Source organism: Malus domestica, chromosome 12, assembly GCF_042453785.1.
Source record: "Malus domestica chromosome 12, GDT2T_hap1".
Classification (NCBI taxonomy): domain Eukaryota; kingdom Viridiplantae; phylum Streptophyta; class Magnoliopsida; order Rosales; family Rosaceae; genus Malus; species Malus domestica.
In genome coordinates this window covers 11,604,361-11,676,449 of record NC_091672.1, presented here as the reverse complement: position 1 = coordinate 11,676,449, position 72,089 = coordinate 11,604,361, and the positions used below count along the sequence as shown (strand labels likewise).

At 37.6% G+C, this 72,089-nt stretch overlaps 3 protein-coding genes and 1 long non-coding RNA gene across 4 annotated transcripts in view; 1 reads left to right on the top strand and 3 right to left on the bottom strand.

Annotated features, from left to right (window-relative positions):
* LOC103449879 (cystathionine beta-lyase, chloroplastic) overlaps positions 1 to 875 on the top strand; it is a 12,768-nt gene extending 11,893 nt beyond the window's left edge. Inside the window, exon 13 of the mRNA XM_008389204.4 lies at positions 448 to 875. Coding sequence (XP_008387426.2) covers positions 448 to 623 — 176 coding nt within the window. The 3' untranslated portion in view covers positions 624 to 875. The remainder of the gene's footprint in view (positions 1 to 447) is intronic.
* A 12,375-nt stretch (positions 876 to 13,250) lies between these two features.
* LOC103449865 (uncharacterized) lies at positions 13,251 to 20,166 on the bottom strand. Its single transcript, XM_029090678.2, has 8 exons — positions 19,990 to 20,166; positions 18,553 to 18,783; positions 17,013 to 17,118; positions 16,081 to 16,263; positions 14,658 to 15,143; positions 14,435 to 14,518; positions 14,283 to 14,363; positions 13,251 to 13,880 (listed from the first exon to the last, which is right to left on the bottom strand). Exons 2-7 carry the CDS (start codon positions 18,598 to 18,600, stop codon positions 14,299 to 14,301), a joined length of 972 nt encoding a protein of 323 aa, XP_028946511.1. The 5' UTR covers positions 18,601 to 18,783; positions 19,990 to 20,166; the 3' UTR covers positions 13,251 to 13,880; positions 14,283 to 14,298.
* Positions 20,167 to 26,218: 6,052 nt separating this feature from the next.
* LOC103449863 (two-component response regulator ORR10) lies at positions 26,219 to 28,339 on the bottom strand. Its single transcript, XM_008389187.4, has 5 exons — positions 27,879 to 28,339; positions 27,625 to 27,728; positions 27,394 to 27,471; positions 26,936 to 27,006; positions 26,219 to 26,791 (listed from the first exon to the last, which is right to left on the bottom strand). Exons 1-5 carry the CDS (start codon positions 27,982 to 27,984, stop codon positions 26,479 to 26,481), a joined length of 672 nt encoding a protein of 223 aa, XP_008387409.2. The 5' UTR covers positions 27,985 to 28,339; the 3' UTR covers positions 26,219 to 26,478.
* Positions 28,340 to 45,062: 16,723 nt separating this feature from the next.
* Positions 45,063 to 46,213, bottom strand: LOC114820145 (uncharacterized). Its single transcript, XR_003767535.2, has 2 exons — positions 45,431 to 46,213; positions 45,063 to 45,314 (listed from the first exon to the last, which is right to left on the bottom strand). It is a non-coding gene; the product is annotated as an uncharacterized lncRNA (long non-coding RNA).
* Positions 46,214 to 72,089: the final 25,876 nt, after the last annotated feature.

Sequence of the window (72,089 nt, the reverse complement as noted above, 5' to 3'; positions counted from 1 at the left end):
GAAAAGACTTAGAGTACTTAGATCTAACGGAGGACATGACACAAAACCGAGCGCAATAGCATTCTAGGATTCATATAGCCGACCCCACTTAGTGGGAAAAGGCTTTGTTGTTGTTGTTGTTGTAGAGATGAAAGGGGAAGGTTCAATAAGAAAACTGATTCCAAAGGCAGACTGCACTCACGATTAGTGCATGTGTAAATCACTTCGTGTATAATGCGATGCATTATAATACATGATTACTTGTAGATGGACATACTGTTGATTTGCAATGTTTTTATTCAAAACATGTATATTTTAAAGCTCTTTTGATTATCGTCACCATTACTGATGCTATTATTTTTATGCTTTGTTCTATTAGTGGGTAATCTTGAGCATCAACATTGTTGGGTGAAAATCATGCAAAACAATTCTATAATTAAGCTGACCTTAGATTTCTTATATTTACAGGGAGTGTGAAGTCCCTTATAAGCCTGCCGTGCTTCATGTCTCATGCAAGCATACCATCTGCAGTGCGTGAGGCCAGAGGTCTATCTGAAGATCTTGTTCGTATTTCTGTGGGGATTGAGGATGTGAATGATCTGATTGCTGATTTGGACCATGCACTTAAAACTGGCGCTCTGTAGTTGCCCAAGGGTTATGACCGGCAGCTTTGAATTGGCATAATGATATCTGCCCACCGCGAACGGGTTACAGAGCAATAGGTAACTAGTCATTCTGATTTTCATTGCTCCCAAACAGTGGACAATAATTTTATTTTGGTTTAGTTGATCGGCTACACAGTTATTAGTTGAGAATGCATAGAAAGACGCAGGTTTGGTACAGACGTGGTGAATCGATCGTAGATTATGAAATCTTAGATCCTACTGTTACAGAAATTCTCTCTCGTGTTATCTGAAAAATTCGCAAACTAGACTCTTACCGGAATTTGTCCAGCCGCAAAAATATTACCAAGGGAGTGCCAATATTCAAGTGTCCTTTCTGAGGACTGAGCCTCTTCAGAATGGGAAACAACTGGAGCAGTTGTTGAACTATTCAATCTTTGTATGGCTCTTTCCTCTACAAATCCACGAAAAGGTGACCAACCGGTTTCAGGTTCGATGAGAATAAGAAGAGGAAGCAAAGATGGCGGGGGGAAGCCTTTTTCGGCTTTGTTGCGCCCGAGGGGTATCCTTTCCTCCTTCCTCCATGACTTTACACTCACTGTTAAATGAAGAGATGTTAGTGACTTTGGTCTCGGGCGGGGGGTTCTCCGTGCCTTGGGTACAAGGACTTCAGATAAGGCGTTATTCGTGAATTAGGTGTGGTTTGAATTTAGTGGTTGGCATGGTAAGATGAGATGTATGGGAAGACGAATTGCATCGATCCATCCAAAAGAAATGGATCAAATTGATAACTCCTATTACAATAAATTAAAAGAAAAAACTAAATTGCAAGAAATTAAAGTACTCTTAATTCCGCAAAAAATAAAATTACTCTACGTGCAATTAAATTATTTCAAGTGCGAGAAAATTAAAGTTACTCCAAGTGTGGAAAATTAAAATTAGCCTGTGCGAGAAAATTAAATTTACTCTAGATGCAAGAAAATTAAATTATTCTACAAGCAAGAAAACCAAATCATTTTATAAACTGGAAAATGCAAGTTACTCTACGAATTGAAAGTGCAAGCTATGTTTGGCTCATCTTGAACGAGAAAATGAGATTGTATTAAACATTAAAATAACAAAAAAACTTCTATGGTGTCCGAATGCCTTTCACATAATTTAGATCAATTTAATGTAGATTATCTTATTGTTTGTAAAAATAAATAAATAAAGGGTTACATTTGATATTCCGCAGGAGTACTTGTACTCCAAGAAATCCTAGCTATAATAGAAAAGCCCAATCTATAGAGACTTGAGACTCCTAATCTGAATCAAATCGCATACTTTCCTGAAAAAATGCAAATTCTAGAGAGGCGGTAGGTCTGCATGTATATATATATTGAAGCAAATTAAGGAGCTAGCAACTCGCTTATATCACACAAAACAAAACCCACTTCATTACTCCTCCAGGAAATCCCTAAACCCTAACAAACTTACTCTTCTCCTCCATATATTAAGGGGAAATAGACAGAAATAGGACATTTTCTTAATTTTAGGATTAAAATAGGATTTTTATTATATGCACACACCATGCACAACAATTGGACAGAAATAGGATTCGTCTTACACCTTGAAATGATCAAATTGCCTTCATATATAACTGTGTTATTCCTCCCATTTTTTTATTTCTCTCTCTCTCTCTCTCTCCTCTCTCTACTCTTTCTCTCTCTCCCCCTCCCTCTCTCTCAAAAATTGATATTTATTGGATGTTCTTAGATTAGTGAAAGATAATGAACAACCCAGTTGGAAGGTTTGATTTATCTGGAGATTGTTTGTGTTTGTTGATTGGCCCTTTTGGGAAATGAACACATTTCATGCTTGCAGATTGGGGATTTCTTCCTCAAATCATCATCTTCTTCTCCAAATTCAAAATATCATTCCAAACCCATCTGAGTCAAAACTAATCTGCAATCCAAAAAAAAATTCAGATGTCGAAGAAAATCCATTATAAAAAACTAAAGACACCATTTTTTCTGCTGCAATCTCTCTCTCCCCTCCATCGATGGACGCCTTCTCCCTCTAAGTTCGAAGAAAATCTAAAATTTCTTATATGTACCAATAGGTGCAACGATGTCGGTTTTTTTTTGTGGACGTGCATCGTGCAATTAACGGCGTTGGGGGGATATGTGAGGGCCTAGATTCTGGAAATCCCTTAGAGATCTGTAGTTTATAAATCTTTGACCTGATCCTAGATTCTGGAAATCTCATTAATAATCATCTATTTCCAGTGACATGCACACGACATAAACACGACATGCATAGGACATGGACATGACATGCTCACAGATTTGAGCCAATCGAAAACCCAGAGCTCACAGCTCTCTCTTCGAAATTAGAAAAATGACTTCGTCACCTCTAACGTCACCACCATATACACTATAAGCACACCACATGCACATCATATGTACAGTACATGCACATTATATGCATAGAACTAGAGATCGAGCAACGAGTTGCATTCTCATTAATAAGAAACTTTAACGGCATCCTATTGGTATAGTGGATACAATTAAAATATAATTATTATTAACTACATTGCAAAAGATGGAGAATTGGTATAGAGGAAGGGAAAGAATTGGTAGAGAGAAAGAAGAAAGATTGTATTAATTGAATAGAGAAATGTATACAATGGAACTTAAGAAAATAATAGCTATACAATCCCTTATATAGCCATATAACCCAATTACAATAATACCCCTCTAACTATGTTTCTGTTATATCAGTATTACTCCCCCCTCAAACTAAACTTGGAGTATCCAAGTGAAGTTTGAACTATCCAGGTATTTGAGACTGATCTGGAACTATCCTGGCATTCTCTGACAGACATTGGAAGCCGTAAGGAACCCTGAACTCATGCGTGAGATGAGGCGAAACACTAACAAAGCAATGCGTGAGATGAAAATGTTTCAGGAGCCATTTTGAATGCTACAACCAATCTCCATAGAAATTGCGGCTTTAGTGATGCTGTCTGATTAAAAGAAAATTCTTATTGCCTAATTTCTTCACACAACGATATGACATAGAGTAAGTACCCACAAAGCCTATCTTCTGGTTTAACCCCTTTTTCAACTGCAACGCCATATCACCAAATCTTCCCAAAGAGTTTCAGCAGCTAAAAAAATGTACATTACCAACTGGTGCAAAACAGAACCCTGTATCATCCTTTCAAACACACATTATGCAGATAGTATTACATTCGAAGCAGGACCTAATTCTCACTGTATGTGAATCTGCAAGGCTTTCCTGATTATGAATGAGCTTAGCAATACAATTAAATCTGGTCTTGATCTGAACATACCCAACACGTTTTCGACTGTGAACTAAGAAGCCATAGTTGACACTGCCAAGAAACTAAATCTACCAAGGACAATGACACTCCCAAGAAACTAAATCTACCAAGGAGAATGACACTCCAAGAAACTAAATCAACTTGACACTCTGATAAACCAAATCTACCAAGGAGAATGACACTCCAAGAAACGAAATTAACCAAGGAAAATGACACTCCAAGAAACCAAATCAACCAAGCAGATTGACACTCCTGATAACTTCCTCAATCTTCCTAGAGACTAACACCAAAATTAACCAAGAAACCAAATATAATCTTCACATGAAACTTTTGAGTTGGGTAATTCGACAAACACCAGGATTGCACCCATGTCTAACCTTTCTTCTATACCAAAGAACAAAGTAGAGATCATAGAATTCACTGAGCTATTTCTTCAACCAGTTGGAGTGCACAAAATCATAACCTGAAGAGTTCCCAAGAGTTGCAATCTTGAACAAACAATCCACCAAAAAATTTGCAATACCTAAATTGTTTCACAGCCAATTCCACTAAAATATCACAAGAAGCGAAAACAGTTCAAAAAATTCTCAACAAGCATACGCTATCAAGCCGCAATGCTCGCCGCCGCCATCAGCAAGCGCAACCATCTGCCCTGTGCAAACATCTATAAACTTGTTGGTTCTCCAAACAGAACCATCCTTATAAGCGCCGATGTAGAATTCATGCCACGAAATTGAACCAGAGTGTTGGTTTGGACCCATCTTATACTTGCAGAATTCGGAATCAGCACCTGAGAAAAGGCCTTCGCCGCCGAACAAGAAGGCGTAATCGGGATTGTCCTGCTGCTTCTCCCGGATCATGGCTACAAACTCCGGGCCGTTCTTGGCGGAGTACTCGACGAGCTTGTCAATCCGTTGGTATAGCTCCCTGGTCTGAGACACAGCAGAGAGGGCAAGAGAAGAGCCCTTGACAAGCAGAACAGCACCAAAAACTCCGACTCCGACCAAATCCTTACCGTCAACGACAACCTACTCGCCGCCAACCGCCAAAACCCACCTGACTAGAACACCATTCTTCAAATATCCCGACCCAGATCCGCAAACCCAACTTTCATCCAGACCCAGTTCGAGAAACTCAGGACCCTCATCAACCCAGAATTAGAAGAACGATCGTGGAAACCCAAATGAAAATTGAGATTCTTGATTCCTGTTCTCCATGGAAATGCTTGGATCTTTTCATAGCAGAAAAATCCCAATACTAAACACAAAACCCTCGGAAGAAAAATCCAAAGACCAAAAAAAAAAAAAAAATACACGGAAACGAAAGAAAGTAATGAAGAAAAAAATAAAAGAGGAATCGTCCACCAAGATTCATGGCATGAGCCTTTGCTCTGATACCATATTAACTACATTGCAAAAGATGGAGAATTGGTATAGAGGAAGGGAAAGAATTGGTAGAGAGAAAGAAGAAAGATTGTATTAATTGAATAGAGAAATGTATACAATGGAACTTAAGAAAATAATAGCTATACAATCCCTTATATAGCCATATAACCCAATTACAATAATACCCCTCTAACTATGTTTCTGTTATATCAGTTATTAATTGTTACGTATATAAAGTTACAGTGGTAGTTTGAAAAGTCATGTTATGTATATCAATCACCGCTTAACCGTGCATGTGGAAAACATGATACTCGTTGTGACACGCCCCGATCCCGATATTTCCCGAACACCAGGATAGGCACATGCTACACCTGAGGCACTTGCATTCAATAAATGGCTTATTTATTTCTTGTTCTCAGCATTTGCATTCAATAAATGGCTTTCATCACCCTCGGGTGTCGGCCAGCATATGTCTATCCTGGTATTCGAGGAATATCAAGATCAAGGCATGTTGTCGTTATTTCATGGACACGCATGACCCTTAACGTCCTCTAAGTTTTTCTTAATTTTGTTTCTCACCAAGACTAACTAGGTTGTGGTCATACTCGCTAAATTTTGGGGCATAATATATATGCATCCTAACTAGTGAACATTCCCACTTCTCATATTAAGATGTAGCCATGCACGTTATATGCACACCACATGCACATTATGGAGAAAATTTCACAAAATTCTACAATTGAACACTTGAACTAGAAATTGTTCCATCCCAATTTTGTAGCACATCAAAACTTGAAATTTATTCCACAACTCATAGGCCCCAATATGAAACACAAACCATAAATTCACTTCTAAGTATTAATTCATCTTACAAATAACCCATTTACTCCATAAACCATTGATGAAGGAACTGGAAATAAACACCCTACCTTACTATGCCTGCCGAAACTTTAGTCGTCGAAAAAAATGGAACTTTTCGGCCAAAACAGAAAATATGGTACAAAATTCAGCTCACTCTTCTCACCTCTCTCTCACATCCCTTTGTTCGAAATTAGAGGTATGTGGTCAACCCAAAATCCAGCTCACTCTTCTCACCTCTCTTTGGACTTCCCTTTCTTCGAAATTGGAGCTCAGAGATCTATGTTCAACCCAGAAACTCAAAGTTCACATAGCTTTCTCGACATCCCTTTCTTCTAAATGATAAAAGTGATGCAATGGGCTAATGATTTTTAGTATTTATATGTTGGTATTTTAGTAATTTTGGTTTTGTGCATGGTGTGCATAGCAAGTTTGTCCTATTTCTGTCCCAAGATTAAGAAAATGTCATATTTCTAGTTATTTCCCTATATTATACCCTATCACGCAGTCGCAGTACATACCATCAATCTCTCCTTCCACAACCCTCGCCCTCTCTAACCTACCTATTCTAGTATATATATGGCAGCTTTTGATATCCCGTTGGGTTACAAGTTTCATCCAAGAGATAAGGAATTAGTAGGATACTCTCTTTATAACAAGGTTTGTGGCGCACCGTTTAGGTATGAGCATGTTGTTCCTGAGGTCGACCTCTGTGGTAGCATGTATGCCAAAGACATATGGAATAACAATCGCGGATAGAATTTAGAAAGGGATGAAGACCTTTACTTCCTCACCAAGTTGAAGCCAACAAGTACAAGCAATGCCGATAAGGGTTCTTGTGTGGCTTGCACGATAGGGTTTGGTACATGGCATGGCGAGAACTCAAGGACCAAAGTTAAATATCCCAAGACTAAGGAGACAATAGGTCTGTGGAAAACGTTTAATTACAGAAATACTAAATATCCTCAAGAAAACAATTGTTGGATTATGCACGAGTTTAGCCTTAACCATAAACTGCTCATGCACATTAAATCAAGTTCAAGTGGTCGTTAAGATGATGTTGGTGAATATGTAATATGTCGGATTTGAAACAATTATGACAAAAAGAGAAAGGAGGAAGACCGGTATCATGATCGTGACGAGACTAGTCGAGTAGTAAAATCCTGGAGGCATGCAACAAGATTCATAGGCAATTAGAGAATATTGTTGAGGAGGTTAATATTGTTCACTACACTCGCCAGCCGCAGCAGGAGCATAATAATTATAATATGAATGCGACTAGTGTTGATGTGTAAATTGAAGAACTAAGTTGAAGAGGATTACAAGTTTTAATTGTGTAATACTGCAGCTCATAGGTTGAGCTTATCTGATTAAAGTGTAATTAGTTTGTTAAGTCTCATAGGGCTTGATGAGTGACAATTGTTCTAATCTCAGTATAGTATAGGATGAATGATTAAGATTGAAACTTGTGTTTGTATTACTCTCTCGTCTCTCTAACGGTCATATTTTGTCTTGTATGAGCCCATATGCTCAATGTGCCAAGGTTTTATGGAATGCAATGCAGAGTCATATTCTCTATGATTTCTGATCGAAAATTCTCTTTTTTCTTCTTCGAGTTTTCTTTACATTTCTGTATAGCTTTCATCACCATTTCTTTCTAATTTTGTATTTGAGAACCATCTCTAACATGGCCTCAGAATCAAGTTGGGTTTGAATTTATGGGCATCGTATCTGTGAATGATTGAGCTTTGATTCAGGCAAAAGCTCATATAGTGATTTGAGGTATCTGTGGTCTAACATGGCTGGATCTGGAAGAGGAGAACTCAGAGCGCCAATTGTCAATGGCGAGAATTTTGAGTTCTGAAAAATCAAAATGAAAACCATTTTTCGATCACACGAGCTTTAGAATTTGGTTGAAAAGGGTTTTGATATTTCGATGAAGAAGGAGAATGAGCTCACAGAAGCCAAGAAAAAGCTGATGGGAGAAAATGTAGCCAAGGATGCCAGAGCACTTGGAATTATCCAAGGCGCAGTTTCAGATCAAATTTTCTCGAGGATTGCAACACAAGAAAGTGCAAAGGCTACCTGGGACATTCTGAAACAAGAATTTGTTGGCGATAAACAAGTATGAACTGTGAAACATCAAAGTCTTAAGCGAGATTTTGAATAGACTCATATAAATGAGGATGAATCATTCTCTGTGTATTTGGCTAAACTATTTGATTTAATTAACCAAATGAGAAGCTATGGTGAAGATCTGAGTAATCAAAAAATAATGGAGAAACTGTTAATTAGTTTGCCTAAATTGTATGACAGTATTGTATCTGTGATAGAAAATACTAAGGATTTGGAGACCATAAATGCTCAGGATGTGGTTGCTTTTCTAAAAGGTTATGAGCAAAGACTTGATAGGCATGGTGAGAGTAGCACAGAAAAGGCATTTGCTAGCTTGAACATTGCATCTAAACCAAACAAGTTTAATGGTCAAGCTAACAATGGTAAATATCGGAAGATTTTTAAGCCAATAGGAAAACAGTGGAGTAATAAGGCTGATTGGAGCAATGAGGCTATTGTTCGTGTGAAAAATGATGCAAACAATACTGGAGATAGATGTAAGTTTTGTGATAAACTTCATTATGGAGAATGTTGGGTTAAAAACAAAGTTAGTGATAAACTTCATTATGAAGAATGTTGGGTTAAAAACAAAGTTAAATGTCACAAGTGCAATAAGATTGGTCATATTGCTAGGTATTGTAATTTGAACAAAGTTGTGCAACAAGTGAATTTTGCTCATTAGGTAGAGGAAACTGGTAATTGTTATATGCCAATCACTCTAGTGAAGTGAAGAAGCCAAATGATTTGTGGTACATAGACAATGGATGCAGTAATCATATGACATCCAAAGAGGATTTACTTGTTGATATTGACATAAATGTGAAAGCCAAAGTCCAAGTAGGCACTGGAGTTTTGGTTGACGTTGTAGGGAAAGGAACTTTGGTTATTGAAACAATGAAAGACAAGAAATATATAAGGGAAGTAATGCTTGTACCTAGTCTTGCAGAAAACTTGCTTAGTGTAGGCCAGATGACTAAGCATGGTTATTTTCTTTTGTTTGGAGACTATAGAGTGGATATGTTTGATGACAAGTCTCTAAGTAATCTGGTAGTCAATGTGAAACAAAAGAGGAATAGATGTTTTCCTTTGATCTTCAGTACAAACAAGGAGCTTGTATTGAGTACTAGTGTGCAAGAATGTGCAAAAATGTGGCACAGAAAACATGGTCGTCTAAATTTCAGGAGCCTCAAGTTATTGCAAAATCAAGGTATCATGTTGAGGCTGCTTGAAATCCAAGATAGTGAAGCTGTGTCTCAAGGGTGTGTACTTGGGAAGCATCACAGATAGTCATTCCCTAAGGAAACTACTTGGAGAGCACAAGAACCACTTGAATTGGTGCATTCAGATGTTTGTGGACATATACAGGTTCTAACCATGAATGGAAGCAGGTACTTCCTCACATTCATTGATGATTATTCAAGAAAGTGTTGGATCCACTTTATAAGAAATAAATCAGAAGTGTTTAGGATATTCAAGAAGTTTCGAGCCATGGTTGAACTGCAATGTGGTTACTAAAGAAGCTGAGAACTGATAGGGATGGAGAATTCACTTCCATTGAATTTAATGCATTTAGTGAATCAATTGGGATGGAAAGGTAGCTCAATGTGTCCTACACTCCATAGCAAAATGGAGTTGTAGAAAGGAAGAATGGAACTATAGTGGAAATGGCTAAAAGCATGCTACATGAAAATGAACTACCCTACAAGCTATAGGGAGGGGCAGTCAACACTTTTGTTTATCTATTGAACATGTGTCCTACAAGTGCATTAGACAATGTTACACCATTTGAGGCTTACAATGGAAGAAAACCTAGGATTAAACACCTCAGGGTATTTGGTTTTGTGTGCTACTCTCTAACACCTAGAAATCTGAGACGAGTGCTGAGGTATATACAAGACACTTTAGATTATGGCTTGGAGTACAAGAAAAGTTAAGGAGCAATGCTGTTTGGATTCTGTGACCAGTGATTGGAGTGGATCTAAAAATGATATGAGAAGTACATCTGGGTATACTTTCACATTTGGAAGTGGAGTATTTTCTTGGTCCTCAGTCAAACAACATTGTGTTGCACTCTTCACTGCATAGGCAAAGTATATTAGTGCTACAGAAGGCACAACATCTTGGTTGAGATTTGGATTGGAAGATTTTGGTGAAACACAAATTGTGGCAACATCATTGAATCGTGATACCACTTCAGCTATTGTCATCACCAACAACCCTATTTTTCACCAAAAGATTAAACATATCAAAATGAGGTATCACTTTATCAAGGAAGCTTTGCAAAATGAGATCATTGATTTGGGGTATTGTCCAACCAAAAAACAGGTGGCTGGCATATAGGCTATAGCTAGAGATCAATTCTGCCATCTCAAAGAACTGTTAGGAGTGAAATCAGTTCACAATTCAGGAGGAGTGTTGATTTGTAAATTGAAGAACTGATTTGAAGAGGATTACAAGTTTTAATTAGTGTAATGCTGCTGGTCATAAGCTAAGTTTATTTGATTAAAGTGTAATTAGTTTGTTAAGTCTCATAGGGCTTGATGAGTGATAAGTGTTCTAATCTCAGTATAGTATAGGATGAATGGCTGAGATTGATACTTGAGTTGTATCACTCTCTCCCCTCTCTAACGGTCATATTTTGTCTTGTATGAGCTCATATGCTCAGTGTGCGCGAGTTTTATGGAATGCAATGTAGAGTCATATTCTCTGTAATTTATGATCGAAAATTCTCCCTTTTCTTCTTCAAGTTTTATGTACATTCCTCCATAGCTTTCATCACCATTTCTTCCTAATTTTGTATCTGAGAACCATCACTAACAACTAGTACTAGTAAGAGTACTGGTGGTGTGACTATTGTGGGTCAGCCACAATACTACTACTGTGAAATAGTAACGTTACTCCCATGTCTTCGGAAGTTTTCGGTGTTTATGTTGGTCATTATTATAATCAGCACCAGCAAGAGCAGATCATTACCGACTTACCACGATACTGCTACTACTAACGAAACACAAGGTGCAATGGCAACGACTACGGTCTCATCATCGTCATTAGGTATAGCTGCTCGGCCAGATGATTTCGTTGCAAACGCATCATGTCTCCCGCATCAGCCAAACTCCGATGCTAGGCAAGAAGGCTGTCTTCAGCAAAACGGTGTGGATAGTGGTACAGGCTTGTCAACGTACCTTTACAACTCCAGCATACAAGAAGCACCAGCATGCCCTCAATTGCAATGTGGCATGGACCAAGACCAAACTGCAGCAGATTTTATTAACTTTGAGGCCCTCGTGAATGTAGATGACATATGTGCCTTGATCGAGGTTGATGCGATATGATGCGTGTCTTTCACAGAAGTAATTCTTTATTGTAATTACATTGTTAATGTTGAGAATGAATTCCACATTGATGGGAAAATGGATTATGTATGGGCTCATAAGAGGTTTGACTACTTCTCATGTTCCCAATTGGTTTTACGGTGAAACCCTAACTTTCTTCGGTTAATCCTTTTCTGTATGTGTAATAACACTTAATTAGGAAGACATCATATATATCGTTATTATTAAAGACATGACTTTCTTTTTTAATTTGTTGGTTCCACTAATTTGCGTTTTACTCAGCAAGTTAATGTTTAAATTACTTATTTAAGCACTTTTCCTTGAATGCTCAAATTAATGGAGTTCGAGAATCCAAGAAAAAGATGAATTTGGAGTGGTATGTTTGTTTGATAGAGATCATCATCATCTTACATCATCACCATTAGTCAGGAAATGGGGGTGGGTGAATTCACTAGGCTATAGTAATATTTAATTTTTTTTTTTAATTTATATATAAAGAGTTAATGTAATTTCTCAAACGGGACAATGTTTTGTAAAAAACATAATGAATCTCATAAGTGTAACTATCTATTTAGATTTTGGTTCAAAAGGACAACTTACATGAACAAATAAGTGTGGATATTGATGGAGGATTTCCAAAGTTGCTTGGTGGTCAATGTCTGGGTTAATTGGGGCCAACAATGTCGATATCATTATCATTGTTGCCAACAAAACATGCGAACGTTTTATCATACATTAATGAATCAATACAAACACAATAGTCATGTAAACATCCCTTCTTTCAAACCACATGCATTCTACACACAAATTTTTGATAGTTTATAGGCTTAATTGGATTATTATTTCCCGTGATGATATGATAGTTAGAAGGTAACCCCTATGGTAAAAAATTAGGATTTAAGCCCCTACGGTGAAATCTGTTAGGATTTAGAGCTAAATTTGAAAATTTTATCAACTCTACGTTAATTGTTTGCACATAAAGGCTCACCTCTAAGACTGAAAAAAAAAAAAAAGTTAGCCTCACATGTAACCCCACATGCTAACAATTAATAGTTTTGTTTAACCTAATATGTAATTAATAGAGAATTGTTGAAATTTTTAATTTTGGACCTAAATCCTAACGACTTAACCACAAGAGCCTAAATCATATTTTTTTAACCACATGAGCTATCTTCCAACTATACCATCTGGGACTAATAATCCAATTAGACATAATCTATATTAGGGGGGGTGGACGAGGGGCTGGGCCGGGCCCAATTTTTGAGGGAACAGACCAGACCCGTTCTAAAATGTAACGGGGCAAAGCGGGATGGTACAAGAATCCTAAACTTAGGAACCGAACCTAACCCGGCCCGTTTTACGGGACGGGTCCACCGGTCCAATTGCTTTTTTTTTGTTAAGAACAAATTGGTGGAAACCAAATTCGAAACTCAAACACCAGATTACGGGTGGCTGCCAAATTCAAAACTCAGTCATACACCAAAAATCTCAACCAATATCTCATCTCTACCGCATATAATAATAGAAACCAAGGGCTAATTAATTTAATCACAATCAGTACCGGTTTTAGGGTTAAAAACCACAACGAAATTAATTTATTCACAAGCAATTTGTAAGTGCAACCACGACATTTTTGAGTTAAAAACACTTAAAATTTCACCATGTCTGCAAATTTACACAATACATAAAAACTTCAAATCCCGAACCGTATGTACCCACCCTGACCCACAGGTTCAGGACCCGTTTGCCCATCCCTCATTTATGTGCCCACTTCCGAAACACTGATTTATATTCGACTACATTTCTTCCGTCTGACGGAAAAAAAGACTACATTTCTTTCCAGACCAAGAAAAGAAAAACAAAACTACATTTCCATATCAGATCAACCAACCACAATACCCAAATTTCTTTATCAACTATCAACAATTCTAACTGCAGCATTGGTTTTCCTTTTCCTCCTTTTTTTAGGGCGATAGGCGACATATCACATCACGACCATCATCGTCATCAAAACAAACTACATTTGTTTCCAAGATAAAATATACCTCAAAAAAACCAACTCAATATAAAACCTGCAGCAGCTAGCAGAATATCCAAGATAACAAAAACGATTTCCATAACAGTTTCCAGCGTTGATGTCCTCTTGTTGTAAGGAACCACCCTAACTGTCATTCTCACTACCATCAGTGAATTTTACACACCAGACAAAATCTTAAATGGTGTATGTACAAGCCCTTCTGTCCTAGGGTTGAAATTTTACCTGTATACAAAGCCGAGGTGAAAGTAAGTGCCTATGTAAGTACATATAGTAATTTTAACAGCGGTTATATGACCTAAAACTCTTGGCCTACAAAACTTTGCATCTCTGCAAACGTGATTTCCGGGTTCACAGCTATGGAACTAAGATTCATTTACTCTAATTACATTCAGTATAAAGGTGAAGCTACTGATGTAGTAAGTTGTCATGGCCTCTGAAAGAGAAACTGTGAGCTTCAAATGTATCCACAGAATGGAGATCCAATAAGATCTTATCGATGTTAAACACAATTTCTACGTACACAGCAACATAAAACAATTTGACATAAGAGGTAAAATGTGTTGGAGGAAACAAAGATATATTAAATGTTAGAAAACAAAAAAGTTATACAAGTGATTAACTTACATTTGGAATTTTATAACTATTCACTGCCAAAATCTTCATAACTTACACCTTCTGAGACGGTGTCCAATCTGTTATTGTCCCCTGTAAGAGTCACGGATCAAAATCAGAAAGCCCCTTGCAGTGTAACAAGGAAAGATATGTCAGGTCCTCACCTTGATGTTCTCTGTCACGAGAATCCAGGAAGTTGTTATTATCTGTAGCCAAGAAGGGTGATCTAGGATAGCTCTCCAGTATGTCTAAAACATTTAGAACAGGGATGATTAGATAGAAATTTCTCATGTTTAGCGTAAAGACTTCTCATGGTTAGTGTTTAGATAAAAATTTCTAGAGAGAGAGAGAGAGAGAGAGAGAGAGAGAGAGAGAGAGAGAGAGCACCTGAACTCTGAGAAAAGTCAGTTGCAAGATCCGAAAAGCTCAAGATTCGAGGAATCTGACCTAAAAGACCAAATGATGAACTGTCTGCATCAAGCAGAGATTCATTTAGGGACTGTGAATTGGACTCTACGCTATTGAATGCTGCAACAGAAGCATCTCCAATAGCGGGCCGGGTTTCCAGGATGTTTCCATCAGCACTAAACATGTACGAACTGCCTGAATATCCAACTTCTGATTTGACAATTCCCCCATTCATTCCATGCATCAGACCTATGTTGGAGATCTGGTTCGAAAGCATGTTTGGTTGGACATCAATCCTACCGGTATGAGCAGACATTTTACCAGCATTGTGCATACTGATGTGCAATGAAGATCCACCATTAGTAAAAGCATTATGTAGGCAAGAACCAACTTGGTGGTGTATATTTTCTGTCTTCAGCGCTGTTCCTACATGCTCTGGTGCATAGCATGTTGAGTTTTGGCGCACTGTGAGAAAAAGTATTACATTGTCATTTTTTTTTCAAAGTTATTACACTGTTATACCCTCAGTTCGAGCATGGATGACATCTAAAAGCAAGAATAAGAAATTGAAATGAAACATGTGATCATATGGAGTAAGAGTTGCCTAGAGGATGGGAGAGGGTAGAAGGGCAAAAGATTTTAAGGAGACAAATAGTAGTCGTTACGTCTTGGTATTTAGGTTGTGCGCATCACTGTTTACTCATACAGAATTAAATCCATAGATTTCATAAGAAATGTTGCCATATTAAGTAATACCAAGAGAAAATATTTAAGTGGTTGAATTATTTATACTGAGGCCCTACAATTTAACTGCTTAAATTGAAAATGCAACAAAATACCATGAAATCAGGTTACGGGAACAGATCTCTTGGTCCTGTTAATCTGTAAAAACTTTTTAAGACAAAAATCTGTAACCTTAGTGATGATATATTTCTAAATGGCAACTATTATTCCTATATGCATAATGAAAACTTAATTAAGAGAAAAATCTGTAACCTTAGTGATGATATATTTCTAAATGGCAACTATTATTCCTATATGCATAATGAAAACTTAATCAAAAAGCTGTTTAAGGTAAAAAGAGAGACCAACGAAGAGGGGGGGGGGGGGGGGGTGGGGAACTAGTCTTCATGCAAACTACATCAAGCATTTAATTGTGAATTATCCAAAAAATAATCTCAAAGCAAGTATACAAACTGATTAGCCCCTCACTACTTTCTTTCTTCCGATCTATTACATTGCTTATTTTAAGAGGCATACCATTACTGTGAAATAACCAAAACGACATGTTGACAGATCAAAACCCACATGAATCTATAAAGCTTCATTTGCACGGATACAAAAAAAAAAGCCCCTAGCTTAAGCATAATAAAATTTCCATCTAAGTGAGAAGAACTCTTACTTGATGAAATGTGAGATCCATTGGAACTAGATATTGAAGTGACTCCACTTGAGTGTAACTGACTCATCAATTCCACCTGTTGCTTAAGCAAGTTGTTATATTCCATTATTTGGTGCTTCACCATCAATCTTAAATAATACGCCCTGAAGAATTCCCGATTCTCTTCCTCAAGTTTCTGCCAAACTGGAAGTGCAGCCGGAATTAATGTAAAGATGAGCATACAAACACAGAGAACATCACTCAAAAATTCTCTAACTATTGACACAGAGCAGAAATAGTTAAAAATAAGTTAATATTGGATATTAACATTTCATAGTCATTGCAATATAATTATACAACAAAAAAATTCATTAATGGGACAGTTCAGAATATAAAGTTTCCTGCATTGGAGATTAATCATTTCGAAATCACTGCAGAGAAAATTCAGATTCGAAGGATTATAAGTTAGGTTTCTCATCACCACTGATCTCTCAATGAAAAAGAATAGATCTATAAGTTACAGCAACTTTGATGGCTAATACAAGACTAAAAAGTCAAAGTCCACCAGATTGGCTAATAAAAAGAAACACTGCAAGCAAGAAGATCAAACTTCCAACTCAGAACAGAAGGCAATAAAAGTTGATGGCCCCATTGAGAAGAACACAACCACTATACAAAAGTAGCCAAAATGGCTGAAAAAATACCCAAGAGAAAAACCATTCTGGCATGCTCAATAAGTTATGCCTTTGGGGGCCATAAAAAGAAGCAAACCAATTCTTTGTGTAATGTTCAGCTTGCAGAATGTTATAAAACACTTTGTGAGTGAGGGGAGAAACAAACAAAAAAAAACATAAAGAAAAAGAATTTCAGATTAAAGGAAAACATCAAGAAGGTAACAAAGTACAACAAATAAGAAAGAAAGCGATAAAGAGTACTATAGGATATCATCTTACCAAGTTCTGTGAAACCAGGCTCTATTTTTGCCTGATCCAGTAAAGTATCTACCACTTCCTTCTGGTTCATGTAAAGCTGGAGACATCGCTCGATAAGGTTTTGCACCTGAAAATAGACAAACATTTTGCATGTTCAACTTGAATGAAGGGATATAACAAAAAAAGGAATTATAGTAACTTCTACATTTAGTTGAGTGAACAAAGGAAGCGTGTAGCCATTACTTGCTTTATCCTCCCTTGACTCCAACCCATTAGTCAACTTAATTAGAGATCCTCTCTTTCACGATTGTTTTAATTTCCCTAAAGTAGTGGATGAACTTATAAAGACCAATTTGCTTGAGATTACAATTTTAACTTTTCATCACATTTTATTCATGTAATAATTTAATTTTTATTTCTGGTTAGTTGCTTTAATTAGTCTTATATTAGGCTTATGTTTTTATTTTATGTATGAGATGACAGAAGCAGTACTTGGCTTGTTCAATTTCTTAAGCATATAAACTTTGCACACTTAGCACACTTAGCAATATGCTAAGACTTGCTTTTTAAAGCATCTAATTTCTAATCCCATATCAGATTTGGAGAGCTTGTTAGAAGTGGGGAATACACGTCAAATATCATATTGGAGATAAAATGGATTTTATATAGAGGTTCATTTAACAAAAAAAAATTAAATAAATTTATCTAAATGTAACAAACATCACTTTAGCTTTGACAGTTAAACATTCATAATTAATCTTATATTTAACTCTCTAATACTCAATGTATTTCAAACTCCTAGAAATTGTCAAACTTTAGAGTTGATTTAGTTTTGTATTCTATTTTGTATTAGGATTTCTTTCCTAGAATAGGTCTACTTTGCTGCAGTCACTATGTTGAGGCATTATAAATAGCCTTGTAATTCCAATAATTAGAATAACAAAGAGTAGATGTATAGAAAAGTTTTGTTTTCCAGAGATTGGAATTCTAATCCTGCGATGGGATTACTTTGGAGAGAAGCCAAAGGTTTGGTTAGATGCCAAAATTCTCAGTGAGAGGCCAAGAACAAGTATGATGCCCCTCGAGATATTCCAGTTATCTTTAATTTTCATTTAGTTTCAATTTTATGCGTTTTTTTCACTTCCACTAAACTACTCGAATCTAAACCCTGTTGCCCAGTTCTGTACTACATCAAGAGAAACCAAGATAGAGCTACTATGAAGAAAGGTCGTGAAAATTCACTTGGTTACCTTGCACTTTGTCAACTACTTACATTTTACATCCCAATAAATGATTTCACACAAGAACTAAGATAAATTATACATGGACACTTAAGGGAAAAACAAGGAATAGAAAAGAAAAGATGTATTATAACAAAGCACTGTGTTGTTTTCATTTTGCAACTTTGCATCAGAAAATATATCACAGTCGCTGTTCCACTAATATAGCCTAGTTTAAATGGTTTAAGTTTTTCCTTTTTGTATTTTTTAACAAAAAATACAAGCATAAGTGGGTAATCTATGATATAGGTCATCAACAAAAATCCAGTTCAACAACTTACCAGTTGTATATCTTCACGTGAGACCCGTCTAATGGATCCACTAGACATATTCCAAAGTTCCAGTAGGAAGATTCTTGTGTAAGAAAGCTACGCTGATTGATTTTTAAACTTATAAATGAATCCTTCTTGGTTGTAAAACAAATGCCACAGATGATCAGTGAACTTCGAGACTGATGGATTCTTCACTTCAGCTTTAGATATATCATATACACATAAATGTGATGCACCAACCTGATGACAAAAGAAAAAAAGGGATTCATACTAGAATTAGCTCTTCAAATTTATTGGTTGAAAATTAGCGCTTTACCAATAATAGAAATTAAACAAAAGGGCCCAGGCATTAACATGGCATCAAATACTGTATAATATGTGTTTCAAAGAGAGCGAGAGCGCGTGCCTGTGCACACAGCCTATACATAACAAATTTCTAGAGAAACATTTAACAAATAACAAAAATGGCAAGCTACATCTTCGTTGACATAGAAAAACAAAAATGGTCGAATTATTCATTTCCCTAATTACATCTCTTGTAACAGTAAAATTTTAAGTAGTAAATTGTTTATGAACCTGATTCCCTAACTACCACTTCTCATATTAGATCTAAGCATTTATCTGCAATGGGATCATGAATGAAATATCCGTTTCAAAAAGGTACTTACTGAAGAATACACTTCCACACCACCCAATTAACATGTCAGAATCCTAATGCATTAGAATATTTAAGTACTATCTATTTCTCCAGCCTTCCCAAAAATCAGCGAAATCAAAGAACCAAAAAAAGACACCGACTGAAAGTTCCCTGCTGTACTAACTAATTTTATTTTACATAAATCAAAACATGAATAAATGATTGGCACCGTGACACCATATAAAATATTATTCAATACTAGGATTGTATTGCTTGTTCCGTTCACAAGAACGCCGCGAAAAATCACATATTCCTCACATGCACGTACAGAATAACTTATATGGGATGAAATTAAAAATGGAGTCCAATCAGAGAAACAAAAAGTATTTACCAAAAGAGGATTCAATATATGGTATGGGAGTACACCAAAACCAATTAGAGTTTCAAATTCTCGAAAAATTCCCCCTACTGGGAACCACAGAGAAACTCAGAGCGATTTTCTCTTCAACCAAACAGACTATTAGGTTAGGGTTTGATCAATTTACATCACCGAATCAATCCCAACCAAAAATGATTTTTTTTCCATGATTACATGAAATTACTAAAGCAAAACCCTAGACAAATCGCCCCAATTACAGAGACTGATAAATACAGACCGATACATACACAATCACACACATGCAACACAATCACAATTCCGAAACCAAAATACGAAACATCAAACCAGAAAAAAATAAATAAATAAAAAAAATATAAAAAAAAAAAGGGGAATCTCTTGGAACAATAAGGTGGTTTGCAGCTGATCTTACCAGAATTCAGTGGAGCTTTTGGGAAAGTTCCAGGGCTTTTACTGGGAGAAAAAGCTTTCGAGAGAGAGAGCGCCTGATCAGAGAGAATTGGAAAGTGTAAGGTGACGAAGCTCTCTGCTTTTGATCGTGGAACTCCTCCCCCTCTCGCTCCACAAAGCTTTTGCTAATTTGTCTTTTTTTTTTTTCTTTTTTTTTTTGCTGGGGCGAAATAGACTGGGCGAAGCGGGGATTCGCGCCACGTGGCGGTAGCGGAGAGTGGTGGGGGGTCCTACAGTATGCGATCAGGTTGAAGGGGACTTGTATTTTTTTATTTATTCTTATTTATTTTTAACTTTATCCAATCATGGAGAGAGAGAGAGAGAGAGAGAGAGAGAAGAGGTTTCATCAAAAATCATTACCAACGCTGTTTAGTCATTGACTGCTTTGACCAGCAGTGAAATCGTTGGCTTATCATGGTCTGTGAAGAAATGAGAGCAACCCTACCTCTAAAAATCTCCAAGTCAAGATTCAATTCAATTCTTCCAAATAAATAATAATTAACTGCAATAAATAGTAACGGTACAATTGCATTTTCACTCTTAAAATGAATTGGCTAGTCAATTCATATTAAAATATATTTTTTTTAAATAAAAATATATATTTTTAATTTTGGATAAATTTTTTTATCAATATTATCACGCAACGTGTCATTATCCGAAAGTACAATTTTGGTGTGTTTATGTAATTTTATTTGATGTATTTATGTAATTTTATTTGGCATATTTTTTTAAGTTTATTTGGTATGTTATGTAATTTTATTTGGTGTGTTTTTGTAATTTTTTTTTTTTGGTTGAATAAACATGCTCTTAATTTAAATAAAGTACCCAATTTAATAAATAAGAAATTACATAAAGTATTAAAAATAAATAAAAAATTAAATAAAGTACTAAAAATAAATACGAAACTACATAAAATACTAAAAATAAACACGAAATTACATAAAGTACTAAAAATAAATAAGAAATTACATAAAGTCTGAGTATTTAGGATATGTGGTGCTAGGATCTTCGTTTCTAGGATTTGTGTAGCTGGGACCCCCTCCACTTGTTCCCTCATTTCTTGCACGCCTCCTTCGCTCCATGTCCTCTTTTTCCGATGTCCATAAATATTTAGAATTCGGAGACATTCCTTCTAGAGGCTTGTTCATAGATTCACGATCTTGTTGAACCATCCTTTCTTTTCTAAGCATCTCCATTTATTGATTAAGTAGTTGTCTTTGTCTCTCATCAGCCGCATCACGTCTCTCAGTTGTTACTAAGATTGCTTGCATATTTACAGCTTTTGCCTCATCTCTAAACGCCTCTCACACCAAGTTCAATTCACATTGGCAAGCAAGTTCGTCCATATATTTGTATAGTCACTTTTGGAAGAACTCCATTTTTTCTTTGCTGCCTTTTTACCTTTAGGCCTTGACTCCAACACTTTTTCAAGCGTCCCTTCCAACATTTCAAATGCGTCACCTTCATGTTGGTCCAGGTCTACTTATGGCGAAGAGTGTAGAGGGATGATGTGCATGACAACTTCTAGACCAGTTGGCACAAATTTGTATCTGGGACAATCTTTGACAACATTTCAACATTCCCAGCGATAAAATGATTTGTTTTTGTTGTTCGAATTGTACTAAACTTGTGCTTGAAGTGTCTATAAAATGCGGGAGAAGACAATTTTATAATCAAGGTAATTAATGCTAGATAATACAATATTATAAAGTGCAGGTATAATACAAATAAATAAATAAAAATATTGTCACATGATCCGCTAAACTTCTGTCACTACTCAGATTATTGGCAGCTTGAGAGATGGCCTTTTTCCAACAAGTAAACGATTAGTTGAGTTTTTTTTCCAACGACCTTGAAGACCTTGAGCACTTCTTGAGCCTTTTACAAGCTTCTCACAAAAAGATGTAGTAATTTTACTCCAAAGTTCTCGCAATTGCATCTCATTACCCGTAAGCGGGTCATAAGTAACTTAAACCCAACATTCACACAACGTAACATCTTCGGTAAGCGTCCAATTAGCCATTTTTTTGCATACAAAAGTATATGAAAACTTTGTTGAAAGTGTTGAAAATATTGAAATGTGGTGTTGGGTGGAAGATAATGGTTAGATATTTATAAAAAAATAATAATAAATTTCATTTTATTTTTTATGTATTTTTAAAAAAATTTTATTAAGTTAATTAATCTGGACCTTTGAATTTCAAAAACATCAAAATCCAACATCCCAAAATTGGACACGTGGCCAACGGTAAGATTTTTGACATTTTCGTTTTTCTTTTCTAAAATATTTTGGCAGAAAAACATGGATCGTTGATCTACAAATCGAATGGTCCAAATTTTGCCACATCACTAGCCATTAGATGTCAAATTCAAATTTTTTTTACCGTTGGAAATCCAACGATCGTGCCTCGTGGCCTAAGTCATGCGTCCCCATTAGTGCACTTGCAGCATGGGCCCTCATTTGCCCATTGTCGGGAACGCATGCGTGTTTCCCATGCGCTAGTTGTAAAAAAAAAAGTTAATTCACATGGCTGACGTTAGCCTGGCGTCATGTAGGCTGATTTTTGGGCCAATCAATTCTAGGTTGGGCTCAAAGCTGGCATCCACTTTGGGACAACTAATTAGATAGGGTGGAGTGGGTTTTTTTTTTTGGGGGGGGGGGGGGGTGGGGTGGGGGGCTAGGGGAAAAATGGGTTGCTACCTAGCTTATTTGTGGAGGGGTGGAGTTGCTCTGAGTCGAGTCGTCAGCAAACTAAACTGTCCTGGTGTGTTTTTTATAGTGCTTGAATTTTAGGGCATGTTTGTTTGCGATTACTAGATCTTCTTGAACTAGACTAACTAATAGTATAGTATCGTATTTGTTATTCATATGGACTAGCTTTGATAAGATTACAAGGGACTCGCCTCGACTAAATGCCATATTAAATGGTCTTAATGGGACCTCTTCCCCCCATCCCTGAAGAATAGAGGGCTGCTAAAACCATGGATTACAATCTCGTTTGCTTCACTTCGCCAAAACCTGGTAGCGCAGATTGATTGGATGTTCTCTTCCTCGAGCGAATCCTCATATCAGTTTCTTCTTTTAGGTCTCATTTCTCTCTTTCTGTTTCTTCTGTTGTGATGGTTTTTCTCTTTCACACACCGGCAATAGTAACTCCCATTCTCCATCACACATCAGCACCAGGAGCTACTCCTCTTCTCCTGTCACCAAATTAGTCAATTTCCTCGTTGGGTTTTTAATTCAGACCAAAATTTCAATTGGGTTTTCTATGCATATCAAAATCTCAACAAACTCCCTTATCCATCTTCATCTTTTTACTGTCGTCTTCTTGTCGTTGTCTTTGTGTCATCTCCTCCATCTTTTTATTGGAGCTTGTATTCAATTCGAAATCATCGTTACTGATCCCACCATCATTGCGAAATTTGTATTTGGGGTTTTTGGTTTCTCAGCAACCTAGGTGTGATTTTCTTTAGAAAGCAATGAATTTTTCAATCATCTTTAGACTACTCATGTAATGGACTAGAATTCTTCTAACTAAGCTATAAAAACTGCATTCCTTTTCCATGGTGGTTGTGATTTGTGCGAGAGAGAAGTGATTGTGGTGACTGGCAGGGCGAGGTTTCAGTTTTTTTTAAAGGCAAGCTAAATTAAAAAAGGCAAAATAAAATATATAATATGTAACTTAATCCAGCACCGCATCAAATGCTTCAATATTTTTATACTGTTTAGTCCATGCCAAGCCAGTTCAAAAGTCCCTAAACTTAGTCCAATCTGAGATAGTGCACCCTAACAATTGGAGCCTTACAATACATTTTAACAAGAGAGAAATAGAGTGAGGGTTTATAGAAGGGGCATGCAAGGAAGATCATATTTTGTAAAACACATAAAATCTCTCTAATAGAGGTAGGATCTACAATACAAGTAGATGTCACTTTTCTGAAATCGATGGTTTACATGTGGTCCACAAAACATAATCTCCCCAACATTTTCCTTACCTAAATTCATACGAAACCTTGATCCTTGGTCTTGAAGTCATTATTATCTCTTTTAAGTAAACTTGATCCTTGGTTAGATAACCAAATAGATCCCACGCCTAATTCAGTCATCACCACCACCAGCTAAAAGTAAAATTGCTCTTATGTTCCAAGACTTGAGCATTTATGTTCCCTATCATATTTGTATTGTGTGGTAGCAAAATTCAGCCATATTCAGTATTGACGAAATTGTACCTACAAAACAAAATAAAACCTTTGATCAAGGCCAAAACCTCACGCGTTAATGAGGTGGGGGGGTTTGGCTAATGGATCTCCCATGTCTAAGTCAGTTTCTCTGAAAAGAGAGAGGATTTTAGGACTTACGTGCGCAACAAAAACTTATCATACATTAGTGTTGATGGAGTATTTATAGGGAGATGGCCGGCCATGAGTTTAGGCACTGTTTTAAAATGGGCCTAGGCACGGATGGTCAGTTACTGCTGCGATTTACTCCTAATTAGTTACAAAATCAGAAAGCATATTAAAGCTAATGTCTAGGTGGGATTAGACGGAGTTGGGCGCGCCTAGGCGGGGTTGGACAGTGACTAGGTGGAAAACGTCGGAATTTAGAAAAAAAGAATATTGCAGAGTCTGCGTTGAAGTCGCGCATGGAAGCACTTTTTTTTCTCTTTCATTAACCCACCTTTTTTCCTCGTTTTTATCTCTTTAAGATGGTCTCACCATCTTCCCAATTCATCCTTTTATATTCTTTTTTATTAACTCCACATCCGACTCCTTTTTCACCCAAAAAAAATTATTTTCTGAATCTTTTTTTTTTGTGAAATTTGCAGAAAGGATGATCAACGGAGGAAGGAGAGACGACGTTGTGAATGTGATACATCTAACGGTAAAGAAAGAAATGTGCATATGGTCATGTGAAGCTCTCCCACAAAGAGTAGTAAAGCCTAACATCACAATGGGCTTTTTATGTAATCAAAATGGCCTGCTAGGGTTTGATCCATTAGTTTAGTAGTTTACTTAATTACTAATCCACATTTTAAGTTCATGCTCCATTAGTTTGATTAATTAACGTTGATAAAGCTAAAAGGTAATGGACTTGTTAAACTGAAAATGGTGTTATCCACACTTATTTTTACCTCTTATACACCTTATTTAATTTTGGTTGTCAGATTGAATGAATTGAAAAAATAAATTTAAGGACATAAATTAAGAGGGGTTTGTGGGGTAAAAAATAGCATGTGGATAGTACCACCCAAACTTAATTGGCATGGGTTTGACTGTGAGGATTCTCTCTCATTCATGTTGTGGGAGAACTGCTATTTACAATGACATAAGTGAAGTGTTGGGAGTAATGTCACGACCTGTTCCCGGTTTAAAAGATGCATTAGAGGCAGAACAGGGGTGGTCGGGTGTGCTTTAGCTTTTACCGCAATTTAGAGAATGTTTTTAGCGAAAATTATAGGGGCCTTGCCACCTACAAGGCTCTTAACGCACCTCAACTCACATGAGAAAAAAGACTTGGAGGAAAGGGTTTTATGGGAGGAATTTTAACGTTTGAAGACCGGACTCAAAAACTTTGACCCACTGTTGGTCCCACCTCCTTCTCACACCACGCTAAATCGAGCTCCCGCACAGAAGAATTTCTCATTTTAGGAACAGTTGTACGATATTGAAATCGAGGAGGATGTGAAAGATATGCTCTTTTTGTTTTGATTTCAGACTCAGGAGGCAAATGATGTGTTACATGCTTTGCAATTAGGTGACTGCTTGAGCTTGACTTGAGTCTTGAAGAGTTTGAACCTTTTATTTGTATTTTTTTTTTTTAATTTTTGACCAAAAAAGAATAATTTACACTAAATTTATAAAAATTAAGATTTTTTTTAAATTATTATTATTAAGAGAAGGGAGAAGGTTCGAATCTATTATAATAAATTAGGAGAGAGAGCATCCAACTCAAAATGCATGCGGAAACTCAACACCTTATCCACTAAAAGATTTGACTACATACATCTAAATTAAAATTCAAACTTAAAAGAAAACACACTGCTCTTTCCAATTTGGCTAAGCCCAGATCTAGAGTCTTATATTCAGGCTGATTATGAATTGAATGTACCCATCGGTCGATGTTTATTAGAAAGAAAAAAACAGAAACAAAAGAAGGAAACAAGGAAGGAAAACACTGTCGATCAACAACATCCAGTAATCTTGTTTCATATACATGATTTATTTATTTAACTTTCTACTTTATGTCATTAATTTAAGTAGCACAACAAAATTAGAATGAACTATTTCCATGTAAATTGTATACATGAAAAAAAAAAGAAAAAAAAAAAAAACCTTTACACTCATTTCGGCCGGTGTCAACCAGCAACTGAAATGGGAAAAAACGAATATGGGTAATAGAATTACACAGTTCAAATCACAAGGAGAAAAAAAATTTGGACACCTTCATCAATCAAACCAGAGTGGCGATTCCGCTGTATCTTGGTCTAGTTCTTTCAGGTGAAAACCCCTCTTCCACGGGCTTCCTCTTGTTACTGTTTGGCGGTATCGGTTGCGGTTGCGGTTGCGGTTGTTGTTGTTGTTCTAGTTCATGGTGCTCCCGCTCCTGCTCCTGTGATCGAGTCTCTGAGCTTTCAGATTCATCTTCTTGTTTTTCTTGGTTTTGATTGTTGGACTTGGTTTTCATCAAATGGGGTCTAAGCCTACTCAAGTCTGATAATCTCACTGGCTTTAAAAAAAATTCTTCTGCCCCTTCTTCCAAGCATCTGTTATTAACCACATAATTGATCAGTTAAACTTTTCTGAAATAAAATTTCCAAATCTTTACAATACTCTATTGGCTATCTAAGAGAGAGAAATTGCAAACGGAAAAGGTTGCAATTCAGGTTTGTTCTTTTGTCCTCTGTTACCTGTTGATTCTTGAAGGCACATTCTCAGATGACATGATCACAACAGGTATGTTCCTCAGAGATGAAGACTCCTGAAAAATAAAAATAAAAATTCCTATAAACTTTTTGGAACCTGATTTATTTTGGGATGAAAAATTGATAGGGAAAATATTCCAGGAGATTTTAATTGATATTTCAAACCTAAGTGGGCAACTCGCCAATTCTAAGACGGAGTACGGTTCTCTCTCCTCTCCCTTCTTATTTAAATCGTTATGATGAAATCAGCAGCCTATATTAATTTTTTTTATAGAGAGATAAAAGACAAAAATGGAAGTGCAAGATAATGAGAGGAGAGGGTAGGAGAATAGGAAACTGTACTGGACAGATGGAAGGAAGATCTCAATGGGGAGAGAAAGATTGAGTAAAAGAAAAAAGTAAGGGAATAGGAATACAAGAAAATAAACGAATAAAAAGCACACCTTGATTTTCCTGAGCAAATCATATCCTGTCATTCCAGGCATACAGTAGTCCGTAATTACAAGATTCACTCCCACTTCCTGCACAACCACAGCAAAACAAATCAAATTTAGAAGCCCATATTTTTTTATATAATTTCTTCACACAAAAAGAAGGAAAAATAGAGAGAAAATTAATTAAAAGCTTGGGAATTTGGGACATTGAGAGTAGACTGGAGAAGAACATAGTAGTACCTGTTGATTGTTTGGGGAAACAGAAGGTGAATATGAACTGCTTTGAGCATCCTCGTACAAACCCAGAAACTCTAAAGCCTTACTACCAGAATCAACTGTAGTAACTGCATTCAACAATCAAAACCCAACATTAATATAGTAAAACAATGAGAACCCAACACTTGGAATTTCATCAGATTTTCTCTCTTTTGTTCTTTTTTTTTGGAATGACGGAAAATCGAACTCAGAACCTCGAGCGCAGAGGATTTATTTACCTTGGTACGATGAGGTCTTGAGGAGCCTCTCGATCAGCTTCCGATCGATGACGCTGTCATCAACAGCTAGAACATGGAACTGTGAGTCTGTGGCAGCCATCCCCATTTCACACAGATGAAGATGAAGGTTCAAGAACAAAGCAAATACCAAAAGAAATAGCTAGATGTTTATTTTATATTCTTGTTTTTGTATGGTGGGTGGTGTTTTTCTATGGGAGGAGGAGGAAATGAGAAAGAAGGGAGGTTTGTTGTGTTGAAATATGGAGAGGAGGAAGACCCACCAATATCCACATCCCACCAAGCAAGATCCGACCAGATTTCATCCCAAATCTTGCAATTTTTTTCCAAATTGATTTTTGAATTACATGGCAAGCAATGGAAAAAGAAAAAAAGAAAAAAGAAGGATAAATCTAATTTAATAATCCCAATGAAATGAATAATATTTAATTATTGGTTGACAGGCTAAGGGGGTTGGTGGGTTGTATATATTTATGCAAATCACTAAACATATGAGGGGTATATAGGGAACTATATTTTGTAAACCAAATAAAAAGAAAGTTGATAATTGAATTATAATTTAAACGTTAATAATGTACTTAATTTTATTAATAACATATTGTTTGGTTTGTAAATTTTATTTATATATTTAGTCTTATTAAAATTATACAAGCAAAGAGAGGTTTTGTGAGAAGGAGGTGGATTGTCTACTCTTCCATTTCCATATTATTCTCATCTGTTTGTGTGGACACAGTTAAGTCAAGTCAACATTTTATATTGATTTTTTTATAAAAATAATAAAACAAAAAGTAATAAGAATATAAAATATTGACGTAGCTTAATCGTAACCATATAAAACAGAATAGAATGAGAAAAATATGAAAATGGGAGGGCAGACAATCAACCTCCTTGTGAGAAAATAGAAAGTGCCAACCAAAGGGTAAAAAGTTGGAGGAGTGAGAGGGGTGTGGCGGGGAAGGTAGGGGCCCATGAAATTCCTCCCAAGAGATACGGGTGACGTCAGCAGAGGTGCCTTTTTCCCTGGGTGTGGAAATCATGTGGCGCTCGCCATATCTCAAGCAGGTGGGGAGTGGTGGCAAAGGAAAGCAGGCAATTTCTTTTTATTCCCTTTTAAGATTTGCTTCCCATGGCATGCATGATCATGTCACCATGCCCACACCCAACACGCCCATGCAGACATTCAACATTATATTCGTTGGATCCAACTCGAATCCTCTTTGGGAGGATCTTAAGAATCATCACATCATATTCATTCATTGTATATCGTGTGGTTAAAAATTATTTTTTATTTAAAATTAAATACAAACAGTACCTAACTGTGGAGCAAAAAATTATCGAGAAAAATATGGAGGCGATACGTGGATTCTAGGGTTAAAAGGACAAAATTACCTTTGAGGAATACCAGAACTCCTACGCGCGAGCAATGGACAATCATTACTCAATCAAGGTCAAAAGTGCTCAAAATAGGTAATCATTCAAAACCTATTTCATCCATCCTCATCAAATCTTCTCCACAAGGTAACCCTCAAATCATTCATTTCAAATTATATTAATTAGCTAATTAATTTATTAATTAGGTAACAAATTATGAATCACACCCAAAAAACCATCCAAGTGGCCGGCCATACCCCTATAAATACTACCTCATTTTCTCCAAAATTCAATTCCAACTCTCTTGCAAAATTCTCTAAATTCTCCAAACACTTTTCTCTCAAAATTCTAACTTTTGCATCGGAGTTTCTTCGGCCAAAGCCCCCTCATTCATTGTGGGTGCGTGAGGCTCTTGACCTTGACCTAATGTGTTATTTGTTTTGTAGGTGCAATTTTGTCCAAGAATAAGAATGAAGAAATTTGCATCCATACTAACGATTTCTAACCGTAAGATATACGATGAATAGATAGAATATGAGGATCCCTATGATCCTGACAAAGAGGATCCGAAAATGATCCTCATCCCCTTTTCAAATCTTAGTCCAGTAAATTCAACTTACCACTTGTTTTGGGAACATAAAGTACATATATCAATAATAATAGACATTTCATATTGTGTCACGTAAAGAGATTTAGCATGCAGTGTAACTATTACACCGTCACATGGTATTAGCAATCAACATGTTATATGGATGAATCACATAGTTGATGGATTAGGGCAAGTCAAAGGGTATAATATTATTTAAGATATTTACTAACTCCATTCACTTGGCGTACTATATAGGAGTGCACGGGCGATCTTGAAGGTGAGTGAAATGTATCATATGCAAGTTACGTGATGAAAGAAATGTGAATGACGATATATCCTCGACTATTTAGTAGAATCTCCCCACGTTATGTGCAATTTGATGGGTTTATTCTTGAGATTTGTAAAATGGGTAAACTAAATCAAGGTCTTCGAATATTTGACGGTGATTAAGTTGTTTGATTTTTTTAGTTACATTGAATTTTACCATGCGTCAATTTGAATATTTACAAATCACTCACTAGTGATCTCACTTTTTATGTAAAAAGTTGAAAGAATTATAGAAGGAATTTGTAGTTAAGTGGTTAAGAGTGTTTAACTTTGCAATACAAATTTGATGGGGCTTTGCAATAGAAATTCCGATAGGGCTTATATATCTATGAATCACATCGTTGATGTGTCAAAAAATTTAAATTGATATGCATCAATTTCTTAGTTAGATTCATAAACATAGAAATTAAGAATTTTTGCATTGAAAAAAAAAAAAACCTGAAATTTGGTTCCTCAAATTCCAAGTTTAAATTTCATATAATTAATTGTCATTTTCAAATTTCCATGAATAAGAGTTTAAATATAAAAAAAATACAAAAAAACTCAACTATGAGTGGCTACCACCATCATTGTCACCATCACGGCTGATGCCACCACTCATACTGGTGTCTCCCCCGCCAATGTTGCCACCACCACCCACCGTCATCACCACCATCGCCACCGGCACCGGCACCGCCACCACCCACCATCATCACCGCCACCACCACCACCACTACTAGCACATTTCTTAATTGCTATATCACATTTATATATTAATGATCCTATACGCACAATATAATCCGTATTTAAATACCATTCTCCTTTTAGGTTAACCAAACAGAAACATTCACTAATTCTGAAAAGTAAAATCCGGACATTCAATTTTTTTTATTTTAAAATTCCTTAACTTTTTAAAATTTTATCATCCAAATGCAATGTAATATTTTCAATTTAACGTGATACCTTATAAAATTATCGCGATTATAGGTAAAAGGCGGAGTTATAAACCAATTAGAAGAAATCCAACACATGGAAAGAGATTGATCACCTTTATTATAGTGTGGAGAAAATAATTGCTCCTAAAATTACTCGATATGTTATGGTATTATTTTTCTTGATCCAAAACATTGTATTTATCAAATATAGCCAAAATTCCACCTAAATAGATACAAATAACCTCAAATTTAATAATAAAATAAATTAAAGGCTTTTTAGCTAAAATGATTCGTGACTTTGATACAACTCCTTAATCTGGTCCTTAATAATTAATGATAATCAATAGTAGTGTTCTTGAATTTATCTATCGTGAATTATTTGAGTTTTTCCTTGAATTTGTCCATTGTGATCATTTTAGTTTTTTCGTGAAAAATTTGTCAATTGCTCTGTTAGTGTGATGATGTGGCATCATGTGTGTCTCACAAATACTATCATATAACGACATGTGAATTAAATTTAAAAACTATTTTTATATTTCAAACTAAAAATGATATTAGTAAGAAAAAATGCGTTGAAGGCACAATTAAAATTCTGTTGCTCCCACTTGCAGTAAATGCGACGACGCTCAATGTCGGTGATGAGGGTGGTCTAAGGGGATAGAGTTGTGGTGGTGGAGTGTAGAAGCGAAGGTGAAGTTGGACCAAAGCTTAAGACGACAATAACTAAAAAGCTTTTAATTTATTTAATTGTTAAATTTGAGATTATTTGTGTCTATTTAAGTGAAATTTTGGATATATTTGAAAGTTTTTATAAAAAGTGATATTTTTTAAATTAAGAGTTAATTTTTGGCTATATTTGATAAATACTCTATATTAATTCAAGTAAAATACAATTTGGCAGAGAAAAAACAAAAAGTAAAATACAATTATTTGTACCCTTTTTGAGTCGTCTTATCCTATCATGTCTAAATTAGCATTCTTAAAAAAATAAAGGTTGGACCAGTTAATATTACGATTTAGTGGTATTCCTATTATTGACTTTGAATAAAACTATCATGGCTAGCCCATATGAGCCCATTCTCTTGTTCATTAGTGTAGATAATATCATATATATTAAAAAAATCACAGTTTATGAATCTACTAAGGAACTGAAGTTGTTCATTATCATCATATTTCCTCAAAAAAGATTTGGTACAAATGTGTTTCAATTTGTAGAATTACAGACCCATTTGATAATCATTTCAATATTTTATTTTATGTTTTTCAATTTTCATATTTAAAACTGATAACTTATTTAGTAATTGTTTTAAAATGTTTAAAATAATTACAATTGAATGCTCACAAACTTAGCTTTCAGTTTTTATTTTTATAAAAACTAAAAACAATTACCAAACAAATTAATGAATAGGTATTAAAAGTATATACAATTTGATCCACAAAATTTAAATTTTTAAAAATTTGTTCATCCTTCCAACACCAAGAAAACATGTTCATCCAACGAAATTAAAAAAGGAAAAAAAACCACAAATTGGAGAAAAAAAAAGAAAAAGAAGCTTATGTTCTGTCTTTAAAGTGGAGGTTGGAACACCAGATGTAAAAGATAATTTGTCGAATAATGATAGAAAGATTAAAATTTTAAACCAAATTTATAAATCAAATAATATATCATCAATAAAAAATAAGTATGTTAATCAATATTTAATTAATAATTTAATTATCAATAACTACATTATTTTTTTAACAAATTTAATTTATAAAATTTGATATTCGTAGCATTATCTTAAAACAGCCATTTTGTTCGTGATATTTGTAGAAAAGATTCCCAGACACTTTTATTTTTTGTTGTACAACCTGTCACTCACAATCCACGCTTGTTAAACTTGTAGGGCCAGTACCACATTGGAGACATAACCTGCCATTGCCAGAATGATTGTTGATCCATTGATCCCATGTTGCTCAGCTCCACCAACAACGATGGACTCAAATTTAACGAATTTTCCTTCTTCCCGGTCTTGTCATGTCGAATTATATGACAAAATAAAAGGTACAGTAAATAATATCATGATTAATTTTTTATTGTAAAAATGTGATTTTTATTAAAATAAATAGTACTGGAAGCTTTTCATTAAAGTTCCCTTTAAATTATTAGAATATCAAAAACTAAAATTAATCTCATTTTACTACCTTAAAGTTTTTTTTTTTTCAACATTTCATACATTAAGTTTTTTTTTGTCCCAGTTTAGTACCTAAAATCATAATTCTGAGACACTTTCATACATTTGTTAAGCTGTCTATAAAAAAAACCGTAAACCTATGACGTGGTATAACATCCCACATCGTCCAGGGGAGTGATCCTTAAATGTATATTCCCATCCCTACCTAGCACGAGGCTTTTTGGAAGCTCACTGGCTTCGGGTTCCATCGGAACTTTGAAGTTAAGCGAGTAGCGCATGAGAGCACTCCCATGATGGGTGACTTACTGGGAAGTTCTCGTGTGAATTCCTAGAAATAAAACCGTGAGGGCGTGGTCGGGGCCCAAAGTGGACAATATCATGCTACAGTGGTGGAGCGAGCCCGGGAAGTGGTTCGCCTCGGGCCGGGATGTGATACGTGGCGCGCCCATGTAGATAATAACTGGACGTCACGTGTTAATATGAACCCATGTGTATATTAAAAAATTAAAAAATAAAAAATTAATAACAATAAAAAATAAAAAAATTTCTCTCCCTCTTCCCTCCTCGACTCCAACAAAATTGCACCCCAATCTTGGCCATCAGCCCCAGCCTCACAATCTTCCGTATCCATCAACAAATTCACAGCCCGACCCAAAAGAATCCAAATTCAACATGAAACCTTTCCAATTCCTGAAATTTATCAAAATTCCAGTTGGCCTTGATTTGGTTAAATTCGCAAACCCCAACCCCTCAAGTTCAAATGGAATGAAATGGAAAAGATGACGAAATCAAAAGAGAACAAGAAGGGAAGCCTCGCACACACAAGAATCCGACTTTCTCCGAAACTGAAGGGGTCTTCAAGTATATTTTTTTTAATATTTTTCACACTTCTACATAAATTAAAAAATTATTAAAAGCTTTACTACAACAATATCCAAATGATTTGAGTCTTTACTGTTGAATTCTTTGATCTCACTTAGGTTTTTAGTATTATGTTTTTCTTTTATTATTTATTGATTTAAAATATATTTTTTTTGACACTAACGGGTTAGATCATATTACCCGAATTAATGGGTCAAGTTCAGGTCAGGTAGCACCACAACGCCCAGTCCAATGCGAAATATATGCTGAAGTGCGTTTTACAATTAGCACCTAGAACTCTTAAAAAGGATAATATATACGCTTCTAAGTTCAAACTAAAGTGCTATAAATAAGGAGAACATTCTAAGCTAAAGTTCTTAGCTGAACTTTCTAAGTAATCCTAATAAACTTTACTATGGATCTGAAATATACAACTGAACATGCATGCAAGCTTAAGCCACCAACCAATCACTTGGCACGAAAATTGGCCAGACCCCATTGAAAACCCCCTCCCCCTCACAATTATTATATAGAAGACGACCACAGATACAGATAGATTTTCTAGTATACTCGGAAATATTTTATCTGGAGTTTTTAATCTGTTAAAAGATTTCGAAGAACCGTAAAGTTTTTCGTCAAGCTAATATATTCAACACCAGGTGGTAAGAGTAAGAGATGTATGGACAGAAGTAAGCCAAATATTCGCAAGTTTGGCCGTGGTCGATCATTTGTGACATTACTGGTTGTCCACCACCGCAGGCCCGCAGGAACTTTGCATGTTCTCATTTCATATATTTCATCATATGACATCGTAACCTTACCAACGCCTGCAGGACATATAATTGTTTACGCTCAAACTCATGGACCAATACAAATCGATTCCGGGATCCTGTCGCATGCATTGTTGTTGACTTGTTGATTAGTACTTCTTACTTCTTATTATTAATTAGCTGCTCATTTTATTAATTAATAATTGTCACAAAATATAATCACGATCAACAGATTATTACTGATGATTTTGTCACGATCAACAGATTATTAGCAGCTCATACGCTTTCAGTAAATCATTAAAGACAGAAGGGAGAAAGGGTAACAGAACTTAAACATATTCACTCTTACAAATAACCATTTATCGATACGTCATATAATCACGAATCGAGAAATCGGTTAAATCACATTCCTTTTCACTGCGATAAAGCAAAAGGAAAACGTGTGATTAGTTAATGGGTATGCTATCACGAAATGCGAATCGGCTTATTGCTAGCAGAGTTTGAAAGAGCAGGCATCTTCGATCACCTCACCACATGTCTTGTCACGTACAACTTATTGACAGGCAAAACGAATACTGATTTCCCAGGAGGATTCTCTCTGGATCTTCGAATCTTATTCGTTCATTATATATAGTAAAAAAAGATATGTAAGAGCGTCTCTAAATGAGATATCAAAAAGTTCACATCAGCAATAATGGTAAAAAAAAACATCACTAGTGTTTTCCAACCGAAATGAAAATTTCTATGTGGCATGACATAAAAAGGCAGCAGAAGAAGTTGCCATCAAATTTGACAGCAACTTCAAATCTATTTTTAGTAATTAATAAATGATTTTCATAATTTTTATACTTATTACAACTACAAAAAGTAAATAATTTAATAAATAATTGTTTAAATTTGACATATTGGTTAAATAACAAAATAATAATAAATAAATAAAAGATTAATGTGCCACATAAGCCTTCAAATTTAAATTTTATGTTTAAAATTTGACATCTCTTTTGGTGATGGTCTAAGTTGATAGTTGAATTATTACTTAAGTGATAGTAAATGTGCTCATTTCATATTGGTGACACATCATTTGATTTGCAAATTTTGTCTACAAATTTAGTCTCCATAGCATTACTTGATTAGAAATATTTGAGTTCAAGAGAATGACGAACACTATGTTCGAAGAAACATTGAAATTTCATTATAACAATTAAATCGGCAAATGGTTTTAGATTCAATTGAATTTTAATTTGCAAGAATTATCTACAAATCAAGACTACAAAATAGACGATTTGAGTCGCTAAAGTTTGATATAAAATGAGTCTCATAACTAGTCCTCAATTTCTTTAAAAAAGGGGGATGCCTTCCCTTAAAAGGCAATACATATATATGGTGTGTGTATATATATATATATGTATATATACATATACAATGCCATATATGTGTGTATATATATACATATATATGGTGTGTGTGTGTGTCTATATATATATATATATATGGGGTCCCTCTTCTTCCATGTCTCAGGGCTTTTCCTGGTTCTTGCCTTCATGGTCCCCCTCCCCCCTTCATCAATTTGTTTTTTCTCCATGTCTAAAAGAAGTTACCTGAAGTTGATCCCGGGTACCACATATTATGTGTAGTGGGCACTCATCATGATCTATTATGATCATAGCTTAGATTATTACATACATATTGTTTCACCATGAACTCCATTAATTTGGATTAAATGAATTAAAGCCAATTTAATCAATCTCTTTTTAGTGTGCATGTCCATTTATTTTCTTACTAAACTCATTTCAATCGTTTTAATTTAAACCAAAATGTTTTTTTTTTTGATAGAAAAGAAATTCATTAAAGAGCAAAACCCCTAGGGCAATCCGTTTGAGTACACTAAAAAAGAAAGCCGTTAAAGAAAAAGTTCTATCTCAAACATGAAAATCATCAACTGAAAAACCAACACTAGTGATGGCATTCGCCAGAAAATTTACCCCTCTGAAAACATGCCTCCAACAAATGTTTTTTTGGTCATTCTAATTAGGTACATCATTTTGATTTTATAGGACATTATATATAATATACTAACTGTATTCATCCACCCGAAATGTTTAAGGAAATATTAGTTTACTCAATCTTCCTAATAGTCCTAATTAATGTAGTGCACATGTTACTTTGTCACGTCATATTAATTTATTTGAAGCATCATTTTTATTTGAACTTTCATGTTATATGTGCGTGTAGCTGCGTTGATTAGAGCTGTATGTACACTTTCTTATGCATCCGACTCTCTCTCCATAGTAGTAATATATATATATATATATATATATATATATATATATATGTATCTATGTATCTATTTGAGAGAGGGAGAGAGAGAGAGAGAGAGAGAGAGAGAGAGAGAGAGAGAGAGAGAGAGAGAGTTTTCATGTTATTATTGCTATTTTCCTAAATAAACATTTGAAAATCTTAACATAGGCATATGCACAACATAAATAACATGAGGTGGTCGTGATAAATATATAATCAAAGAAAAATATTAAGGAGACGACACTCTACTACCTCTTTAGCATTACTTATAATTAAAATCGCTTTATGCTAGAATTCTAGATAATTAATTATAATTCCATAAAAAATAAATAATGAATTATAAAAAACTCAACAATGACATTTAGGTGGGAGATTCAATTTTTTTTTCTTCAATAAAATTACATCATTAACCACATATGACACATCCCGACCCGGGAGGTCCACTTGGACTCCGAATCGAGCTGTATTGGCTGACACCAGGAGGTGAAGAAGCCATAAAGCGTAGTGATGTGGAAAATGTTGATACATTTAAACCTATAAATGCCTAAATATAAGAGTGCGCTTGTGAGCGAACTTAATTCACACGTGATGCAGAGCACAAGTAAAGTACAGTAGAGTAGATTGAGAATTATACCATTGAAGGTAATCTCCAATACCAAGATTGCCAATAATCCCTGTCGATATGAAAACTTAGCTACTAAAACTTGGAGGGCCAAAAACAAAGGTGAGTGGGTAGAAAAAATAAAGCTTTGTAAAACCTTTTCAAAACGTAATAATCCCTTGTCATAAAACAAGTATAATTTCCAAATATACATACTACGTATAGTATGAAAACACTTACCGTAGCTTGCAATTTCTCAAGAATTCAATGCGTCACAATATATTTCGTAAATAAACATCTAACGTTCAAAAATCACATAATCTCGCATAGACAAACATATCATATCGAGTGCTCATCGACATATACTGACACACGAGTTCATGTAGAGGTATTCTGACATGAACATTACTGGGTGTAAGAATGAATTACACTATAGTACTACAATCACGTGAAGACTGGAGCTATGCACATCGCATACGAGTCCTAATTGCCTATAGCAATCTAGGACAAGATTGGCACCTACAATGGATCCAAAGTGAGCGTACGGTGCGATGTGAACATACACGTGAAGTCTGGCTCTGGCCCAGGTGAGTACAAACACCAGTGTAGCACACGATGAGCAGACAACGTAAATATGGTCATACCACAGTGATTCGATAAATCTAGTCAACAACATACTATTCAAATAAAATATTGATCATGACCGTATATAAAATTTCATAATAGTACGCATGCATGTGCATCACGTAGGATTTAGCATACTTTCTTAAATTTCATCATTTCGCTAATTCTTATAAACGTTAATCTAATCTAGGTATACGTAGTAAATTCTTTATTAAACATATATGGTAACTAGATAAATATATATAGTATATAAAAGAAAAGACCTATTCACAAATCATGTCATCAAGTCGAACCCACCTCGCGGGCATCGAAGATCCTTGCAATGCGTTTCACCTAGAAATGAAACCATTTATGTAAATATATGACGTACTAACGCGTTTTCATACAAAGTATGACAAATAAAGAAACTATTTTAAAACGGTTGAATTTCGGAAAACGAATGGTGGATTCAAATTCGGCACGTCAAGAAACTTAATGAGGGACCTCAGGTTCCCCCACGCGTTGCCACGGGACGGCGTCCCGGGAGGCCACGCACTGAATTGAGTTGTCGAAAAGTTAGCTAGAAAAGTCGTCAGTGTTGCCATGGACGACGATGGAGCATAGTAACTTCGGAAAGGCGCGTGTGCTCCACACGCCAAGTACAACAATACTCGCCGTCTTCGCGAAGCACATGTTCGGCTCGATTTCTAGGGCAACTTCCAGGGCTAATATGTAGCTCGATTCACCACCAAAATCGATGATACAAAAACCAACTTGAAGCTAGAAATGTAGGGAGTCGATCTATACCTATTGGTAGCCCAATCGTGGTTGGTGTTGGCAGGGAAGTTGGTTTAAAAGTGGTCGGATGGCCTTGGTTTTTCCTTACCAGTTTTCTGGAAAATTGTCCCCGACATTTTTTTACTCTTGAACACCACCAAAACAAGCGCGTAACTTCAAAAGTAAACTCAGACAACAACAAGGGAAAGATTGAGGAAGTCCCGAGGCTTACCTTGGTCGGGATCATGGAAAACTCGTCGAAAAACTCCTCGAACAGAAACAGTGCTACAGTGACGCGTAGGGTCTGGTCTAGGTTCCATTGGAAGATTTGAGTTTAACGAAGGTGTGGGGAATGATAAGGTGTGGTGGTTTGACGATTTGGCTCGTCGAAGCTGACGAGTGATGGTGCTCGGGTTTGCAGGATTCTCTGCACTTGCAGAGAGAGAGACAAGGAGCAGCTGAGAGATGAGAGCTTGAGTGAAGAGAGATAGATCTGGATTTGTTGGAGAAGGAGACAACGGCAGAAAATGAGAGGAAAGCTTGGGTGAGGTGTGAGTCCCACTGGCCTAAAAATATTATTAAACTATTAAAATATCCCACAAATAATATTAAAATAATAATATAATAATAAAATATTATTAAAATAATAATATAATAATTATGAGAAATATATAAAATAATAAATAGTAATTTTTACAAAAGTATTTTTTGGATTCGTAGTTCCATAAAATCTCCATCGTAATTCTGATTTCGATTCCACTTGCGCCTACTTGTTCGTACCATTGAGTACTTCGAGAATACGATAAAATGATAGCTCGTATGCGTCACAAAAATACAGTCAACGAAAGTCAACAATCTCTCCTCAAGGGCATTTTCGTCAATTCACTCCTTTAAAATTAATAAAATCATAAAATTAGGGAATGATTGGTACAATCTACTCACCTTAAAAAAATTTCGTCCCCAAAAGAGAATGCCATTCCGTCGCGATCGGAGTGCAATGATTCATCTTTCATGCCCCCAAACTCATACATTTCTTCTCCTTCAGTATAATCCTATAATAATGAACCTTTATAAAAATATAAGGTCAAAAATACATACGTAATAACATAACGTCCATATATATATATATATATAAAATAAAGTAACTTAAAATAATTGTATTGAAATCAAAACTTAACATAAAAATGATTTTCCATCTACACGCTCATAGCGTCATGTACTCCGAAGATATGCGTGTAGTATCTTTGAGTCAAGCCCAAACAATAAATAAAAATACTAAAGTAGACAAGACTACTTGCCCACTTGCTTAACGAATCGAACGAATAAGTTATTGATCCTGTAACACTGACAACTCATTATTATCTCGATAAGCCCGAGGGTGCAATGTTACCATCATGCCCCCCATTGGGGAAATACACATGTATATCGTCTGATTTAAGCCTTGATTGAGCTCACACACTATCTTTTTGGCAACAACATCAATAGCACACAAATTGCTACATCGTAATCCCGATCATTCGTATTCTAGTTCACAATACTCATTTGTCAAACATGTACTATGTGTAAAATCTCTATACAACGACTTAAATGGTACCATACACATAAACAAAATGGTAATCGTAGTTACACGCAACTCTAATAAAGATAAATGTCTGTTACAACCATACCAAGTCTGTAGAATGAACAAAACGCAACATGTACACCAAAGTCTGGATAGTTCGTTCAAACCGTTAGTCTAAGGGTGAAATGTGGTACTATCCAAAAACATAGTACACATGGTCTTCAAGAAGACTTCCCAAGACTTGGAAATGAAACGTACATCACGGTGAGCTACAGTAGTGATATGTATACCATGTAGCCGAACAATATGGTTCACAACGCCTTAGCAAGCAGATTCATAGTGAATTTCTCTTGAATTTTGCAAAAAACTATGTTGAGAAGGCTAAAAGAACACTCAGATTTTGAGGGTCAAAACAAGTCCATCAAATCTAGAATACAAGATAACTGGATTAAATGCATATATCTCACTACAACTGTAGCTTTTGGAATATTCAATCACCAACGGTAAAGATTTGTTGGGTGATTGAGGAATTAATGGTCACAACGAAAATTTAGATGTCCGAGCGATTTTCCTAAATAATTTGTTTGCATTATACGAAGTGTAGTTGGATAAACACATACCTAAGGTCGACTAGAATGTTTTCTAGCACAAAGAGGTGAATATGGAATCATAGTCAGAATAGACGTTGATCGAAATGCCAGAAAATCTGATAAATTCAAGAATGAGAAATTTTACCAAGTGGTCTAAAATGTAGTCCATTTGGACCAATGGAAAGTAAGCTCACTTGTCAAGTCGGTTGATAATCATCGAGACATCATTGTAATCTCCACATATACAAGATACCTTGTACCAAGAGTTCATCGTGATATTTCCCCATCTCAATTTGAATACAGGAAGTGATTATAACCACTCGAATGATTTCTTGTTGATTTGTAGGCAACATCACGTCAATACTCATGAATTCCAATTGAAATAAGCAGGGCATGCATAAAGTGTTCAAGCGTACATGTGTTATTTACTGCACTCATCAATAATTACATTTGCACAACCGAGGTAATACACGATAGTGTAATCGTAGACGTTGATTTGGTTCTTCCATCATCGCTGTCAGAAATTTAGCTTATTTCAAATGAGGATGTATTTGAGAAGTCTAAGGTTGGTAAAGATTATGGGCACATTTCTCCATAGAGAGGTGTCACCCGATTTTCAAATGAAGGTGTTAACTGTTGACTCTAAGTCATGAATAAGATTGTTCATTTTGTACAGGTCCAACCATTGGGAAGCACAAGCGATACTCCATCGTGCTGCATCTACATAGCCAAAACATCCGGGGAAAATATCATCGTGGATTTTGAAATTATCGATGTTATCGAAAATTGTACAAACAAGGGTAAGAGATAGATAACACCTCAGTTGTTAGAAACTTTATTCACATTTAAAGTCTAAAATTAAACTAACTTTCCTCAGTCAACTTGTGTGGAGAAACACTACAGCTAAAGAGTCGTTAACAAACTGCTGATAAAAATTGACAAGGTCAAGGATATCTCATAATTTACAACAACACTTGGTGAGGATTTCAATTTCTACAATTACAACCTTTTGGGAAAAGAAATGAATATTGTTTGATGAGATCATATCTCCCAAGAAAAGTACTTGATCTAAACAAAGCTACACTTGAGGAATTTGGTATAAAGCTGACTGTCGGTGTTTAAAAATTTTGATTTCGTTGCTTGGGTAGATGAGAAAGTCATCAGTAAGACTACTACGAATTCATCAGGCTATGGAAGAAATTCGGACCCTAAAAGTTGGTTGGGTAGACCATCAATTCGAAATATGGGTATCAACAGTTTTAATCATCACCTGATTGAGTTGCTAAAATCTAGGTACGATCCTAAGGTTGAGTCTTTTGCCTTTACAAATAAGTTTGAGGTTCTCTAAGATAAAGTGTTTGGTTGGGTACATATCTAATCGGTAAGTTCTTGTAACTAAGTTTTCTCAATCATGTTGGAGTTGTTCAAGGAGATGCAAGGAAAATAGGTGTAATACTAGAAAGTTGATTGATAATGTATTCTACTTCTCGCTTTAGTAGTATCTTAGATAAATTTTGAGAAGTGACACTGGATATATATGTCCTCGAAATGTACCATAGTACTTCTTTTCACAACGCCATGTACTAAAGGCATTCACAACTTCCCCAATACTCATCTCGTTCTTACAACGGGAGTTTAACTAGTGCTACAATTCTAATGTTTACCTATGGAAGTGATTGAAAATATGACTGGTCAAAGAGGTTTGGTTACCTAAGTGGAAAGTATAGTTAAAACAACTACAAGTTTACTGATATCCAACAAGGCTTACTCCTAAGTTTCCACAATTTTAATTTATTCGGCTCAGGTTGTCATTGTTAATTAGTCTATCAGTCGCGCTGCTAATTAATGCAATAATGATATTTTGATATTGTTCGTTACCCAGAAATTGTGAACTGGTGTTCTGGCACAAAGGTATCACTCCCAGATACTAGCATGAGTCCGGTATTAGAAATCATACCGCCTGAATACTGGTTGACAACTTCTGGATATCTGACGGTGTCATCAATTAGTAGTGCCACTGTAGGCTAATTACAGGTTAGAGCCTGCTCGGGTGGATGGTTTCATATGATTGGTAAGGAATTGATCCTAAGAGTTGGTTTCGTTGGTTCTAGGGGAAATTGATCACTGCTTCTGGAACTTGCACTCTCATGCATATACTCATCAACATGGCAAGTGCAACATCGAAAGAAACTCTGGAAACTAGTGTTAGTTGAAATGTCCTAAGGCCAGAAAAAGGAATTTGCTAATAACCTACTTCAGAACAGGTATAATGAGATTTGATCTTCCTCCTGAAGATCCATAATTATAACTAGTGCGTTTGAGAAGATTACTACTATCGGGGACCAAAAGTGATTGTCTCTAGATGTTCTTCCATCGAGCGCTACCACTTTAGCACCACATCGTCACTCGAGACATTTTTGGAAATTTCGATGAAAGGAAAAACTTCGTAGAAATTCCAATAGGTGGTATACCAACGGGTGCTGCCAAGGAATCAAAACTATGCCTGGTTTCTTATCTCGAAATGGTTGGTAATGATGATGAGACAGTAGTTGTGGGATTGATTAGTAAATCTCTGGTGGCACACAATTACCGATACATTAGCCCTGCTTCAGGGCTAACAATCTATACCAAGTAAAAAAATTTCCTTGGCAGGAAGGTTCTTTATTTAAGTCTAGAGGCGGTCACCAAAATGTTCTTCTAGAAGGTTGATAAGTCGTCTAAGTAACCCAAAACTTAGGAAAAGCTACCATTTTTTCTTTTCGTATTAGACAAGGTGGCATGGTTCGACATTAGGTTCAAAAACCGAAAATGCTTACATCACATGTGTGATGAACACAATACTGCCCAAACTTATGTTTTGATACCAAAGTGACACACCCCGACCCGGGAGGTCCACCTGGACTCCGAATCGAGCTGTGCTAGCCAACGTCGGGAGGTGATGAAGCCATAAAGTTTAGTGATGTGGAAAATGTGGATAAATTTAAACCTAAAAATGCCTAAATACAAGAGTGCGCTTGTGAGCGGGATTGAACCCAATTCACAAGTGAGCACAACTAAAGTATAGCAGAGTAGATTGAGAATTATACCATCGAAGGTAATCTCCAATACCAAGATTGCCAAGAATCCCCATCGATACGAAAGCTTAGCTACTAAAATTTGGAAGGGCGTAAAACAAAGGTGAGTGGGCCTAAAAAATAAAGCTTTGTAAAACCTTTTCAAAACATAATAATCCATCACCGTAAAACAAGTATAGTTTCCAAATATACATACTACATATAGTATGAAAATACTTGCAGTAGCCTACAATTTCTCAAGAAATCAATATGTCACAATATTTTCGTAAATAACATTTAACGTCTGGAAATCACATAACCTCGTATAGACAAACATATCATATTGAGGGCTTATCGACATATGCTAACACACAAGTTTATGTAGAGGTATTTTGACATGAACAAGATTGGGTGCAATAATGATTTACGCTCTAGTACTACAATCACATGAAAACTGGTGCTATGCGCATCACATAAGAGTCCTAATTGCCTATAGCAATCTAGGATAGGATTGGCACCTACAAGGGATCCAAAATGAGTGTACGGTGCGATGTGAACATACACGTGAAGCCTGGCCCTGGCTCGGGCAAGTACAAACACTAATGTAGCACACAATGAGCAGACAACGTAAATATAGTCATACCACAGCGATTCGATAAATCTAGTCAACAACATACTATTCAAATAAAATATTGATCATGGTTGTATATACTTGTGCATCCTGTAGGATTTAGCATAAAATTCCATCATTTCACTAATTCTTATAAACGTTAATCTAATCTAGGTATACGTAGTAAATTCTTTATTAAACATATATATGGAAACTAGATAAATATATATAGTATTTAAAAGTAAAGACCTACTCACAAATCATGTTGTCAAGTCGAACCAGCCTTGCAGGCATCGAAGATCCTTGCAATGCGCTTCACCTAGAAACGTAACCATTTACGTAAATATATAACATACTAACATATAAATGCGTTTTCGTACAAAGTATGGAAAATAAAGAAACTATTTTAAAATGGTCGAATTTCGAAAAACATACGGTGGATTCGAATTCGGCACGTCGAGAAACTTAAGAAGGGACCTCAAGTTCCCCTACGCGACACCTCACGCAAGGCTCGGGAGGCCACGCGCTGAAGCACAGTACCTCTGGAAGGCGCGTGTGCTCTACGCGCCGAGCACTGCAGCACCACTCGCAACCCACGTGCCCGCGAGTACAACAATACTCGCAGTCTTCACGAGGCACATGTTCGACTTGATTTCTGGGCCAACTTCCAGGGCTAATATCTACCTCGATTCACCACCAAAATAAATGATACAAAAACCAACTTGAAGCTAGAAATGTATGGAGTCGATCTATACCTATTGGTAGCCTAGTCATGGTCTGTGTTGGCCGGGAAGTTGGTCTGAAAGTGGTCGGATGGCCATGGTTTTTCCCTACCAATTTTTTGGAAAATTGTCCCTGAGGTTTTTCTATGCTTGAACACCACCAAAACAAGCCCGTAGCTTCAGAAGTAAACTTAGAGCAACAAGAAAGGAAAGATCTAGGAAGTCCTTAGGCTTACCTTGGTCGGGATCGTGGAGAACTCGCCGGAAAACTCCTCGAACAGAAACAGTGATACAGTAAAGTTTAGGGTTTGGTCTGGGTTTGATATGAAGATATGAGTTTAACAGAGGTGTGGGGAATGATAAGTTGTGGTGGTTTGACGGTTTGGCTTGCTGGAGCCGACAAGTGATGGTGCTCGAGTTTGCAAGATTCTTTGCACTTGCACAGAGAGAGAGACAAAAGAGAGCTGAGAGATAAGAGCGTGAGTGAAGAGAGATAGATCCGAATTTGTTGGAGAAGATGGAGACACACGACAGAAAATGAGAGGATAGCTTGGGTGAGGTGTGGGTCCTACGGGCCTAAAAATATTATTAAACTGTTAAAAATGTCCCCCAAATAATATTAAAATAATAATAATAATATATTAATTATGAGAAATATATAAAATAATAAATAGTAATTTAAAAAAAAGTATTTTTTCGGATTCGTAGTTCTGTAAAATCTCCATCGTAACTTCAATTTCAATTCTGCTTGCACCTACATGTTCGTACCGTCGAGTACTTCGAGAATACAATAAATTGGTAGCTCCTACGCGTCACGAAAATACGATCAACGAAAGTCAACAATCTCGCCTCAAGGGCATTTTCGTCAATTCACTCCTTTAAAATTAATAAAATCGTAATATTCGGGATGGGTTGTTACAACATATGCATTATGGTTGACCTAAAAAAAAAACTATTTATACATTAGCCACATGTGGAACTTAATTATCAAGGGAGAGGTGTACCTACCATTTTGATGTTTGTTTTTATAAGTAAGTCCTAATAACAAACACCATATTGCCACTTAATATTGCTATCTAGTGATATTTTTCTTCACTTGTAAGTACCTTAGATTCGATTTTCACCAAACACAATTTTGAATTACATTATTGCTAGCTCATTGTGAGACTTAACCCACTATCTCACTCTTTAATATAGATAATATCGTTTGTTTCAAAATAAGCACCATATTTTAATTAATTATTGGTCGACAACACAGTTTATCATCCATAAATAACAAAGGAAAAGAAGGATGATTAATATATACAAACAATTACAATTAGTATTTGACTTGTAATGAAATATCAAATAATTAAGTTTGCGGGTCAATGTCAACAAATTGACAATATTGACGCGCCACATGAAATTGTTCATGTGCAAGATATGGTGGAGGTTAGTCTTTTCAAGGATCAATGGAAATGTGACGTAGATGTGCCACTTGAAAAAGTTGAACCTAACTTATTACCGAACTGCTAAATATGAATAGCTAGTGCTATTTAATCAAACAAAGCCACATTTTTCTTTTTTTAAAAGAGCTCGTGGTGAAACCACAATAGTCAATTCTTTTGAGGGCCAGAAAAATTTACAAAGACATTTTAACATCTCTCTTCCTATCATTGTGTGATCCACTAACGCCATGAATCGAACATAGATCAAAATGTACAACATTAATTTATTTCTCTCAACCTTTCGTAGAATATTGCAGGTAACTCGTGCCTCCAATTTCTTTATAATACATCAAACGAACGTTATCAATCCTTAATCTATTGTACCTAAAAATTTGGATTCATTCTAAAGAATATATTTATGGATATGAGTTTATTAAATTAGTAAATTAGTATATGGAGCCACATGAACATCAATGCACTGGGATAAAAAAAAAAAAACTAAAAAATAAGTAAAATTAAAAAAGAGTTTCACATATTGTTGAATACACTCTACATTATAACTATTAATTATTAATGACTTATATACCATAATATGCAACGACAATTTTGATCTTACACAGTTAAAAAGAAAAAATCTAAATATACTCCAAATTACTTTTAACATACATATGCGAAGATTATTATTTTCTTCAACTCTAACTATTTAGTACTACGATCTAGCTTTATTCCTCTTCATTTGTACGTGAGAGGTCTTAGGTTCGATTCTCGCCAAATGCAAAGTTGAACCACATTATAGCTAGCCCATTGTAAGCCTTAGCGCCCCCCCTCCCCTTCCCTTCCCTAATATAGATAATATCGAGTGTTCAAAAAAAAAAAAAAAAATTAAAAAAAAAATCTCAAAGCCACTCACACCCTTCCTCCATTGTAGAACAAAACCCTAACAATGAACACATGTTGATTGAAAATAAATTATATTTTACAAATAAAATATAAAATCGACGTTGTGTAAGCTTCACATGAGGTAAGATTTCATATCTTTTTCATTGTTTTAGAGAGAAACTAATGAATCATTAGACTTGGTAACACAACTTTTTGGTTTTATTATCAGGGAGTAGGCTTGCAAATGTTGTCAGTCCTTTTTTCCTCGGTTGGATGTTAGTTTTCTGGTATGACTTCATTTTTTTTTTCTTGGACGTGTCTTAGTGCATGCAATTTAGTGCTCCTTAACATGGGAATATAACTGCTTCAAGGGTTACGGTTTAGGAAATATAAGTGCTCCATAACGTGATTGATAAATTTTTTACGAAATGATCAAAACTGATATATGGTGGACAAATTTAAAAATCATTTTTATCAGATTTCAATGTTATAGAAAAAAAATGAGAAGTTATGCTAATATCAAATTATTTTAGCTAAAAAGCCTAAAACAACCCTTAAAAATAATAAACAAGACATGCTTATAGGTCCTAATATATATTTAGTAATTGAGGAGGTTCACCCAATCATGATTTAGAAGTATAAAGACTTGTCGACAAATACAAGTGAACCACAACCAAAACCAAGGCTGTTAAATTAAGAGATACAGTTGTCCTTTAAGATCTTTGAAAACATAAACAAATAATTTAAAAGATCGGATCAAGTTGTTTAAGTGACGAAATTTTTGTGTGTGTTGGGAACACAACTTACAACATCTCCAATTGAGACCCTAAATGGAGTCCCTACAACTGTATAGTCTCTAAATAGAGGGACAAATGATTTCCAATGGGCCGGAATTGAATTCCTCAAAGTATCTTAATACATAGAGACTTGACGGATACCTCAAAAGAATTATCAAATATGAGGACTACATATAGGAACTCAAATAATGGACTTCATATAAATTTTGAGTGGGAATAGTGCTGCTATTTATGGTTTTTTTTTCTTGTTTTTTGAACCCACCCAAGTGGGGCAACTTCTAACTCTAAGTTAGTCATTTGGTCAGTGTTGGATCAGAGTGAGATGCCACAGAATCTAGTTCCTATTATTGAAAATATCAAGTGAACGACTATCAATTTTTATTGCATTGACTAGAAACATATTTATAGAGAGGCTAACTTTGTGGCGGATGCCTTCGCTCGCCATGGCCTTCTTATTACTGATTGTCATATTTAGGATCATTGTATTCCTTCATTTGCTCTTCATGCTCTTCAGTTTGATTCTGTAGAGAACGGTTTCACTCAAGGTTTTTCCCTTTAATATATTTTTCTTGATTCAAAAAAAAAAAAAAAAAAAAGTGGGGCAACTTCTCATTTGCCTTTTCTTTTTAATTCTTGAAAAATCAACGGTAAAGATAGGTTTTTATTTTTATCAATGGTTACAATATTTCAATGGAATGAATAATAATTTTTTAATATTTTAGTCCCTATATTTAGGGATATACTATAAGGAATTTCCATTGTAGACATTATTCTTTTAGGGACTCGAATATTCCTCTAAAACTCTTAAATGAGTCCATAAGTGGGGACTCCCATTGAAGATGCTCTTAGTACACTAAGTATTATAATACAAATGATTGAAATTTTTTAATCCAATATCCAACCACTAGTATTATGATATTTAATGTATTAAGCTGTGTTCCCAATACACTGAAAATTCTGTCATTGAAGTGGGGCATGATATTAGGTTTAGGGGGATACCAATTATCAAGGAAAAGTTAATTATGCACGCCCAAAAGTGACGTAAAGAAACAATCACAAAAGCCTAACGATATGCCAAAGTTGGAAAATTAGTGCCAAAAAGAGGCTCATCAAAGAAGGCCATTGTATTTTGTGTAGGACTAGGACTATGATGGCTTTTGAAAGTCTTCTGTAATCAAAATTAGTTTTACACTGCCTTCTAGTATAACACATGGTTTCGATGTATACTTTGTGATTGCTATAAGGGGTTTGTATGTTGTTAACAAAAATTGATTTGGACCGCATTATTGTTAGTGGTATTCCTGTTCATTTGTTAGTAAAAAGTCTTAGGTTTGATTATTGTCAAAGGTGAATTTGAACCGCATTATTGCTAACCCATTGTGAGACTTAACCCACTCTCTCATCCTTAGTGTTGTTAATATTGTTTGTTAAAAAAAAAAAAAAACTGAAAATTTTGAGTTTTCCCATTTAAACAAATTTTTTTTCTCACCTTTAACCTGTCGTACTTCTTTTTCTAGAGTTAAATCCAATAACTAGGATCCAATTAAACAAATTTTCATTCACAGCTTAATTACTAGTATTCTATAAGTTTTCGTATATATTGGAAATCTGGTAACATTTTCTTAAGCGTTTGAATTTTCTAATTGATTGTATGTATAATTTCACCCTATGGGAATGATAGATTCAGTTTTTTCCACCTTTGTTTTTTTTTAATCAAAATTTCAAATTTTCAATGCTGCTGTTCTTTGATTTTAATTTGATCTGAAGATAAATAACACAATACTACATGTTGATGCTCTTTTTAACATGATCTTGCTGTTTATATATGTTTGTGTTTGAAAATTAATTTACCTCTATTTTCTTGCAGCTAGTTGTTGTGGCATAAATTTAGAAAGAGGGAAGAGGAAGAAATCGGCAAAGAGAGAAGGAGAGAAGGGGCTTGAGAAATTATGTGTGCGATATTTCTCACGCTTTGTGCCATTATTTATACTAGTAAAGGTGAGAGAAACTTGCTCTCTAAGTAATATAAACACTAATAGGAAAGATATTCTAGATCTCATAGGATTCCTATACATAATCTACTAGGATTATCACACATGAGATATAATTCTAACCACAATACTCCCCTTGAGTTTGTAAATATTCAAGTAGATGGCACATCAGATCTTCAGACAAATATAGAAGCACTTAATGAAGTTGTCTCGTCTAGTCAGCAAAAGTGGTAAACACAAGTCTCATGTAGAGATTGCATGTAAGTGTAAGTCTCACCAAAACATGGCTATGGTAATGCTCAACGGGGGCAATACCCATAGTCTATGGAGAAAAAGATAAGTTAATGCAACATGTCGACACTTAACATTTTTAGGATGTAAGTAGTAGAAAACGCAAACAAGGGTATGACCATCCCAATGTGGGCGCCTCGTCAAAACCTTGTTAGGTTAGCAAAAGATCCAATGGAAAAAAAATGCTCTTGATCTAAGGGAAAAAGAGTACAATAGGTCAAAAGTATACTTCAGGTTACTCCCCTTGAACTCGACAAAACTCTCCCTAAGAACTATAAATGTTTCAAATGAGATAGTAACACATACCAATTCCTTGGACAAGGTTCTAGAAGGTTTACTTTGGTAGTGACTTCATGAAGAGTTATCTTGGGATCAGATCTACTTGACGTCAACTTTTGATACTTTGCTGATGTGATGTAGATGCAACAAGCTTGACATTGACTTTATTGATGCATCCTTACTTGGTCTGGTTAATATATGCAGTGTTCTCTTCATAGATCGTTGTTGGGACTTAACAATAGATGAAAAAGCATAGGTACTTCGAATATACTCAACAATAGCTCTCAACCCTTTCTCTCACGTGTGATGTAGTGAGGTGAGGTGAGCTTTCGTCCTAAGAGAAATCTTCGAGGACACCAAAATACCCAGAGAAGGTAAGTTTGGAGCAAACTGGGAAGAACTGTACACAGTCGTTGGAGTAGGAGGAAAAAGGGATGTACAACCTTGCGCACATGGACGGAACTTTGATTGCCAAAAGCTGGAATATCACCAAGCTTTGACGATATTACTGAAGTATTGAGCGAACTACAAGTGGCTTGTAGCTCAAACGGCTCAAAGTTGTGGCTCGTACGAATTTAAGGTAAAAAACCCTAATTTTAGCTTCTTCTTTTTTTCTTTTTTCACAATCATCAATTCACAATAGAATATATATGAAAAATAATGTGAACACAATTTAAGTAGAATCTATCATTTGAAAAGCGTAAAAGTTGGGTTCATGTATCATGCAATCAAGGCTAGAAAAAAAAATTGACATTTAAGATTGTGTTTTAGAAAAACTTGGATGGGTGATGAGGATTGTGAATTGGTTTGTAGCAGAAAATATCCTTTAGATTCCTTAGAGCACTGTTAGGAGCGTGCTTGATTACGTGTTGTAGCCTATTTACTAAAGCGAGAGAGAGTGGAGAGAATATGGCTTAGAGAAATTGTAGGATGATATTCTCCTATACAAGTGCCTTTATTTATAGTAAACCATAAAGAGAAACAAATTTGCTCTCTAAGTAATACAAATCCTAATAGGAAAAAATGAGTATAATAAAGAGTAACCCTAAACCAAATTCTTAAGATTTACACAATTGTAAAATATCAATTACAACATTATACTGGATCCTAGAATATATTCACCAACACATGGAATATATGATTTGCAGGAGGTCAAATATTTTTTAAGAAATGCAAGTCATAAGTTATACGTAATAGACTCATTGTCCATTCACATGCATGAATATAGTACCATCCATCCTAAAGAAAGCAAGATTTGGTATTGAAAACAAAGGATCTTTGGCATATTGCAAGTTTTCAAGTTCAATGATTCTTGCCGGGTATAGTGGGTCAGTCAGACTGAGGCCTGCTTTTTTCTAAAGAAGAATCCAATTGTGGCAGTCAATGCCAGAAGAAATGGGTTGTGGTTGCCCCCCACCCAAAAGCCTCTTTTACTATTTACTATTTGCTATTTACCATTTCCCATTTTACTAATTGAAAGCGACCTATCCATTCTCCAATTTCCATATGCATGTACGAGTCTGATATTGAAACAAAATTTAACCTTTCAACTAGTTTTCCATGCTTAGACAAATAATAAAAAAAAAAAAAAAATCTTGTATGGTTAGGATTGAGGGTCACACATTTTTTTACGCACATTTTATGAGGTTTAGTTCGTAATGAATTTCAACAATCCAATAATCTACTCTATAAAAAATAACCAAAATCTGAATTCATATGACCCAAATCATAGTCATTTTAATGTTTCTTTACAGAACCATATTCGTCCATTTTCTTCACCACAAATGAATGTCTTAATGAGTTTGAATATTTCTATTTCTTTTATTTGTTTTTGCAAAAATGATTTATAAGTGATGAATTGAAATATAGACAAATTGGATCCTTGAAAAAGTTACGGAGTGGACCTTCCAAATGGTGTGTCAAAAAATAGGTGGCTCCCCAATCCTAACTCCTATATATATAGGGTTAGGATCGGGGGACACCCATTTTTTGAATACACATTTTGATATCCACTTTGCAAGGCTCACTTCATATTTTTTTCAACGATCCGAAGAGTCTATATGTCAATTCATCATTCATAGATTATTCTTTGAAAAAAATTAGACAATCCAAACCATTAAGCCATTCATTTGTAGTGAAGAAAATAGATGAATACAGTTTTGCAAAGAAATACTAAAAAATTACTAAGGTGACTATCATTTAATTTAATGGTTGTATGGTATTTGATTTTGATTATTTTTGGTAGACATGGTCTATGAGAGAAGATCTAAAAGATAGACGTTTGAATTGTTGAAAAAAGTTACGGATGAGCCTTGTGGATGCAAATTTCTGCCTTCTTCTTCTTGGACGAAAATGCACTTGCAAAACAATCAACACCTAAGATAAAGGCCAAGAGCCTCACGCGCCCACGATGAATAGGGAGGGTTTTGGCCAAAGAATCTCCGATGCCAAAGTTAGAATTTGAGAGAAAGTGTGTAGAGAATTTTTGGGAGAGAATTGGACTTAGGTTTTTTGAGAAATGAGGGACTATATATAGAGGTGTGGCCGGCCCTATTTGGAGAAATGAGGATCGGCCACTTATGGTGGTTTTTTTGGCTCTAATTGCAAGATATTATGCCAAATAATATCTTGCAATCAATTAGGAAATTAATCAATTAATTTTGGTAATTAATCCCAATTTGAAAAGGATAATTGGGAGTTACCTTGTGGTGTGGATTTGATAAGGATTGATGAGAGGGTTTAAAAGAATACCATTTTGATCACCTTTGACCTCGATTGAGCTGTTAATGTCTGTTGCATGCATGTGGGGATCTCGGTGTGCCTCAAGGGTAATTTTGTCTTTTTACCCCAAAAGTCCACGTGTCGCCTCTATAATTTTCTTGATTATTTTTGGCTCCACAAATGCCCCCACACCTGTTGGGCTGCTTGCAGGAAAGGGCAGCAGCTGTAGAGATCTTCCCTTGCTTTAGGAAACTTAATATTGTTTTCTATTTTGATGTAGATTCGCTCATTAATTGGAAATTAGATCCTTCTAGGAAAGGGAAATAAATCACTTCTAAAGTCTATTTAAGTCTACCTTAAGTAGATGATTAAATCAACTTCAGAGAGCAATTTATTCTACCATACAAGAGAGAGAAAGCTAGAAGATATTTGTTCCCCCTCCCCTAGCAATCTTTTACACTTGCCCATGCAAAGGACCGTCTTTTGTTGCTTTCTTCGTATTTTCTATGCCGCATCGAGGTAAGAAAAATTTAATTTTCCTTGTCTTATTTTTGGATAGTGTTGTCACGGGGCAGCCGTTGAGGTGGTGCGGCACGTCGGCTGGTAGGGGCTAGTAGTTGGCTCAGCATGGGTCGAGGTGTGTTGTGGTAGGGACCACTGCTTGGGCTGCTCAGCTTAGCTAGAGCCAAAGGCCGCTGTGCGGTTGGGGCCATAGATAGAGGCGTTGTGGCGCAATGCTAGGCGAGTCGCATAGCTCATGTCCTTTGGGCTTTTAGACCTGACGCGGGCCAAGCCAACGATTGAGAGAAATGAGGAGGTCGCGGGCCTTATGGGTTGCTGGACTGCTAGGCATGCAGGTTTCCTGCCTGCTGGTCCGAGAGAAAAAATGAAGGAAAAGCCAACATAGGTTGAGTTTCTCTACTGAGTACCATGAAATGGCGTTAGCTGCTTAGTTTTCTTCGCCGAGAGAAATGTGGGCTGCTTCCGAGATGTGAGATAAAGAAGATCAAGGTGGATGCATTGGCTTATCTGATCACTATCGTGGAGCCTACTATGAATGAAGGTGGAAATAGAAGATTCTCCCTATCTATTAAAGAGATGCCGGTTGAGAAAAAAATGAAGACTTCATCTGTTGCTCGTGAGGGTTTGCCTGCTGTTGAGAGGCCTGTGATTGGCTTAACTTCTTCTATTGGGAAGAAAAATGAGGCTGTTAGATCTGAGCCTGTGATGCCTGCCATGCCGAAAATGGGTAGTACGATTGTTGATAGGATTGCTTAGCGTAGAAGTTCTATTATGCCCCCAGTGCTGAAGTCTGTACCAAGACGTCTATTAGAGCTAAGTCCAATTCACCTTTGGAGAGGCTTGCTACTATGAAGAGCGATAAGGTGGACTTTGCTGCTAAAGTGGCACCAAGGCCTATTTTTTTTGCTGCTGAGATTGGTTCGCCTGGTGAGAAAGAGGAGACTGCTCGCATGGGCAGTTGTGAGAAATCCATTAAGCGTGTTTCTAGAGAGGTTGCTGAGATCTGTGCACTTTTGAAGCCGGATCTGCTTGAAGACATGGACGCGTGTGCCAAGCTTATTGATGACATTAAAGGGATTATTTGCCCAAGTTACTTTGCGAAGCATACGACCCAATATAGAATGACTGCTCTACTTTCTATGATGCAGATCTAGCAAGGCTGCCAAGGAGATGGCGAAGACTATGGTAGCTGAAGCTTATTCCTCTGCCGAGGAGATCAAGAGGTTGGATTCTGAGCTCGTTGCTTTGAAGAGGTCTAATATAAAGTGTAGAGAATGAGAGTGGATGTTACATACCTCAGATTCAAGATCTTGAGCGTGCCGTTTCTGAGCTTTGTTCCACTGCTTACGTAAAGGATAAATAGCTGATTACTACTTATAATCAAGTGATCCACTTTAACAAGATCATCGATGGGCTTGAACCCCAAGTGTTGGTACTTCAAGATGCATTGAAGATCAACGAAAGTTTGAAGAATGAAGTGGATGAGCTGTAGCGCGTCCATGTTGGTTTGCTCGAAGAGAACGAACAGTTGAAGGGTGAGAATGCTGGGCTCTAGGCTTCACTTGTTTAGAGTCAGGTCGATTTCTACAAGTTGGGTTATGTAGATAATTTCTTTGGTAGGCCGTCTAACTTTGAGTTTGCTGGGAAAAACTTCGAGACCTTCTCTATTTTTCTAGAAGACTTGATTACCTTTAATTTTGAGGCTTCCATTGGTGAAGTAGTCGGAGAAGTTGGTGCCCAGGCCGGGGCAGCTGGGGGTAAAGCGTTGGATGATGCTGCTGTTGAGAGCGTCGCAGCTGCTGAAGGTGTGGCGATTAAGTAGTCATGGGATGTCCAAGCTGCTGAAGAGTAGTCTTCTAGGTAGCCTTTAGGATTTTCTTTGTGTTCCTTGTTGCTTTTTGCTTTGCTTGAACTCCTTCGGCCTTTACTAGTTGTTTATCAATTTTGCTAGAAAATTTAGTAAACTTGCTTGCTTCACTCTTCTTTGTTCATGCCCAACCTTTAACCTTTAAACCAACGACATGCATACTACTTTTCTATAAGTAGATATGCCCACGTAGCCTATGTAGCCATGTGTGTTGGTGTAGGATTTTTGCAAAGTTGTTAGCCATAGGGTCAGTAGCCAGATGCCTTACTTACAGAAGCAGACGAGTTCGCATGACCACTTGAATGTTAACCTTGGCTTTCTTCAATCCTTTAAGTTGTTTGTGGCCTGCATCACAACATAGTAAAGATTTTTGGGTCAAGAAATTCGCTAACCTTTCGTATCATAAGCATGTGGTTGTATGGAATTTTGTAAGCAAAGGCCCGAGAGAACTCCTTCCTTTTTATGTAACCAATTTCGTGGGTTGCATAGCAAGTATCACAACATTTTAGGAACTAGTTTAGATCTAAACGATCATTCCGCGCCTGGCAGAGGTGAAGCTTATCCATTGAGCATGTCGGCAGTGGATAAAGCTTCGTATATGCACACTAACTTGTTTAACCTTTTACAAAAATGTGCTGTTGTATAAGTTTAGCCCGACTTACTGCTTGAAGGGCAAGCTTTAAGCAGTCTTTTGGAAACCATAGGCTACCTTAGTGGACTCAGTAGCAACTTTAGGGTTATATGGCAGTCGTTCATAGGGCGTACTGCGTAATGTGCCTCCTCCATCTCTGAGGCCCAGTTCCTCACGGATTAGGCCAAGAGACCCAAAATCCTTTAGTTAGCTAAGCCTTGAAAAAGACTATTGTGGCTACTTCTAAGAATCTTGACGCAAGCCATCGTGCACCTAGTTATACCATGGCAGCCCGACTCATCCACATCTGGATATTCAGAGCGTAAAGTTTATCCTCTCGCATTGGAGAGTAAACCCATGTGGGTGTCGGGAAATTGGTTTACCCTCTCGCACTGAAGAGCAATTAGTTTATCTTCTCGCACTGGAGAGCAAACCCAGATGGGTGTTGGGGAATTGATTTACCCTCCCATATTGGAAAGCATGGTTGGTCTCCATAAAGGCGCAATTCCTACGATTAGTCCCTAAGAAAGGCACAATCTTCTTTTGAAGTGCATGAGTGATCAGTTGTTGTAAGCATGCAGTAGAGCCAAGCTGTATATTACTTCTGAATTCCTCATTGAAAAACAAGTGTAACGAACGAAAACTTAGTTGTAAAGTAGGAACTGCATAACAACTAGATAGTCTTCCGCTTGCGAGGTGATGACCGTCAAGCTGCTTGAGTCTTCGAATTTTGATGTAGTGAGAGGTCTCACATGGTACTTCTTCAGATTGTAGACGTTTCATTGCTTTTTGATCTCTTTATCGTTCATAGTGGCGAGGGTGTAACTACCCTTGTCGTTTACTCTGCTGATCTTGTATGGACCTTCCTAGATGGGATCTATCTTTTTGGAGCCTTCTTTGCGGGCAGTGATGAAGGTTTTTCTTAGGACTAGATCTCTAGGCTGGAACTGTCGGATCTTAGCCCTTTTATTACAGCTGGAGAGGAGCTGCTGTTGGTAGGCTACGATGTGGGTGTTGACCTTCTCAGTTTCTTTTCTGCCAGATCTAAGTTTGTGGCCATCTCCTTTCTGTTTCACTTGATGCTTGGCAGTAGAGTGCTGATACTTGGCATAATGACATTTAGAGGAATGATTGTTTCTGAACCAAATGCTAAAGAGAAATAAGTCTCAGTGGTTGCTCATCGTTTGGTTGTGCGATACACCCATAGACATCTGGGAAGTTCGTTTGGCCATTTTCCCTTCTTGTTGGAGAGGGATTTCTTTAGGCAGTCAAGAATCATCTTGTTGGATGCTTCGGCCTGCCCATTGCCTTGGGGATACCTAGGCATGGACATGTGCTGCTTGATGCCATATTTTTGGAAAAACTTCGCCAAATCTTTGCCTACGAATTGCGGCCATTATCTGTGATAATGGATTGAGGAATGCCAAATTGGCAAATGATGTTCCTCCATATGAAGTGTTTTATGTCCGTCTGAGTTGTGGTTATCATGGGTTCTGCTTTTACCCATTTGGTGAAGTAGTCAGTTGCCACAATCATCATACTTCTGCCCTTAGTAGCGAGCGACATTGACCCTGCCAAATCGATTGCCTATTGCATGAATGGCCAAGGTTTGCGAGTGTAGTTCACTGGCAGGTAGTGCTGGTACTGGCTTGTAGAGTTGGCAGTGGTTGTACTTTTGTACTAATCTCCTTAGCGTCTTGATGCATAGTAGGCCAGTAGTAGCCTACATTAAGAGCCTTCTGTGCTAAGGATCAGCCTTCGGATTGATTTCCACAAATGCTTTCGTGGATTGAGCTTAGAACCTTTAGGTCGTCAGGAGGCGCTAGGCAACGGCGATGTGGTTCAGTGTAGAATCTTCGTATGAGAATACCGTTCTATATGTAGTAGCGTGCTGCCTTTGTTTGGAGCTTAGAACCTCGGTTACAAGCTCCACCTCTATGCTTGGCTTGTCTAGATACTTCACCGGAATAGAGCATTTGAGTTGGTGCTCGAGGGTGGAGCCTAAGCCGGCTAGTGCATCCTCATGGGCATTGTCTGCGCACGGAACTTGAATGAGGATGTAAGTCTGAAACTTCTCCGGTTGCTTTCGTACATCCTCTAGGTAATGCATCATCTTCAAATGTTTTGTCGTGTATTCTTTAGTAGTCTGGCTGGTGATTAGCTGGGAATCAGAATGAATTGCAAGTTTTTTTCATCGCTAGGTCTTTTGCCATTCGGAGGCCTGTTGGTAGGGCTTCATACTCTACTTTGTTGTTGGATGCTTTGAAGCTTAGAGTGATTGCCTGCTTGAGCATCAAACTGTTTGGGGTGAGAAGGGGCACGTCTGCTTCGGAGCCCTTATAGTTGGATGCACCATCGACGTGCAAATGCCAGAAGTCTTCATTGGGTGAGGCAGGCGTGGCTAGGGCATGCTCGGTTACCTCTGAGGCATCGTTAGGTTGCTCTATTGCGTCACCTAGGCTAGGCATGAAGGCATGTTAGGGAGCCATGGAGCTGGGGCCATGTTACACGCAGCAGGAGATGCTCAACTACTGGTATTGGGCCACTCTAGAGATGAATTAGGGAGTAAGGGTCGGCTGGTGTCGTGTGATGCGCATTAGGAAGTAGTGCTTAACTGCTAGTATATGTGACTCATATATAGAATCTTTTGGGGCGATGAGGATAAAACTTGCTTCTGAGTGTGTCCATCTAGTGTTCGTCTACCCTTGGTGGCCTTTTGGGCTAAGTTGTTGGGTTCGCCAGAAAACTTTGCATCCGCCAGTGTCTGGGCCTTTATCGTTGCGCGTTTGGATTAGGTAGAATAGTGTGTCATGAGGATGACTACGTACATCTGAAGGTATAACTTAAGCTTCTAGGTTGCATCAATTGTTCCCCAAAGTTAGCTTTTGAATTTTTGGTAACTAGTTTTCGCATCGAGGAGAGCTTTTAAATTGTGGAATACAGGTAGTTGGGCCCCCAACTCTTCTCGTATGAGGGCTAAGTTCACTGATACTTCCGAAACTGCTAAGTAGATGTATAATTTCTCTGCTGCTTTCGGTTTGGATAGTAAGGGAGGTGATGTAAGACATTTCTTCAGGTTTTGGAAAGCTCTTTCAGATTCATTATCCCATTTGTCTTGTTGTGCCCTCTTGATTGCTTTGAAAAAAGGCTTGCATCGACCGGTGGACCGCAAGAGAAAGTGGTTGAGTGCGGCTGCTCGTCTGGTCAAGCTTTGGATCTCCTTCAAGGAAGTTGGAGACTTCATCTCTAGGATTGCTCAGATCTGCTTGGGATGTGCTTTGATTCCTCATTGGGTTACTAGGTACCCTAAGAATTTGCCTGAAAATACTCCGAATGTGCATTTGGGGGGATTGAGCTTCATCTTGTACTTTCTAAGGATGTCGAAAGTTTACGCCAAGTTGTTGATATGGTCTGACCACTACTTTGGGTCAAGAAAGATGTGCTCGGCCTCTCTTGACTCGTTCTTGGTTAAAGTAGAGTTATCTTTCTACACTTCAGTGGCCTCTACGAGGGTAAAGGATTTCTTCTTGATCGAGCGAAATGATGAATATTCTTTGGTGAAAACCAAAGAAAGTTCGTTGAAACTCCGAATGGATTATGGTGATAGGGTGTGGAACCAATCTTACGCCTCGCCTTATAAAGTGGTGGTGAATATCTTGCACATGACAACGTCGTTTCGATAGAGGATCATTACACTTCAATAATGCTTTAGGTGTCTCTCCGGGTCCCCATCCCATTTGAAGGATGTGAAATGCATCATGCTGAACTTGCGTGGAGGCTCTGCCTGCTTGATCTCATCGATAAAGGATGACCTGCATATGTTGGTCATGTCCCATTGTAATGCGTCGTTAATGACCTCATTGCATTGGAAATTACATAAGTGCTCGGTCAAGAACTTCTCTACTTCTTATTGAATTTGCCTTGATTGCCCTCGGTCTTGACCTGTTGGTCTAGGGTGCTCTTCTATGTGTTCAGTCGCCGCAGCTGCGGTGTATGTGGTATATCCCTAGTAGGAGAATGAGTTACTCGTAGGTTGTCGGTTAAACTTAAGCCGGATTGAGTGACTGTTTCTCTCCATTCTTCGTGCTGCCTACTCCGGTATGAGGTGGATGATGCTCCTTGTAGGCTTAGTCGCGAATGAACACTTTGTCTAGAAGGTTGCTCATGTTGATTATCGGAGTGTAGCCCTAACCGTGAATGTATGCTCATTCGTGAGCCTAGCAGAGAGTGCAAGCTCCTCAACGCGCTAAGATGAGAGTATACGTTATCTCGAGGGCCCAGTCAAGAGTGTACATTGCCCGAACGCTTGGTTGTGGATGGTCCAAGAACTGCTTGTTGGGATGTTGTTAGAAATGTTCATTGTCTGCCCTTGTCTTACTTCAGGACACCTCATCTGGGCACGTTGCATATCGGTGTGCTGCAATAGCTGAGTCACTAAGGTTGTCTGTTGTGTGAGGGCGCTTGTCAACTTTATGACTTGTCGAGACAAGTATTATTCTCTATTTGGGTTAGAAGAGCTTGGATGATATGCGTTTCCTCAAGTAATAGAAGTGTAATGGGCTCTGGGCGAGAGATTTGAGTTAGGATATGTCAAATCTGTGGAGAAATAGGGTGAAAATACCCCTGGTTCAATCGTCGGTCCAGAAATATGAATCGGGACAGTTGAACCGACCTTGGATTGCTTGGAGGGCCATGGGAATAGGTTGGATCTCGAATGGGGCCGCGAAGCGTGGTTGGATCGCTAAAGTGGGCTGGGCCGCTGGCTTAGGCTGCCTGTGCTGAGCTTTTGCATGGATGAGCCGTCTGGTCCTAAGCCCTAATCTGGGCCTGAGCGGATTAAGGCACGAGCTTGTTGCTGCTGCAATCTGCGTTGGAGGCGCTGTGCACCCCTATGCTTGCTAAGCCGCATCTGTTCGCGTGTGGGCCATCTGGTCCTGAGCTAATTTTGGGCGATAAGTGACACTAGTACAGGTTAGGTTGGATTTTGGAAGGGCAAGGCCTTCTCCTGACGCAGTGCTTGCTACAATGGTGTATAGGGCCTCCTTCATTGCTGGAGCTGTTGCAATTACTGCTCCGTGAACTTGCGGGATTGGACCCATGGCTGCAAGAATGGCAGGGGGTGATGGCTGCAACCTTTGCTTCGTGATCCGTCGAGTGGGTCAAAAACCCAAATTGTAAGGAACACCTTTTGTTGTTGTTTCATAAATTTTTCGTCATCGTATTTCTTCCCCAAGGCTATTCAAGGAATTTATATAAAAATTCTAGGAGTAGGAACGTGTGAGAAAATCTACGAATGAACAAAGAAAATTAGAAATGTTGAATGCGAGAGTCTTCTTCGAGGGTGTGAATCAAACTCTCAATGAAAGCACCAATTTGTCAATGCAAATTTCCACCTTCTTCTTCTTGGACAAAAATGCACTTGCAAAACAGTCAACACCTAAGATCAAGCCCAAGAGCCTCGCGCGCCCATGATGAATGAGGGGTTTTGGCCAAAGAATCTCTGATGCCAAAGTTAGAATTTGAGAGAAAGTGTTTAGATAATTTTTGGGAGAGAATTAGACTTAGGTTTTTGGAGAAATGATGGGCTATACATAGGGGTGTGGCCGACCTTATTTGGAGAAATGGGGACCGACCACTTATGGTGGTTTTCTTGCTCTAATTGCAAGATATTATGCCAAATAATATCTTGCAATCAATTAGGAAATTAATCAATTAATTTTGGTAATTGTGGAGCCCAAAATAATGACAAGATGACACGTGGATTTTTGGATAGAAAAAAGATAAAAATACCCTTGAGGCATATTAGGATTCCTATGCACGAGCAGCGGGCAATCATCCCTCAACCAAGTCAAAAGTTCCCAAAATAGGTAACAATTCAAAACCTATTTCATCCATCCTCATCAAATCCTATCTACAAGTTAACTCTCAAATCTTTCCCTTTTTTATTATATTAATTAGCTAATCAATTAGGCAATTATTCTATTAATTGACTAATTAATTAATTAATTAATTATTCAATTATACCCAATTAAACACAAATCAAGAACCTAGCCCACAAAGAGAGCCAAATGGCCGGTCCTTTCTCACTGAAGGAGGCCGGCCACACCCCTATAAAAGGCCTCTCCTTCTCTCCAAAACGCAATATCCAATTCTCTTGCTAAACTCTCTAAATTCTCCAAACACTTTTCCCTCAAAATTCTAACTTTGACATCGGAGGTTCTTCGGCCAAAGCCTCCCCCCCCCAATTCATCATGGGCGTGTGAGGCTCTTGGCCTTGACCTAAGGTGTTATTTGTTTTGTAGGTGCAATTTTGTCCAAGAACAAGGAGGTAGAAATTTGCATCCACAAATTGGTGCTTTCATTAAGAGTTGAGTCTCACACTCGTAGAAGACTCTCGTATCCAAGGTTTTTCTATTTTCTTGTCAATTTGTACATTTTTAGTACGTTTTTATTATTAGAGTTTTTTATTTGCAAAAATTCTTTGATAAAACGTAAAAGAGAAGTACAATGACTAGAAATTTAGAAAATTCAACAAGTGAAAATTCCAATATTCAAGATATGGTACCAGGGCAATCCACAAGGCTAAATGTGACAATAAGTGGAGCGGCAACACCACCACAAGTTTCCACCACGGGAACCACCGCAGTGGCCACCCGCGACGAGGTCCATGATGTCACCACCACGGCCTGAGTCGTGTGATCTAAACAAGCCCAAGCCATGCCATCCAAGGCCTATGGCCTAAGTGAAGGATTTATTTTGAAAAACATGTTCATTTGAATAACATCTATAGCATGCAATTAACAAATTAAAGGCGGAATCATGCTTGCATGCATTCAAAAACAAAACATTACCCATGAAATTCAAAGCCTAGTAGATTGGTGAACCAATAATCAACTCAAAACAAAGTGAGTTGAAAGTAATACCTTTGTAGATTCCTCTTTGCATAAGCAAAGGCTAATCACCCAAAGAGATAGGGCCTTCATTCCTTGCTTCTTAGATCCATGGATTTGGATGGAAGAATAGGTTCTCTAAGTTCCCAAAATTGAGAACCTCTAAGTCTCTTCACCAAGGTTTGATTGTAGAAGAAATGAGTGACCTTGGAGTAGTAGGATTGCTAGATGTACCCTCCAAGGTGTTAGCTTCTTTAGAGAGAAAATGGAGAGACAATTCTCACCCATTTTCACCCAAAATAAACCCTTAATCACATTAATGAATATTTGGCTATAAAGTCATTTATATAGTCACTTCTTTAAGTGACCTAAACAACCAAAACCCTAATTCATACACATATGGCCGGCCATTTAGGGATTTATGGGCTTTTGGGCTTTAATGAATCTTTATTCATTAAATTGTCATACAACTTAAGTTAATGGGCTTGACGTTCGAAGCCCATTGGGCCTTAAGGTCCAAAACTATCCCGAAGTCTTTAACGAACTAATTTGTTTGATTAATTAACATATTAATTAATCCTTGCCATAAATAAATGATTAAACCATTTAATCATTCTTACTCATTTCCGTTTAATCTTCAATCTCTACCTTTTATGGTGTGCGATCCATTAGGTTCCTTTTAGCGAGGCAGTGGGCGATTAAAACAATTTTACATCGATTGTGAATTGAAACAATTTTCAATTCTCCCTTTAGTGGTTATACACGTATAGGGCTTCCACAAACCATGGTTGACGCCTAGCAGCATGTCATGGTTACCCAAGCTAATCAGAAGAGGTTAGAGAACCTATTCAGTTCGGGATTACAAATGCAATACGGTCCTTCTCTAATCTAATACTCTTGACCACATTGTTTGGTATGATAGTTTATTTACTCATGTCTACTATCCAATGTGAATCGTTTGCTTATATGATTTCCTTGAATGTGATTTGGAACGCATTCCCCAATCTCATTCATACTCTGGCCAGAGATTCCAAATCATATCATAGAGTATTCTCCCTCAACTGTTTGAAGGTTAGAGATCCCTTGTTGCGCATTTACTTGTCTCCATAGCTAAGTGGCTTAACCCCAACGATGCCGTGACACCCCTAGGGGGTGAATTAGACATAATCAAAGATTAAGGACTTAACCACAAGACAACTGTGATGCCTCAGGTCAAAGGACTACTTTGCATTATCCCAACCATGAGTTCTCATGTGACATGGAATATAAGAACTCTTCGTTGATCACGTTCAGTGAACTCATTCTCTTATTGAGCACCTACGTACTTGTCTTGATGTCACACACACCAATGACTCGAGACTAGTCACTCTCCCTGAGAGAAGACACAGTACGTACTGATCTTAACGGACTGTCAATGCCTAATTGGTAATCCTATGATCAGGAACATTTAGGATGTGTCTACGAAAGAATGGTCTCATTAATCTAACTTCATTAGATTGCATTCTCCCAATCACATATTCCTTGGACTTTATCGTTTAAGCATATAACATTTATATGAGACGGCTCAAACAATAATCTTTGCCCTTTATATGTTAAACTAGATTAGTTTAACATTTGAAATGTCCGTAAAGTATCATCATATGATTGGTTTTAGGGCACATTTCCAACACTAAGCTATGTCACTCCAAGCCTAATACGAACCCAATGCGTTGCCAAGCCGAGCCCTAGCCTCGCGCCCACGTGTGCCACACATCGAGCAGCCCATTCCCATGGCCTTCCAAGCAGCCCAAATCGATCCAAGATTAGTTCAACCGTCCCGGCTCCAAATTTTCGGATTGACGATCGAACCGGGAGCATTTTCACCATAATTTTCTACAGATTTGACATTTCCCAACTCAAATCTCGTGCACCACACTTCCACTGCTCAAGGAGATACATTCCTTCCAAGCTTTTCCAACCCAAATGGAGAACAACACTTGTCTCGACAAGTCATATAGTTGACGAGTGCTCTCGCACAATATACGACCTTGGTGAACTAGCTCTTGCAGCGCACCGAGATGCAACGTGCCCTAGACATGGTGTCCCAAAGTAGGACAAGGGTAGACGAAGAACCTCAGCAGCCATGAACCGAGTGTTTGGGCAGTGTACACTCCCTACTGGGCCCTCGAGATAGCTTATACTCCTGTCTTAGCGCGCGGAGGAGCGTGCATTATCGACTAGCCACACGGACGAACATACATTCATTGTTGGGGTCACACTTTGATAGTCAACATGAGCTACATTCCAGGTGAAGTGTTCGTTCGCGGCTTAACCCGTAAGGAGCATCATCCAACTCACATCGGAGTAGGCAGCATAACTGACGGAGAGAAACATTCACTCAATCCGGCTCAAGTTCAATCGGCAGCCAGCGAAGAACTGCTTGCCTACTAGGAACACACCGTATCCGCAACATAGACGAGCCAAACACATGGAAAAGCAGCCTAGACCAGCAAGTCACAACTGGGGGTAACCGAGAGCTCCACTACACCAACAAAGGTAAATTTAGGAAAAAGTAGAGAGACTCTTAAACAACATAAGCAAGTCACCCTTCACGAACAAGATCGAGCAGGCAGAGCCTCCACACAAGTTCAACATGCCACATTTCACATCTTCAAAGGGGATGAAGACCTGGAAAGACACTTAAAGCATTATCGAGGCGCAATGATCTTTTATCGAAACAACGACGATCTCATGTGCAAGATATTCGCCACCATTTTACAAGGTGAGGCGCAAGATTGGTTTTACACCTTGCCGCCATAATCCATCTAGAGTTTTGACGAACTTTCTTTGGTTTTCACCAAAGAATATTCATCTTATTGCTCGATCAAAAAGAAGTCCGACCATTTGTTCAACATCAAGAATAACCTAAAGGAGTCGCTTCGCGACTATGTCAAAAAGGTTCAAAGCAGATAAGGTAAGGATAATCGAATGCAACGACTTAATAGCTAGAGTAGCCTTCCAAAGAGGACTTCCAACAAACCATCCGCTATTCGGAAAATTGATCATGAAAGAAGATCTAACTTTGGAAGACTCTTTCGCTTTGGTAAAGAAGCATGCATTTTAGGACGAGGCTCGCCAATGCACATTTAAGGACTTGAAGAAGTACTCGACATCACCTCCTTACTATCCAAACCGGAAGTAGCAGATGACTTATTCGCATGTTTGAAGGTATCTGAAGCAGTAATATGCTTTATTATCATATGAGAAGAGCTGGGGGCCCTAATACCTGTATTCCACAGTTCAAAAGCTCTCATCGATGCTACCAGAAATTCAAAAGCTAACTTTGGAGATAGTTGTTGCAACCCGAAAGCTCAAGTTTTACCTTTAAATGCACACAGTCATCTTCATGATGCATTATTCTACCCAATCCAGACGCACGACGATAAAGGCGTAGACATTGGCAGATGCAAAATTTTCTGACAAACGCAACAACTAGGCCCAAAGGCACGCCAAGGGTAGACAAACACTAGAATGACATACTCAAAAGCAAGTTTTGTCCTTGTTGCCCTAAAAGATTCTACATAGGAGCAACATGTACCGACAGTCGAACACCACCTCCTGCTACATGTCACTCTGCCCCAGCTGACCCTTGCTCCATAATTCAACTCTAGAGTGGCCCAATACCGCTAGTTGAGCATCTCCTGCTGCATGTAACATAGTCCTAGCTCCATGGCTCTCTACCAAGCATTCACGAAGCAATAAGATGACCCAACAACAGCTCTACGACTCTCTACTGCGCCTTTACGCCTAGCCTAAGCAACGCAACAGAGCGGCCCAATGATGCCTCGGAGATAATAGAGCACGCCCTAGCCGCGCCTACTGCACCCGATGGAGACGTCTAGCATTTGCATATAGACGGCACATCCAACTATAAAGGTTTGAGAGTAGACGTGGTCTTTGTCACCCTAGACGATTCGATGCCCGAGCAGGTGATCACTCTAGGCTTCAAAGCATCTAAAAACGAAGTAGAGTACGAGGTACTACTAGCAGGTATTCGAATGGAAAAAGACTTGGTGGTGAAAAAGCTCGTAACTCATTCTGATTCCTAACTAATCACTAGCCAGACTACTTGAGGCATTTCAGACTTACACCCTCACCCAAGTTCCCTTGGTAGACAACGCTTACATGAATGCACTAGCCGGCCTAGGCTCCGCCCTTGACCACCAACTCAAATGCTCTACTTCGGTGAAGTATCTAGACAAGCCAAGTATAGAGGCAAAGCTAGCAGCCGAAGTGTCACAGGTTAGTACAATTCCAAAGCGACAAATTTCTATTATAGACTACCTGGTCAATGGCATATTCCTCATGGAAAGGTTAGAGTCTAGAAAGCTCCAAATAAAGGCAGCACGCTACTACATGTGGAATGACATTCTCGTCCAAAGATCCTACACTAGACCACATCTCCGCTGCCTAGTGCCTCATGACGACCTAAAGGTTCTAAGCTCAATCTAAGAAGGTGTTTGTGGAAATCAATCCAGAGGCCGATCCTTAGCACAGAAGACTCTTAACGCATTACAAAAGTACGACCACTACCAATGCTATAAGCTGGTACTAGTACTGCCTGCCAACGAGCTATACCAGCAAACGAGTCATTGGCTGTTTATACTGTGGGCAATTGACCTAGTAAGAACTATGCAACTTGTTACTGGGGTAGAGGCATGATGATCATGGCAACCGACTACTTCACCAAATGGGTAGAAGCAGGGCCCATGACGTCCACGACTCGGACGGATATAGAGCGCTTCATATAGAGGAACATCATTTGCCAATTTGGCATCTTTCAATCCATCGTCACAAATAATGCCCCGTAATTTGTAAGCAAAGATTTGGCGAAGTTCTTCCAAAAATGTGAAATCAAGCAGCACATGTCCACGCCGAGATATCCTCAAGGCAATGGGCAGGCTGAAAGATCTCATAAGACGATCCTCGACTGCCTTAAGAAGTCTCTCTCCTACAAGAAGAGAAAATGGCCAGATGAACTCCCAGGATATCTGAAGGCGTATCACACCACCAAACGACGAGCCACCACACTTAACTACCAAGCTTTGAGCAGAATAGTAAGGAGATGGCCATAAGCTTATATCTGGCAGAGGAGAAACGTGAGCAAACCATCATCCACATCTCAGCTTACTAGCAGCAACTCCTCTCCAACTACAACAAAAGGGCTAAGATCCGGCAATTTCAGCCTAAAAATCTAGTCTTAAGGAAAACCTTCATCACTGCAAGCAGAGAGGGCTCCAAAAAGATGAATCCCATCTAGGAAGGTCTGTACAAGATCAGCAGAGTAGGAGGCAAAGAAAATTACACCTTCGCCACCATGAACTACAAAAAGATCGAAAAACAATGGAACGTCTACAATATGAGAGAGTACCATGTGTGACCTCCCACTACATCAAAGCCTGAAGACTCAAGCAGCTCGACGGGCACCACCTCACAAGTTGAGGACTATCCAGTTATTATGCAGATTCTACCTTACAGCTAAGTTCTCGTTCGTTTCACTCATTTTTTAATGAAGAATTCAAAAGTAATCACAACTTGGCTCGACTGCATGCTTACAACAACTGATCAATCATGCACTTCAAAAGAAGATTGTGCCCTTCCTAGGGACTCACCGCAAGAATTATGCCCCCTGAGAGACCAACCATACTCTCCAGTGTGAGAGGGTAAACTAATTGCTCTCCAGTGCGAAAGGGTAAACCAATTCCCCGACACCCACATGGGTCAACTCTCTAAGACGGGAGGATAAACTCTACACTCCGAATATCCAGACGTGGATGAGCCGGGCTGCCTTAGTATAACTAGATGCATGATGGCTTGCGCCGGGATTCCTAAAAGTAGCCACAATGGACTTTTTCAAGGCTTAGCTAACTGAAGGATTTTGGGTTTCTTAGCCTAATCCGTGAGGAACTGGGTCCTAAAGATAGAGGGGCACATTACACAGTACATCCAATGGACGTCTGCCCTGGAAACCTCAAGCTGCTACCAAGTGCACTAAGGTAGCCTACGGTTTCCAGAAGACTACCTACGGTTTGCCCTTTGAGCAATAAAGCCACAATAGATTTATACAACTGCACATTCTTGTGAAAGGTTAAATAAGCTAACGTACATATATGAAGCTTTATTCATTACCGACATGTTATGTAGTCGATAAGCTTCACCTTTGCTAAGCGCGGAACGACCTATACCAAGTCCTAAAGTGTTGTAATACTTGCTACACAACCTACGAAATAGGAGAAAGCCAAGGTTAACAGCCTAGTGGTCACGCAGACTTGTCTGCTTTTATAAGTAAGGCGTCCGACTACCGGCCCTATGGCTAACAACTTTGCAAAGTTCCACACCAACACTTATGGCTGTATCGGCTACGCAGGCCTGTCTACTTATAGAAAAGTAGCACGTTTTCTACTGGTCTATAAAGTCTAAAGGTTAGGGCATGGACGAAAAAAACGAAGATGGTGAAAAGCGAAGGAAGCAAGTTTATTAAATTTTCTAGCAAAATTGATAAACAACTAGCAAAGACTAAAGGAGTTCAAGCAAAGCAAAAAGCAACGAGGGAAACAAAAAATCCTAAAGACTACCTAAAAGACTATTCTTCAGCAGCTTGGACACTCCACGACTACTTAGTCGCCACACCTTCAATAGTCTCGACATTTTCAGCAGTGTCACCATTCGAGGTTTCACCCCCGGCTGTTTTAGTCTGGGCGCCAAAATCTATGACTACTTCACCAATAGAGGCCTCAAAAGTAAAGGAAAGCAAGTTTTCCGGAGAAATAGAGAAGGTTTCAAAGTTTCTCCCAGCAAACTCGAAGTCAGACAGTCTACCAAAGAGATGATCTACATAACCCAGCTTGTAGAAATCGGCCTGATTTTGAGTAAGCGGAGCCTCGAGCCCAGCTGTCTCACATTTCAGTTGCCCAATCTTTTCGAGCAGACTAACATCGACGCGTTGTAACTCATCTACTTCTTTCTTCAAACTTTCGTTAATCCTCAGTGCACCTTGGAATTCCAACACTTGGGGTTCAAGCCTATCAACGACCTTCTTGAAGTGAATCACTTGGTTATAAGCAGCAATCAACTCTTTATCATTTGCATAAGCAGCAGAACGAAGCTCAGAAATGGCACGCTTAAGATCTTGAATCTGAGGTATGTGACATCCGATCTCCTTCTCTACACTTTCATACTTAAGTTGGATCGCATCAAGCTTAGTCTTCAAGTCGACGATCCCTTGGCAAGCGGTATTAAGCTACAGAAAAGTGGGGGTAGAGATATTAAACCTCTTCAAAGTGACGAGCTCAAATTCCAACCTATTGATCTTCTCAGCTAAAGAATAAGCTTCAGCTGCCACAGCCCTTGCCACCTCCTTGGCAGTCTTGGTTTCCTTTTTTTCAATGAGCATAGACTCGGTGGCTAAGATAGTTGTCTTCTACATCATGGCAAGTAGGGTAGTCTTCCTATACTCGGTCATATGCTTCGCAAAAGAACTTAGGCAAACAACCCCTTTAACGCCATCAACAAACTTGGCACAAACGCACATGTCTTCAAACAGATCTGGTTTCAAAAGCGCACAAATCTCAGCAGCCTCCCCAAAAGCAGGCTCAGTGGATTTCTCATAGCTGCCCAAGTAAGCAATCTCCTCATTTCTAGCAGGCGAATCAGTCTCAGCAGTAAGAGGAGCGGGCTTTGGCACCACTTCAACAATAGAGTCCACCTTATCGCTCTTCATAATAGCAAGCTTTTCCAAAAGTGAACCAGACTTAGCTCCCAACGGACCTCTTGGTACAAAATTTGGCATTAGGGGCATGACAACAGCTCTACACTGAGTAACCATATCAGCAATCGAACTAGCCATCTTTGGCATGGCAAGCGTCATTGGCTCAGATCTAGCAACCTTATCTTTCGTCCTCTTGGAAAAAATCAAGTCAATCACAAGCCTAGGGCAGTCAACGAACCCTCACGAGCAGTGGAAGAATTCTTTTGGTTTTTTTTTTTTCAACCAGCATCTCTTGAGCAAACGGGGAAGATCACTTTTCCCACCTTCACT

What these genes read in the sequence shown, in the direction of transcription:
- LOC103449865 (XM_029090678.2), bottom strand. Translation starts at nt 18,600, where the DNA reads ATGTCTAGTGGATCCATTAGACGGGTCTCACGTGAAGATATACAACTG. An exon ending in TGGATCTCACATTTCATCAA is followed by an intron (nt 15,144 to 16,080) that starts GTAAGAGTTCTT and finishes TTTTTCTCACAG; the next exon opens with TGCGCCAAAACTCAACATGC. An exon ending in TCGTGACAGAGAACATCAAG is followed by an intron (nt 14,364 to 14,434) that starts GTGAGGACCTGA and finishes TGACTCTTACAG; the next exon opens with GGGACAATAACAGATTGGAC.
- LOC103449863 (XM_008389187.4), bottom strand. Translation starts at nt 27,984, where the DNA reads ATGGGGATGGCTGCCACAGACTCACAGTTCCATGTTCTAGCTGTTGAT. An exon ending in TTTCCCCAAACAATCAACAG is followed by an intron (nt 27,472 to 27,624) that starts GTACTACTATGT and finishes GTGGTTGTGCAG; the next exon opens with GAAGTGGGAGTGAATCTTGT. An exon ending in GTGCCTTCAAGAATCAACAG is followed by an intron (nt 26,792 to 26,935) that starts GTAACAGAGGAC and finishes GGTTAATAACAG; the next exon opens with ATGCTTGGAAGAAGGGGCAG.